Source organism: Cucurbita pepo, chromosome LG17 (genome assembly GCF_002806865.2).
Source record: "Cucurbita pepo subsp. pepo cultivar mu-cu-16 chromosome LG17, ASM280686v2, whole genome shotgun sequence".
Classification (NCBI taxonomy): Eukaryota; Viridiplantae; Streptophyta; class Magnoliopsida; order Cucurbitales; family Cucurbitaceae; genus Cucurbita; species Cucurbita pepo.
In genome coordinates, this window is record NC_036654.1 from 5,131,191 (window position 1) to 5,192,138 (window position 60,948).

A 60,948-nucleotide genomic window follows, 5' to 3' on the forward strand; every position below is an offset into this window, starting at 1 on the left:
ATCGCATAATCTCCGCTCGATTTCCCTCCGAGTTCCATCGGATTTTTCACTTCCATTGTTAGCCCACAACACGCTGAGATTAACAGACGAGAGCTTAAAAGCCTTAGCGGATAACTGCGCCCATCTCGAATCAGTTAGAATCTCATTTGCAGATGGTGAATTCCCCTCGCTATCTTCATTTTCCCTCAATGGGATCCTTGTTCTAGTTCACAAGTGTCCAATCCAAGAGCTCGCCCTCGATCACGTCTACTCCTTCAACGACATGGGATTGGAAGCGCTCTGCTCGGCCTCCTATCTCGAAACTCTAGAGCTTGTAAGATGCCAAGAAATAAGCGACGAGGGGCTGCAACTAGTGAGCCAGTTCCCTCAGCTGCAAAACTTACGACTAAGCAAATGCTTGGGAATCACCGACGATGGGTTGAAACCGCTTGTCGATGCATACAAACTCGAGTCGCTGGTCGTGGAAGACTGCCCTCAAATCTCCGAGAGGGGCGTCCATGGCGCCGCGAGAAGCATATCGTTCAGGCAAGACCTGTCGTGGATGTATTGAAACTTGCTTAGTTTCCATGATTCAGTATTATAATGATTGTAACATATAAGTTCCCATATGTATAACAAATCATGGCCTCATTCCTTAAATAATTTGCTTGTAACTGTCTGGTGATAGTAGTAGTCCGACGTGGAATTGATGCTGACGTTGCTGCTGAGCTTGAACTCCACGTCACCTCATGTATCATGTGTCATTTTTTCCCCTTCCAGCGTCATGGTCCCAATACAATACAATACAACAAGACCTTTTTTTGGATTGAAACGTCATGTCGCACTTAAAATTCCCATTTGTTGACGAAAGTACCCCTCTCGATTAAAATATTAAATTATTTCTGTGTCGCATCTTTCTTTCCGAAAATTTGAAATATTTATTTCCAATGTTTAATGCATATTTACTAATTTATTTTAATTTTAAATTGTGTATATATATCGACATGGCATGCTTTTACACGGGTATTACGGTGTGCCTGAGCCGTACTGGATAATTTCTCATCACAAATTGCAATTAATTAAACAATCAATATAATTAATACCAAAAAAAGGTCTTTAAATACACCACAAATTAAGCCAAGCAGTCAAACTATCTTTTCTCTTGACGCCACCATGACGTCGATTGCTTCATCTTTTTTAAACCAACGGCCATGATTTTCCCTCGAGATCTCCCCCAAACGACGTCGTTACAATGTTATTTTTTTCTTCTCATGGAATTCAAATATTTGATTAACTTCTCATATATTTGTTTTACTAAAATATGTAGTTATTCTTAAGCCTAAATATATATATATATCTACATAGTAACAATATTTAGCTATATTAATTAAAACATTTAATCTATAATCCTTAATATTTTGTCCTTTATAATTTAGTCTTTAAGTTTTATTTTTTTTTAAATCACGACGTTAATAAGTTAATTAATGATACTTAATGATTTGACCAAAAAATGTCAAAATATTTATTGAGCTGTATAATTGCTCTTTTAAATTTCTGTCAATTTATTAAATATTTGTTCTGCGTTTTTCAAGTTACAAACATTCGCAACAAGAATATTATTGAAAAAATAATTTTAGAAAAAAAAATCATTGTAATTTCCAACAAATGAAAAGGGTATTTGCGTCATTTGTAGGGTATATGCCTCCTGCCAAACGAAAGGCAAGTATATAAATGCGAGAGATTGCGGTCTCATCGATATTGATAGGACTTTATAAAATTATTTTATTTTAAAAAAAAAAAAAAAAAAAACCTTTTTTATTTATATTTTGTATTTATTTTACTTTATAAATGTTATATTTTTACTTTCATAGGCTTAATGATTTTACACTTTTAACCTGGAATTTCCATCATTTTTATTAGTTTTCTAGTAATTATTTAAAAATTATATTATAATAATTTTAAATAAATTAATTGAAATTTGATAGAGGATGAAAGATGAAAATTGAGTAATGTGTAAAATCTAAAATTTTAGGAATTAAATGAAAACTAAATTTTAAGACAAAAATAAAAAAATAATTTTAAAATTTTGATAATAAATATAAATCATATTTTAAATTTAAAGTAATTTTTAAATTCATTAAATTATTTTACTTTCCAATATAAAAACCCCACCGATCCTTCTCCATGCGTCACCGTCTTCTTCCGCCATGATTTCCGATCAGCCAATTGACTCTCTCTACAGAGCCTTCTTCCAAACCCAATTCTCCCAATCCCCACCGCCGGACTCCCAGCTCGACGGAATCGCCGCCGTCGTCGGCCGGAAAGTCCTCTTCGGCGACATTCCTCCCTCAACCAGCAGGTCAAAGACGCCGGCCGTTACGGGGCAGAAGAGTTATAGAGGAGTACGAAAGCGGCCGTGGGGACGGTGGTCGGCAGAGATACGAGACCGAATCGGACGGTGCAGACACTGGCTGGGAACGTTCGATACGGCGGAAGAGGCGGCGCGTGCATACGACGCGGCGGCGAGGCGGTTGAGAGGATCAAAGGCGCGAACTAACTTCGAAATGCCGTTGGTAGTACCGCTTGAGTCCACATCATCATCATCCACGTCATCAGTGGAAGGGAAAAGGAATGGTAATAATGGTAATAAGTTGAAGGCGGTGAAGAAACCAAGTGGGCGGAAATGTGCGGTGGTTACGACGGCGGCGCATTTGTTCAGCCGTGGAATGGAGCTTGATTTGAAACTGGGGGTTGACTTTGTTAATGGTGGTCAAAGTGCATCATAATTCAAAGCTTATTTTGTTCTTTGGAATGGGAACCCGAAAAAAAATTTAGCTCGTTCCACTTTTGAATTGTGTGAATGTTTTGAGGAATTTAAGGTACAAATTGTTTCCATTCTGTCTGTTTTGTGTTGGGTTTCTAATGTAGAAATGAAATTGGGTTTCTTTTTTTTTAATTAGCAATATCATGTTTTAATTTTAATTTTTTTTTTTTTACCCTAAACCCTAATAAATTAGCATGAAATAATGATTAAACCAAGATTTTGACCTTATTCCGTTGGGATCGGAGTAATGATTAACCGGGACAGTTGGAGGTACTCGTATTTTATAGTCAGAGGTGAAATTATTAAATTTATGAAAGATGACAATCTTAAACAAATACGACTCTCGTTAATAATATAATATTGTCCACCTTCAGCATAAGCTCTCATGACTTTGCTTTGGATTTTTACTAAAAACCTCGTACCAATAGAGATAGTATTTCTCACTTATAAACCCATTATCATTCCCTAAATTAGTCGATGTGGGACTTCCATCATCCAACACCTCCCCTCAAACAAAGTGCGTCTCTCCTTAATCGAAGCTCGACTCCTTTGGAGTCTTAGTCTTTACTGCCTTCGAGGAGGCTTGGCTCCTTTTCTTTTGGAGTTCTTTCATTCGATATTTGAGGATTTACCAATCTATTGGCACGACTAAGTTTAGGGCATGGCTCTGATACATTGTTAGACGAACACGAGTCGTTGGTATGTGGCATTTTGGGGAAACTCAAAGCAAAGCCATGAGAGTTTGTGCTCAAAGTAGACAATATCATACCATTGTGGAGAATCATGTTAGCATTAGTCATTAATGTAAGTTGGGGAATTGAAAACGGTCGAACCCACAACTTTGTTCTACATTTGCTAATATGGCTAATGTTAAGGGTCACAATAGCTAATTTAAAGTGTTATAGGATGTTATTACTTTTAAATGTAGTAAAATTTGTCCCAAAATAAAAATGAAATCTTGAGCATAATGAAAATTAGGGTTTAGGGAAAGTGAAAGAGGGGGGGGGGGAGTTCAGAAAGATCATATCGTGATGATTATGAGAAATAACATTTGAGATGACAGTTTTAGTCGCCATCGCCATCGCCGTCGTGGATGTGCATGCCAAACCCTAATCCACACTTGCAGAAGAGAGAGAGAATTAGGGTTTCTTTTTTCCAAAAGGCTCCCATGAAAAGCGGGGTTAGAGAAGAACTTGGAACACGTACGGAGCTCCCTAATGTCCTTTTCTTTTCTTTTTCCATTTTCACCCCATCATTCCAATAGTTCCCTCTCTATCCACACCGCCTCACCCTCAGCGTCCTTTCTGGCACACCACCTGACATATCTTTCCCATTTTCACCCATCATTCCAATAGTTCCCTCTCTATCCACACCGCCTCACCCTCAGCGTCCTTTCTAGCACACCACCTGACATATCACTTAGTGTTCAGCTCCTATATCATTTGTAATAGTCCAAGCTGGTCACTTATATGTCATTTTAAGATGAGTCTAGTAGAAAATGCTTCATTCCCTTCTTTAACCTGAGATGTTTAACCTGAGATGTTTCAGTAATTTAATTTTTAATTATATATATGAATCAAAAATGAAAAATAAAAAAATAAAAACGGAAATGTGAAAAGAAAGGGATAAAAAGGGACAGCAGAATCCGTGCATGGATAACTAGGTTGATTTTCATCCCTCTAAGCAACCTAGAATTGACCGTTGATGTGATTTTATTATTATTTTTTCAATTTTCATTTATTTTTATAATATTTTGAAAATTCAATAATTCAATCTTTTTTTCTTTTAATAAAATATTTATGTATTTCCCTTATCTAATAATTATTTGTCACATCAATTAAATTCTTTCCTTTGTCTTTTATCTCTTTGAAAAAATAAATAAATATATCATATTACACAATTTATGAACTTGAATAATTGAATCTAAGAGTAATGATTAATTTCTTTTTTTTTTAATATTTATTTATTTGATAAAATATATCATATTAGAAAATGGGCCGGCACGTCTAGTACAGGCCCAATTGAGCCCAATAGTAGCGGCTCCATGGACCATCTCTATTTTCTGTTGGGCTTTCATATAAATAAATCATTTCGAAAAAGAAAGCGCTCGCTTCGAAATCGTTCTTTCACTTTGAAGAATTGAAGGAAGAGGCGAAAATGGAAAAGAATTTCTTATCGTTGCCGGAAGAATGGTAGGAAGTAGGAACTGATCTTCAGTTTCCTTCTCCAACGCCATCACAGCCACCATGTTTGAATCCTTATCTCCGATCTGCACGCAGTTCTTCTCCGTCACTACCAAGCTTCGGACTGCCCTCTCAATCTCCGATTTAAGCTTTCCGGAACTTCCGTGAATATACGGATTTGATGCCTCAAGGAAATTGCAATTTGTGATTTCGATTTCGTTACTCAAATCAGGTATCGCTGAGGCACTACGCCAGAGCCCTAATTTGAATTCAATTTCTGCATATTGGTAGAGATTCCCTCTGTTCATTCGAATCTTATCGATTCGTTAGATTCTGTGAGTTTTCTTGATCTTTCGGAATCGATTATTTCTCATTGTCATAACTTCTCGTTTTCTGGAATTTCATTGCTGTTGTATCAAAATATTGACTGATGAATCTGTAAAGGAGTTATCAAATTCATAAACCTCACAATTGCTCAAATCTGACCTGTTCTAATTGATATAGAAATGAAGATTGTAAATCTCGCAACATATTTTATCAACGCTAAGCTTAGATCTACGGATTTATCTGGGGACGAGAATCTGTGCATTTAGAAATTTGGATGTGTTGAAGGTGAACAAATGTGCAGGAATCGCAGAAGAACGCATTGGAGAAGTTGTAAGGGCATGCACAAAGACGAAGCGTACGGAAGTAAATTGATGCACAGGAATCAAGAATTCGATGATGAACTATGAACTTTCAGCAAAGATTGGGCACTGAAGATTCAAGATTAGCAATGCTTGGAAGAAGATGCTCTTCTTTAAAGTGAGTGCAGAAAGGGGTGAAGGAAGTGGAGAGAAGCTGCAGAGAATTGAGGGAAATCAAGGGCACCTAATTCTCTTCTTTCTAACGCTAATCAAAGGAATCTTTGCTTGCGCCATGGATGTCTTCTCTGGTTATTTTTTTTTTTTTTTTTTTTTTTTTTTTTTTTTAAATAAAAAAAAGTTACAGATATTATCTAGAAGTTTGAAAGATTCAAAAGTTTGAATATTTTAAATTTAAGATTAAATTAATAAAAATAAGTGTGGTATTTTGTCTGAAAAAATATTCTTAGATTTTTAAAATTTTAAATAAGATTTTTAAACTCTTCAACATTTTTTTTTAAATACATTTACACCATGTTTAAAAAAATTAAAAAATTATTACCATCAATATTTGGATTGGATGTATATTTTTAAGTCGAGTAAATTATCTACAAATCTTATTTTCTCAATTAGATCCTATTTCATATAAAAATTATATCCTATTTCATATAAAAATAGGGTTAGAATTGGAATCGGGAGAAAAACCATTCAAACAGAGGTTGACGAGTTTAAATAAAAGGACGAAGAACCAAAGGAGCTCCAAGGAGGTAAGACTAGAACTAGACGATCTAGAGCCAAAGAAAAGAGGGTGGAAGTTTGTTAAGATTAGAGCTCCAAGGAAGTAAGACTATTAGAGCTCCAAGGAGGTAAGACTAGAATTAGAGCTCCAAGGAGGTAAGACTAGAACTAGACGATCTTGAGCCAAAGAAAAGACTGTGGAAGTTTGTTAAGATTAGGATGCGATATGAGCTATGGTTTATATAATTTTTATATTCATTCCTTTCTACTATTTTTTTTCAGGTATCCGTCACGATGGAGTAGCATTGGTCATAGAAGGGTGGTTTGAGAGGGTACGTCTCATTTCCTAATAATTTGAAACAAAACTTCTTTTCTATTTTAATTAAATGACATTTTTATATTTTTAGTATCATCTTTTTTTGGGTCATGGTGAAGCTTTGAAAATTGAATCCTGACAGATGAATATTTTTAAAGTTTTTAAAAAATTTAAAAAGAATATTAATGAAAGTTTTGAAAATTGGAAAATATGTTTTAAATATTTTTAGAAGTTAAAAAAGGCATTATTAAATCAATTTAATGATATATTTGATAATGATTTTTTATTTTATTTTTTTCAATTAAAAAGTATTTTTAAGAATTTTTTTTCTTTTAAAAGTCAATAGTGTTATTTGAAACTTTTTAAAAGGTTAGGATAATTATTTTCATTAATTTAATCAATTGAAAAAAGTATTAATTCATTTTGAAAATTTGAGTATATTTTAAATATTTTTAGAAGTTAAAATCATTTTAAAAATTTAATGATATTTTAATAGTGTATAATTTTTTTTTTAAAGTTAATAGTGTAGAATAATTATTTTTATTAATTTAACCTAAAATTAATAAAGAACAAATTAATAGACGAGATCAAATCAAAACAAAATCCCTTTCAATAAATCTAAGAATCCTAAAATTTCCTTCTCACTACCATTATTTACTCCGAGGGATTAAATGCAAAACCCAAAAGAAAAAAGAAAACAAAACGAAAGAAACTATTATTGGCATTTATATATTCAAGAAGGGTAGAATAGTAAATAAGAAAATGTGGAGGGCAAGGGATGAATCACACGTGTGGAGTAGATAAATGGCACGTGTAAAAAAAGATTGAAGGTCACGCGCTTCATAAGTAAGTAACGAACTTAAAACCCATACCACCCGCCACATTTATACCCTTTCGCCGCTCCTTTATATTCCCTTAAAAAAATAATAATAACAGAAATATTCAGAAAAAAAGCAAAATATTAGGAAAATACGTGGAGTAATTGCCACGTTTTCGTAAGGGGTCCGTATGAGGTGGAAAAAAAAAAGGAAAAAAAAATAAAAAAAATAGGGAATTAAGAGAGTAGATGGGCAAGTAATGAACGTGACCATCCACTCCCAAATGACATGGCCCCATCTATATATACCTTCTTCATCCGTTCCTCCCCTTTTCTCCCCCTTCCGCCACCCCCTTTCTCTCTTTCTCTCTCTCTCTGCCTCTCTCTCCGCCATGTCCGACGACAAATGGGTCGACGTTGCTCTTTCCGATGACTCTCTTGTCGTCGACTTACTTCTTCGTCTCAACCGTTCTCCGCTCGTCAATCCTCTCTCTCCCCCTCTCCGACTCGATTGGTCCATCCGCCAGCCCCGCTCCAAGCCGATTCTTCCTCGTCAGGCTTCCGATTCCGCCGGTAAAAACTCCGATGAGGCGGCTAGAGCCAGTCCGACTACGCCTCTCACTTGGAGTAGTGGCGGTGGCGCTACCTCCGTCAGTGGCGGATTCGTTGACGCCGTAAGATCTAAGGTTGGTTTCGGTTTCGGTTTTTGCTTTCGTGTTCTGTTTTTTTCTGAAAACTCGGTGAGTCCGTTTAAAAGACGAAAATGCCCCTCCGTGGAACACATTTCTGTGTTCTTTTTCCGTCGGCGACTCTCAAATGTTTGCACCCTTTTCTTCTAACTTCTAATTATTCCTCTTTGTGAATTTACGATTCTACCCTTCCCTTCCCTTTTTCCACCGCCGGCGACTTTCCCGTCAAGTTTTTCAAAATTACCGGAATACCCATTTCGACCAACAACGAAAACGGAAAACCCTTTTGCCCATTCATCCAAACGGTGACCTCTGAGGGAGTCCACAGCAATAGGTCAAAGAGTGGCATTTTGGTAATTTAAACCAAAAAAAAAGGAGGAAGCAGTATGAAAAGAGTCAAACCCCTGTCTCCATTGGCTCAATAACTCCCATCTTGAACATAGTCAAACCCTAGACTCTACCACAAGGGTCATTTTCGTCATTTCACCCCAAAGCCCTAAAAGGGCCCCTCTTTATCGGTGGCGTGTTTCCATGGCAACGATGTCTGTGTGTCAATGGTGTTGGTGGTTGTGCCCTTCGTTTATGAAAATCATTTTAAAAAAAAAAAAAAAAATCCAGTGCGGTCAGTTGCACCATAGCTTTATACACTTGCTTCATCACTACACTTCTTGTTCCCAAATCTGACAAAAGTTTTATGTGTGTATGTTTTTTTTAATGTTAAAAGAGAAAGTAGATTCGTTTGTATGGTCAAAAGATGTGTCGTGTTCTTTCCTATAACCATGAATTTTTGTGTCCGGAAAATGGTACAACTAACACTGCCCCTTATTGGTGAACTCCATGTTTAATCATTACAAACTAATCCTTGTTTAACACTTGTTAATTGTTGATTAACTCTCTTGTTTAACTACTTAATGGGTTCTTCATCGTGTTGAATGGAGGAGAGACGACCCCACTTGTGGAAAAAGTGTTCAACTTGTGAAATGGGGCATCTTTAATTCAATGCCTTTCTTCATTTGCTTGGATTGGTGGTATTAGTGGATATGATTGTTTAGTACTCACCTCGGGTTTCGATTTGAATCCTTATCTCACGTATGAACACTTGACCTCGACCCGAGTCCCGATCGAGATCCATTTGTTCTTTATTTATGGTTTCTCTGTAATTGTTTAGTAGTGACCTCGGGTTTGGGTTTGAATCCTTATCTCAGTATGAATACGGGTCGGGATCTCGGGATCCATTTGTTCGTTATTTATTGTTTTTCTATCATTTGAGTTGATTGTTTAGTTGTGGCTGTTATGACACTTTTGTAACTTCACTACTAAAACCTCGGGTTTGGGTTTGAATCCTTATCTCATGTACGAAAACTTGACCCGGACCTAGACCCGGGTCTGAATCTGGATCAAATTGTTGGTTATTTGACTAAGGGGATGAGTTTTGAATGTATTATATGTGCAGAATGCTGGTAAGAGTGAAGTAGTTGCAACAATGAAGAGGCCAAGAAAGAAAAAGGTATGGTTTTTTTGACCCTTTGCTTTGCCTTCTTTTGGTTAGTGTATTAGATTCTGATATCATTTCCTTTTTGGACAATCATGATGGGTATCCATGGTGGTTGGCAGACACTTGGAGAACTCAAAGAGGAGGAGGTTTTGCTATTGAAGGAAAGGAGAAGCTTGAAAGATGTATGTTTTTTTCTGTAAGAATCATATGATAATGGTCGTTTTCTAGTGTCGGTCTTGGTCTCGGTCTCGGTCGAGCTCTTGCTAAGCTTTTCCTTTTATAAGAGCAGGCCTTGGCGATCTTGCGGCTCACTGTCGAAAAACAGAGGTCTATCAATGGAAGCTTGAAGAAAATGAAGGTGAAGAACTTCCACTGTTATTTCTCCTTGACTGGAAAGCTGCTGCTGTTTCTTTCTTGCTTTTTAGCCCTTTTTCTTATGTCCTTTTTGCTGAGGTTTGCATATGTAACTATGATCTGCTCAAGCCCGCTAGCAGATATTGTTCGGGCTTCTCCTTAACCGTGTCTGCTACGGAGAGGTTTCCATACCCTTATAAAGAATTCTTTGTTCTCATCCCCTGTCGATATAGGATCTCACAATTCACTCCCCTTTGGGAGCGTCCTCGCTGATACTCACTCCCTTCTTCAACTGATGCGGGACCCCCCAAATTCACCTCCTTTTGAGATCCAGCGTCCTTGCTGGCACACCGCCTCGTGTCCACCCTCCTTCGAGGCTCAGCTTCCTTGCTGGCACATCGTCTAGTGTCTAGCTCTGATACCATCTGTAATAGCCCAAGCCCACTGATAGCAGATATTGTCCTCTTTGGACTTTCTCTTTCGGACTTCCTTTCAAGATTTTTAAAACACGTATGTTAGGGGGAGGTTTCCACGCCGTTATAAGAAATTCTTTATTCTCTTCCCCGATCGACGTGGGAATCAAATGGGTTGTTTATGAACGGATTCTTTTCAAAATAGTTCTAAAAGTAGTGCTTTAATCAGGTAGCTTTGAGGATTGGAACAGCTTTAGCTGTTTTTACTGAATGTGTTACATAAAGAAGCTAACTTGTTCTTTTTGAAACTCTACAGATTGATTTCGATTCGCAACAAGCGATCGAGATGGCTGTAACATCTGCTATGCCGAAGGAGGCGAGCTCCAACCGACCTCAACTGCAGACGCTACCGATATCTATATGCAACACAATGCCTGTCAGAGTCGATGCTTCTTCCTACCAATTACCTCTGCCAAATGTTTCTTGCAAACTACAGGAGATGGGAACTCTTGGGACCGTTCGTTCGATACCCGATCTTAATGTGCCTTTTCAAGAGGACTCCAGTGCCGACGTCTTGTACCGAATGAGCTAAGACGAATTCAACCGAAACAAACCGATATTAAGCTTCAATAACTAAGAGGGACGAAGATCGACAACGACAACGACGACAACAACAAAACCATTTGCTTCGTAATAAGATGTAGTTCCTGAATCCTAACCGTTATAGGCTCGAGTTACTTACAACTGTAATTACGTAACCATTTTTCTTAGCTGCATATTCATATATCTTCTTCCTTTTTCCCTTCCCATAGTACGTGAAAAAATCGAGCATAGAACCGTGTAGAGACCCCGAAAACTCGTTAGCTGTTTAGTTATTATATTATTCATTCATAGTCAGTCTGTTTATTTTGGTTGTAGCCAACCCTTACCCTGTAATTACTGCATAATTTCAAACAAAGTTCAGTGTTCCATTTCATTTCTTCATTCCTTCTTAATGTTCTTCTCTTCATCATACAGCAATCTTTTAAGAGTTTAGAGAGGCCCATCAAAGTTTCAAACTTTGAAGATCCAGTCAATTCAAAAGGCCCACAAAAGCTTTCAACTTTCGTTAAACGGAACCTCTCTCTAGTAGACGCGTTTCAAAATTGTGACGCTAACGGCAATACGTAATGGACAATAACAGACAATATTTGTTAGTGATGGACTTGGGTTATTACTGTTAGACGAACACGACTCTCCACAATGGTATGATATTGTCCACTTTGAACATAAGCTCTCATGACTTTGGTTTGGGTTTCTCCAGAAGGCCTCATACCAATGGAGAGAGTATTCATCGGTTATAAACCCATCAGCCGATGTGAGACTTTCATCATCCAACAATTACAAATAGTATTAGAGCTAGAGATTGAGTCATGTGCCGGTGAGAATGATAGTCCCCAAAGAGGGTGGATTGTGAGATCTCACGTGGGTTGGAAAGGAGAACAAAGCATTTCGCATTTCTTATCATGTGAAAATCTCTCCCTAACCGACGTGTTTTAAAATTGTGAGACTGATGATGATAGGTAACAGACTAAAACCGACTATCTACTAACAGTAGACTTGGGTCTAATCAAAAGAAGTTTTTTTTGTTTATAATTTTATTGCTGAAGAAAATAATTTTTTAAATTTTTTTTTAAGCTCGATTTTAACTTTTAACCTTTTTATCGAAAATATATGTTTAAATGAGTCTAGCACATAAACGAACTATTTCATTATAGAAGTAACATGTTTATTTCCCGAGCATCGTATTAGTGATAATGAAGAAGCGCCGAAGGCAGCTATTACATCCCCTCCCCTATTTCACCAACAAACAAAGCACATTAAAATTAGTGAAAATTAGGGTATCACTGACAACATTATATTGAGGTCTATCCTACCAAAAACATCCTTAAACAACGGTCCAAAACACAAGCAAACAATACTAGGATTTGTTGTTTACCCACATTTGGGATTCCCACTCATATAAGCACATGGATGTTTTACTTTTTATAATATTTATTTTAAACTATAAACAAAAAAGGGGATTGATGTATGTTCTTCGACTCGATCATTCATATTTTATGTCAATTGAGGTACGCTTATGTTAACAAGATTAAAATAAATATTTTAAAAGTTCATAAATGATGACTTCAAATATACTTTTAAGAAAAGGGAAGAACAAAAGCAAATTTCTTTTTGAGCCTAAAAAATAGCCTTTTTGAAAGGCATTATATAATTTGGGCCATGGATTGTGATGTTAGTAGACAGTGATCACATGAGAGCTGTGAGATGTCACAAGCAAAAGCAACACATTATCTCATTTCTCATCAACAAACATTAATGGCAATGTAGGTTCCACTTAATTATTATTTCCCCTTCAAAAAAAGGCTCAAATTCAATACACTTTTTTCAAGAAAATGAAACATTAAGCAAAGAAAACGACAGTAAATCTTACAAATCATTCAAAATTTTGTAATAGAAACATGAACAATTTAAGATGAAGCTGATTATGAAAGCTATTAACTTAATCCACTTTCTTAATCATGATTAGCGAGGCAAGAACAAATGCAAGGAATTCGAAGTTTCCATGATATAAAGCCCAGATGGAAAAACAAAATTAAAGCATGTTTTTTGAAAATTTCAAGATTATAGTGTGGCCCATGAACCAATCTAATCCAATTAAAAAATCGAGTTGGGTCTCTCGAGGTTGTGCCCTCTCCACCACAGCCCCACATTCATAGATTTCGAATTCTTTAACCCTTTTCGATAGCTGCTTGAAGGTCGTGAGCCTACCAAATATGAAGAAAAAAGTGTTTTCTTGGTTTCCCTGAAGCTGTTCTTTGTCTGTTCTTGAGTGCAGAGCGAAGAACAGAGAAATCTGGAAGGTGGGTTATGAATAATCTTCATGCTATTTTCCCAATGATCGATGCGAGGCCAGAGCTTGCTGGGTTTTCAATTTCTCACATGGTAGCCAAAATGGAAGCTCAATCCCCAGGTTTTTGCTTCTGATTCTGTTCTGTTTCTTGTCTTTGTGTTCTTTGGTGCATGTTTGTTTGTTTCTGGGACATGTTAGATGAGAGATGTTTATGAGCTTTCAAATTCAAACTGGGAATGAGAACAAGACAAGAAACATAGGCGCTATAGAGTGAAGAGGTTTTAGTATCTTGTGTTCTTGCTGGTCCTTAATGTCTGTCTCATTTTAGTGTTTTGTGTTCTTTCTTGGCTTTCTAATCTGTTGGTTTGAGCTGTTTAAGTGTTGTTTGTTAACACACAGGAGTTCCTGAGGTTATTAGAGTAGTTCATCACCAAGATTTGAACAAGAGAATTCTTGTAGCATTGGTTGTTTCTTCCACTCTTCTTGGAGCTATATTGTTGTTCCTTTTGTGTGTTTGGATATATCGTCGAAGAACGTCGAAACTCGATGATGGAGAATGTCGAAAGGATTTGGGTACTTTCCTTATCAGTTTGATTGAACTCTTTTGTAGCTTTTTGATTAGTATGAATGTAGTACACCAACTTATGATGTTGTTTTCTCTCTGTCGATTCGAAGAGGTTTCGAAATCGACGACGATGAACCCCATATCCAGATTTAACTCCTTGAGGTTGGCTAATTTTAAAGGTTCGGTTTCGATGATCGATTATAAACTGTTGGAAGCCGCTACTGATAACTTCAGCAAAAGCAATGTTTTGGACGAGGGTAGTACCGGACATGTTTATAAAGCTCGATTCGATGATAAAATGCTTGCAGCTGTGAAGAGAATCGACTGTGGAGGACCGGATGCTGAACGAGAATTCGAGGTTTATCGATCATTTGCTGATTATTTCTTTGCTTGTTCATGTTTGTGATTGAAGAGCTCCAATTTTATTTGGCAGAATGAGGTGAACTGGTTGTGTAAAATACGACATCAAAACGTAATCAAGCTCTTGGGGCACTGCATTCGTGACGAAACACGGTTTCTTGTTTACGAGATGATGCAGAATGGATCTTTGGAGTCTCAATTGCACGGTATGGATTTGCTTTAGGTGTAGAATGAAAACACGAGAATCTCGAACTCAACTATTGCTTCATCTCTTAGGACCTTCTCATGGATCGGCTTTAACGTGGCATCTCCGAATGAAGATCGCGGTCGACATTGCAAGGTAAGTCCACCATTCACATAGATCACTCGTCTTTTCTCTGTATCAATAGACATAAGAGTCGTCATTTTGTACGTTGTTAGAGGATTGGAGTATCTTCACGAGCACCGAAGTCCTCCGGTCGTTCACCGTGACTTAAAATCATCGAATATCCTTCTAGATTCGGACTTTAACGCCAAGGTACGAAAACTTCACATAAACCAGCCGAGTTTCCCTGTTTATTACTTCATTAGAACTTTCAGAAGGTTTCTCATTCATTCAGTTTACTTCATCCAGCTCTCTGACTTTGGCCTTACTGTAAACTTGGGAGCTCAAAATAAGAACATAAAGCTCTCGGGAACGCTCGGATATGTCGCCCCCGAGTACCTTTTAGACGGTATGCAAGCTTCTCATAACTTTCTGATCTGCATATGACTTTAGCACCATGACAACACGAAAGTTCGTCATTCATTTAGAGTAGTACCGACTTTCTGATACGAAAACTATGTCGATGACCATTATTTTCCAGGTAAACTAACAGATAAAAGCGACGTCTATGCTTTCGGGGTCGTTCTTTTAGAGCTTCTGACCGGGAAAAAGCCCGTCGAGAAAATGGGACCTACTCAATCCCAATCTCTAGTTTCATGGGTAGCTTATACTTTTCTTTCCCCACCAGTTTTTTGTTCTTTATATCAATTGCAATCAGCATAGTGAACTGTGTTATCAAGCCAAATGCAGGCAATCCCGCAACTTAGCGACCGATCAAAGCTACCGAAAGTTGTCGATCCCGTGATAAGGGACACAATGGATTTGAAGCACTTATACCAAGTTTGTTCATTGCATTGCTCTTGTTCAATCCGTTAATGTTTTTTTTTCAATCCATTCTTAGATGCTGCTAAATTCAAACAGGTTGCTGCTGTAGCTGTGTTATGTGTACAATCGGAACCGAGCTATCGACCGTTGGTTACCGACGTTCTGCATTCCCTGATCCCTCTTGTACCTGTAGAGCTTGGAGGATCACTAAGAATTACCGAACCGCTGCATCTGAAAGAGCCTTCGTCGACCCGCTAACCGATCATAGAAAGAATTCAATGCTTTGTTCAATCACATTCTACACTGATTGAAAGGAAAACAGTTGTGTTTGGTGAAATTCTTATTTAAACATTGTTTAAATAGTTAATTATAAGATTAGTACCTAAGCTTTCGTTTATATATTAATTATGTGTAATTCAACTTTTTTTAAAAAAGAAATTAATCAACTTGAATTTTGCACCCTATAAGATATTAAATTTTTAATTTTATGTTTAATAAATTTGTGAGTTTCTAAAGATTATATACTTTTTTAAAAAATTATAAAATTAAAAATCTAAGAACATATCTCAAGAATTAAATTTTTTTTTTTTTTAAATATTATGTTCATGGGTAACAAAAAGATTGGTCTATCCTAGGTTGAATTTAATGGGCCATTCACTGTTGGTTCGGCCCAATTCATTATCCTAGGTTGAATTTAATGGGCCATTCACTAGTTGGGCCAGCCCAATTCATTATCCTAGGTTGAATTTAATGGGCCATTCACTAGTTGGGCCAGCCCAATTCATTATCCTAGGTTGAATTTAATGGGCCATTCACTAGTTGGGCCAGCCCAATTCATTATCCTAGGTTGAATTTAATGGGCCATTCACTAGTTGGGCCAGCCCAATTCATTATCCTAGGTTGAATTTAATGGGCCATTCACTAGTTGGGCCAGCCCAATTCATTATCCTAGGTTGAATTTAATGGGCCATTCACTAGTTGGGCCAGCCCAATTCATTATCCTAGGTTGAATTTAATGGGCCATTCACTAGTTGGGCCAGCCCAATTCATTATCCTAGGTTGAATTTAATGGGCCATTCACTAGTTGGGCCAGCCCAATTCATTATCCTAGGTTGAATTTAATGGGTCATTCACTAGTTGGTCCAGCCCAATTCATAATAGTAATGTTTTTCTTCCCCTAATTAGTTTGGACACGTTTAAATTAGCATAATAAACAAGATAACTAAAAAATTTATTTTGAATTTCTTATAATTCAAAAAAAAAAAAAAAAAAAAACAATTTAAAATTTGAAACTGGGTGTAAAATAACTCTGCATTAAGATATATATACCCGACGGTTGATTGATAGATTAATATATTTGATAGTTACTAGGCCTGACATAGTTTATTTCGTTCGTATGCTTAGTCAATTTATGCATGAACCAAGAAAATCACATTGGGAGGCAGCTCTTCGAGTTCTGAGATACGTTAAAGGTACTCCTGGTCAAGGACTCCTACTACCATCTAAAAACAATTTAAGATTACAAGCATATTGCAATTTTGATTTGGTGGTTTTCGAACTTTCATACGGTTTATTTCTGGGTTCTGCATTTTCCTCGAAAATTTAATTATTTCTTGGAAGTCTAAAAAGTACACTAATGTGTCCAGATCATCAGCAGGAGCCGAGTATCGAGCTATGGCAAATACTTGTTTAGAGTTAACTTGGTTAAGATACATTTTTCAAGACTTGAATGTTCAACTGTCTGAACCAACATTATTACATTGTGATAACCAAGCAGCATTACATATAGCAGCCAATCCAGTTTTTCAAGAACGTACGAAAAACATTGAAATAGATTGTCATATAGTTCAAGAAAAGTTAGAAGCTGCAATCATCAAATCGTGTTATGTTACAACTAAAATGCAATTGGCAAATGTTTTCACTAATGCTTTTTGAAGACATCAGTTTGATTTTTTGAAGGACAAGTTGGGTGTGATTGACATACGCTCTCCAACTTGAGAGGAGTATTAAAATATATATTTGGAGAATATATTTTTAGTTACGGAGTATATTTAGATATCCGTAATTAGTTAATATTTTTATTTTTTTAGAGTTGTCCGTAGTATATTTTATCTTAGGATTTGATTAGCAGTCTATTTTTATCTTATTTACAAGATTTAGTTAGATATATATTTTCCCTCATTTTTAGGTATTAGTTGATAGTTTGTATCCAATTTAAACGTTATAAACATTAATGAAGATGGTTCGTATTTTCCATCCGAATTCTCTTTCTATTTCTCATTTTAACACTATGTCCACGTCATAATTTTGAAAATTCTCTTAGTTGTTTATAGGATTAATGTCGCTTAAAGTTGGAGTGCTTAATTTATATTTAGTGTATAGATTTTATCGTCTCGAGCTATGTAGAGTTAGACTCAAACTTGACTCTAATTTTCGAGCGAGAATTCATCAACCTTATTCTAATATGGTTCATTTATGTACCTTTCCATTACTCGAGTACATAAATAGATATTTTTGGACGAGAGAGACAATGAGATTGATTTGGATTGTGTTTTATGGAGAACACGTGGATCCGAAAGGGGAGAAGGGTAAAAGCCATGTGCTAAGGTGAGTATGTATTTGGATAATATGGGGAGGCCATGTGAAGGTATGGCTAAGTGAGGAGAAACAAAATCAACTATCTATATATTAAAAAAAAAACTTTAAAACTTATCCATATGTGATTATTTTAAGGTTTATCCATACAAATGAGCTCAATTTGTCCATTGTCATATGTTTCTTAGTAAATATGTATCCGGGATATGATTAGTACCATAACGTCCCAATGCTACCCGAGTCATAGGGATTAAGGTTGTTAACAACTCAAGCCCGTCATTAGCCGATATTGTCTGTTTTGGCCTGTTACGTATTGTCGTCAGCCTCACATTTTTAAAATGCGTCTACTGGGGAGAGATTTTCTTATAGATAAGAAATGTTTCATTTCCCTCTCCAATTGATATGAGATCTCACGATGGAATCCATCCCCTTTGGGAGCTTGGCTCTGATACCATTTGTAATAGCCCAAGCCCACAGCTAGTAGATATTGTCTGCTTTTGCCCGTTATGTATCGTCGTTAGCCTCACAATTTTAAAACAGGTCTATTAGGTAGAGATTATACACCCTTCTAAGGAATGTTTCATTCCCCTCTCCAACCGATGTGGGATCTCAAATCCACCCTCTTGGAGGCCCAGCGTCCTCGCTGGCACACCGCCCAGTATTTGGCTCTGATATCATTTGTAACATGTCAAACCTACCGCTAACAAATATTGTTCTCTTTGGATTTCCCCTTCCAGGCTTCCTCTCAAGATCTTATAACGCGTCACTAGAGAGAGGTTTCTACATTTTTATAAGGAATATTTCGTTCTTCTCTCCAATCGATGTGGGATCTCACACATGGATCACGAAGATAGGCATAGAAAAACGATTTAGCTCATTCATTCTAACACTCATCTAGAGCTTGACGGTAGCAGACACGAGCATGCATGGCATGACGATATGGTCCTACTAGGACTCAAGATTCCAAATCTTAAAAGAATAAAAAGACACATTGAGACCCAACAAAATATCCCAAAATCAAGCTAAGTTATTCGATTAACAATTAAACTATATATTAAAAGACAAATTCCATTTTATAAGCTCACTAAAATTACACTATGATTGTAAATCATCATTACTCCAACTAAGTAACAAAATTTGGAAAATAATTGAATCAATTGGTGAATGAATCTATCTTAGGCAGAGATTAATGATTATGTTAGGGGTAATGAAATTATACTAATTAATGATAAGTGAGCTTAGTGCATAATATTAATTAATTAAACCAAATGACATAACATAATCCAAACATATTCATGAAGCCAAATAAATATTGAAGACAAAATCACATGTTTTTTTTTTCAAACGTTAAAAAAAACATGTGGGTCCTAAGTTGTTGGAACTTGTTTGGTAAGCGTGAATGACATATCCCAACCCTATATATGCACTCCCCAAAAAAGCATCACTATTTCTCACTCAATTCATATCTTCATATCCTTCCAAAAGTAGTCGACAAAGTGCATTTCCATTTAATATTTTCTCTTTTTCCCTTCAAACCCTAAAGTTTTTTTATTTTATTATATGCTTCCCTTCTCCAATCACTTCGCTTTCATTGATCATTACACGATCTTCCTCTACGATTACGGTCATGATTATGCTTCGGTTTCAACCTAAAAGATATTATACCTAGTCGTTTTCTACTAGGTTCGGACTATATTTACGTTTCTAACGTTGTAAGATCTTCTTAAACGATCTATGCTTCAGTTTCGACCTAAAAGATATCATTTATGGTCGTTCTCTACTGGGTTCGAACTATATTTATGTTTCTAACGTTGTGGGATCTTCTTAAACGATTTTTCTTCTATGCTTCGGTTTCGACTTAAAAGATATTATTACTGGTCGTCCTCTACTGGGTTCGGACTATATTTACGTTTCTAACATCTTAGGATCTTCTTAAACGATTTTTCTTCGATGCTTCGGTTTCGACCTAAAAGATATTATTCTGGATCGTCCTCTACTGGGTTCGGACTATATTTACGTTTCTAACGTTTTAGGATCTTCTTAAACGATTTTTCTTCGATGTTTCGATTTCGACCTAAAAGATATCATTTTTGGTCATTCTCTACTGGGTTCAAACTATATTTACGTTTCTAACATTGTAGGATCTTCTTAAACGATTTTTCTTCTATGCTTGGGTTTCGATCTAAAAGATATCATTTATGGTCGTTCTCTACTGGGTTCGAACTATATTTACATTTCTAACGTCGTAGGATCTTCTTAAACGGTTTTTCTTCTGTGCTTTGGTTTCGACCTAAAAGATATCATTTTTTGTCGTTCTCTACTGGGTTCGAACTATATTTACGTTTCTAACGTTGTAGGATCTTCTTAAACGATTTTTCTTCTATGCTTCGGTTTCAACCTAAAAGATATCATTTATGGTCGTTCTCCTACTAGGTTCGAACTATATTTACGTTTCTAACGTTGTAGGATCTTCTTACACGATTTTTCTTCAAATTCTACCTAAATTATCTCATCTCTGATATTTTCGCTACTGGGTCGAGACTATATTTGCATCTCTAACACTAAAGAGCTTAATACTTGAACTAAACAAGGAATGACGCGATTTGGGACCATATTTCCTTTACGCGGTTCGTAAGGGCTAACACTCGATTTTGTATCGAATCGTATCAAGGATGGCTCGACCGGGAAGGATAAGCGTGGTGGGGGATGAGTCAAAAAAGGTGGGAATTAAGGTGCTCAAAGAACAAGCAAAGCTGTAAAGTTGATTATAAGAAGTGGAAAGCAAGAGAGGAGAGAGAGAAAGATGAAAAAATGTGTTGGGGAGAGAGAAAATGAAGATTAAAAGGAAAGAGTCATGTTTCCTGTTTACAAACCCTCATGTGTTCATATTTGGCTGCACTCCAACTCCCATTTCTTGGATTCCTCCATTGATTCAAACCCAAAAACACACACATTCATAAGAACACACAAAGAAACAGACAAGACAATCAAGTTTTCTCTCTCTTTGTTCTTTAATGAATTTTATAATTTTATGTTTTTTTCTTTTTTTTTTTTAATATTCTCACTTTACCCTTTTTCTTTTTCCTTTTGCATGATCCAATGCAGCCACTAACTCGATCAAATTGTTTCTTTAATTTTCTTTTCACTTCTAAATTATCAAACTTTCAAATAACCCATTCAAGTTGACATAATTAACATTAAATTTCATATGATCCCATCTTCATATTACTACAAAAAGTTATGATCGTCACAAAAACGCATCATATTTCGAGATGGGTCGGTTTTAAATTCCTTTTTTGATCAACATTTCTAATGATTTCATATATTTATATATATATATATATATATATATATATATATATATATATATATATATATATATATATATTAGTAAATCTAGAGGGGAATTTGGAGCTATGTAATGATTTCAAACGGTCCGAGATCTAGCAACTCTTGTATCATTTGTTCAATGTGATCGTCTTCAAGAGGTTGAAGGCATTGCTGACGATGAATGTTGTTGTCGTTGTTGTTGATCTCCATTTGGGCTTCGTCGGAGTAGACCCATGTTTCTTCCGGTGGCCACGGGCCGGTGGTGGTTCTGGAAATGCTCGGTGGAGGACCGCCGTTCGGGTCGAACCCAGGGTGTTGCTTATGGATGTGTTTTTTGGCGATTTGGAGTGAGGCTAAATGGCATTTGTGTAGTTTGGCTATGAGCGCCGGTGAGAGAAGGTTGGAGGAAGAAGAAAAGGAGGGTTGATCGTTGAGATTGAGTTGGAAGTTAGTTCTAGCTTTGGGGCCGCACATCAACCTCGCTGCCTCGTCGTAGGCTCGGGCTGCATCCTCCGCCGTCTCGAACGTCCCCAACCATATTCTCGTCTTTCTGAAAAAGAAAGTTTTAAGTAGAAGGAAGAAGAAAGTTTGTATTTTTAGTGTATAAAAGAAGAGAATTACAATAGAGGGTGGCGAATTTCGGAGACCCAAGAGCCCCAATGTCGTTGGCGAACACCCCGGTACCGTTGTTGAGGTCGGGCCATGGCGGTCGTCGGAGAAGGAGGAGGAGGTTGAAGAGGAGGTGCAATGGTGGAAGAGGTCGGAGTTTGGTTGGTGATGGAAGTGAAGAGAGAAGAGAAGTATATATAGACCACTTTATGGCATTACTATTGGAACCTTTTGGTCATTTTGGTCTCAATTTCCCTAATTTTGGCTTTGGTTCTTATTTTCCATTTTATTAATCTTTTCAAAAGCTTCAATTCTTAACCCATTTGATGTTTTCTATGTAACCAAACAAAGATGTCATTTTTCCAACGTTTATGTTACAATGTTTCATTAACTTATCCTTAATTTTCACCATGTTTTAAATATTATTGTACTATATTCCAACATTATTAAGTACATTTCATTCTCCCCCACCATTTTTGTTTTTCCTTTCCTTTCCTTTCCGTTTTTGGCCGGTTGTGGGCACCCCGACACTTTCATTCATAGTCACGTACTCTAATACTCTGAGCTACAGACCCCATTTTGTCTCCACTAGACAGACTCCATTTTGTCTCTACAAGACCTGTTCCCAGTTCTAGTTTATTCTGTTTGTCAACGAGAGAGGTCATTTTGCAACCTAGAGAGGTCATTTTGCAACTTGACCTTATGCGCCCTTCAAGTGTGCACTTAACATCAAGGAGTCTGCTGGCAAAGCTTTCAACAACGATGAACACCCCTAACCAATCACATTTTCTCCATATCGATATATGATGCTAAACCGAAGTTGAGCTCGATCGAGAGGAGTAGCCCCTTTGGTGGCTCTTCGAGACAAAAGCACTCATAGGAATGATGCTAATTTCCATGTTTTTTTTAGTCTCGTTGGGTTTCGAGAGTCTCCCTCTCTTCGTCCCTTACTCGTCTTTTAACTGTCATCATTCTGTGGATGAAGAGTCAAATGTGAGGCTGGCAATCAAAGTTCTCTCGGAGAATAAGAGAGGCGACCTAAGATTCTTCCCCAGGGCCATGAAGGCGATCGAGAACGGCAAGCCACTTTTATAAAGTATTCAAACTCAAAGGATTAAACTTGAACGCTACCTAGGACTCGAATGATTCCACACAGCATAAAGCTTCAATCAATATGTCATTTCAGTCCGATTTTCTCTTTTGGTCATTGATTTATTCTAAAATTATTAAATTACAAATTTTGTCCTCTATTGAGATTATTTTCAATTATTTTGGTAATTATAATTTAGTCAAATCTCACTAATCGTCTATATCGTCAGTATATTAATAATGGTTGATATTTTATTTATTTTTTTTATTTTTATTTTTTTTGGACAAAGCCACATGAATTTCAATGTTGAGCATTTAAGATGGGTGATGAAAAAAAGAGGTCCACCACGAGACGACGTCGCATCGCATGCAGCACCCATGCAGGGCCTCATGGCTAATATCTTTCTATATTTTCAATCAATTGCCATTCATTTGTTCATTTCATACACTTTTTTTTAATTAAAAAAAAAAAAATCCCATATGCTTTCCATTTTTAATTCCTTTTTATAATTTAAGCTTTTTCCATGTTATATGTTACATTTTTATTATATACTTTCTACATTTGTATTCCCGTAACGACTTCGAGTAGAAGATGACCAAAGCAAACAATAAAAAAATGACTTTATTACGTTTAAAACAACCTTATTTTTAAATTTCACCTTAAGGGCGTTCAAAAATTCCGATCAACTCAACTCAGTACGGCTTGAGTTGGGTTATCGGGTTTAATGAAAAGAAATTAGTTCATGGGTTCTCATAAATCTTGATTGAGTTCAAAAAAACCGACCTCATTATTAATTATGATTTTTTTTTTTTTTATTACTTACAATACAATTTTATATATATATAATTGAGTTGGATCTAAAAAATGTCCCAACTCACGGACAATTTTACTTCACCTAAACGGCTTCCTATCCAATATCAATAATGTTCCTTCACACTTATATAGTCATAATCTTCCTTTTATCTATCTACTGTAAGACTTTATTCTGCATTCCCGACATAACCAATGCATCAAACCGACCTTTGAATAAATCTCTCAACACTCCAAATTTTCACAAATATTCGTTTTAAATGTTTGTCATTATTCACTCCCAATTTTAACGAAAAAAAGAATTATACCCCAAAAATTCTTTTTTTTTTTAATTTTAGAAATATTTTGTAACAATATAAATAAGTATATTGTTATGGGAATTTTAAAAATGGTAAATTAAAATAAAGTTAGTTTTAATTAATTGGTTAAGAGAGAGAGTCTAAAATATTTCATCTTTTAATCATTTTTTAAAATTAATTACAATTTATAAATTTGAATTTGACTAAATCAAAAAAAAAAAATTATGGAGGGAATAATTATATTATTTATTTATATAACATTTCAAGCTCTTGAAAAGTCAATTAAAGGGTTTGGTATGGTATGCTCTTTGCATGCTTATAATTTCAATAATTAATTATATTATGAATCAACGTCATCCTATTATTTTTTATTTTATTATAGCCTTTCATTTTTCCACGTTATTCTAAGTTTTTAGATTTAGTTCACACTCACTTACCGAAGATTTTCAAATATCACTCCCCAACAAAAAAGTCATCCCACCATAGCAGGTGGGCTAGTTCCTCTGTCGTCGTCGCGATCAACCCGTTTAGCATAATTCCAAAGAAAAATTGTCGATAAAGCTAGTGACGACATTTCTTTAGTCCTTTCAAAATGAAAGGCAGGCAATGCATGTTACTAAATTTGAGTCGAGGTCGAAATTATTTTATTATATAGTTTCTAATACTAATTATTCTTTTTTTTTTAATATGAAACTATATGAATTGGAGATGATGAGGCAATGCCTAAAAAGACTAAAATTAAACCCTAATAAAAGCTTCAATTGGATAAGATTAATTCTAATTTTAAAAACCATAAATAGCAAAAGAAGGGGGAAAAGATTGGAATGATTTGATTGGCATTTTAAAAATAGAGGCATGCATTTAAATTTTCTAAAGTTTAAAGGAAAAAAAATTCACTTTTTTATTTTTAAAATGGAAATAAATACCAAATTCTAAAGTTCTTTTCTTTACATATACTCAAACAACCAAAACAAAACAATGTTTTGAATTATTATTATTATTATTTAAATATTTTGGAGGGTTATTAAATAAATAATAAACTTTTTGATTCTGTGGGCCCATTTATAGATCTTAATCCCTTCCCTTTTTTCTTTTTAAGAATTCTAATATTGACCATTGCTTTTTTGTACCTATTTTCTATTGGCAGCTTGGGCCCAAGCCTGTGTACTTATTGGGCTTTGCTGCCCTTTTTATTTTTTATTTTTTGGAATTTTCTTCTTTTCCTTTTTGTTTTTTATACAAATAACTTTTTTTTTTTTTTTTTTTGGTTCATCAAAATTTTTTATTTTTTGGAAAAAGGAAATTTATTTTCATTATGATTTTATTTTCCATTTTAAAAAAAAAANAAAAAAAAAAAAAAAAAAAAAAAAAAAAAAAAAAAAAAAAAAAAAAAAAAAAGTGAATCTCGTCTAATAGCTACCTATGGTATGGCTAATGAAAAAAGAACTACTTTAGTTTCAAAATAATTAAATTAATAGACAAAACAATCATTAAAAAACAATAGTGACATAAATACTTGAGCTTGAGAAGCTTCGGGTCCAGTCGGTCCGTAAAACTCACTCAGATAAGCAGTATTATTGAACTAGACAAAATAATAAGGAATAAAACCAAAAACGGATAAAGCACCTAAACTATAAGACAAGTAAGCTTCTCCATACCATATAAGTGCGCAGCGAGCCCATGCAAACGGTTTAGTTAAGATATGCCAAATTCCACCAAGTATATAAATGGAACCTAACCGAGCTAAACGTAAATATTAAATTACTATAAGGTGTACTATTTTATCTTTTGAGTAACTTTTGAGATCTAAACTCAAATGTCATACCAGCAATGAACTCAATTAATAACTTTAATTTTCAAATGGGCCATAATCTGTTCACAGAATCAAGATTATATATTGATAGAGATTCACACACATACATGTGTAGATAGAGATTATGTTGCACATCTCTGGAACACATGGATCAATTTGAGGAATAGATAGATAAATAAACGGGAATTTCATTTAATAGGAGAACAATCATCCTGAATGGATATTGTTAAGAACATATTAAAAAACTACACTTTGTTGGTGATTTAGATAAGAGGGAAAAAATGAAATGGGAAATCCACAAGTTAGGAACTTGGAAAGGAAGTGCAAACGGGATGATTCAGATGCAAAAAGCAGAAAAATATGGGAACAAGTAGATAATGTAAAAGAAGTTTGGATTGCTCAATGATTTGGAGGTTTTAAGTAAAAGTATGAACTTTCACGACTCACCAGGTAAAAGCCCCTCCTTTATGCATGCCTAGTATATAGTTCCAATAGAACTTAAAAGCAAGAAACCAACTTGATTTTTTTTCTTACTTGGTAGTGATGATTCAGTGCTTGACATCAGTGTGTATGCACTTCACAGCAGATTCCGACACTGGACCCTTTCATAATGGAACAAAGAAAAACATCAGATCTGCAGAATGGCCAAGAAAAAATTTAGTGTTCAGATTTGAAAGCAATATTTGCAGTCTTTGTCCTAAAAAGTATAGGCACCATCAGATCAAGCAGTTTCAAGTGGTAAGATGCATCAAAGAAAGGACAATAAAATAACATTTCATACCACTTTTCTGAAATGTAGGAAGATAAAAGTCATGTGCTTGTTAATAATGCCATCTTAATGATTTCTGAGGTCCTGGCCAATTTGATATTATATTATACAGCAAAATCCAAACATAACCCGTAACCCCACCATCCTTTATCTTGATGGGAAAAGGTAAAAAGAGTCGGAAGGACAAATGTAATGGCTCAAGCCCACCGCTAGCAAATATTGTCTTCTTTGGGCTTTCCCTTTTGGACTTTTAAAATGCGTCTGCTAGGGAGAGGTTTCCACGTCCTTATAAAGGTGTTCATCCTCCTCCCCAACCGATGTGGGATCTCACAATCTACTCGGACTTAGTATCCTCGCTGCACGTCGCCCATTGTCTGAATCTGATACCACTTGTAATGGCCCAAGCCCACTGCTACTAGATATTGTCCTCTTTTGGGCTTCCCCTTTCCGGTTTTCCCTTAAGGTTTTTAAAACATGTCTGCCAGGGAAAAATTTCCACATCCTTATAAATAGTGCTTCATTCTCCTCTCCAACTGATATGGGATCTCACAATAAACTCGGTAAACTTGGGTCTTCATTATGACAGTTAAAAGTAACTTTACTTTATTTAGAATCATCCAAAGAACGGACCTCAGCCTTTCCTTCAACTGAACCACACCTAAAAGAAAAAAGAAAGGAAGCTCAAGTTCAGTAGTACATAATGCAAGTCTACGATTCCTGGTAGCACATTTTCTGATCTTGTCTCCTCAACGAGTTGTTGGATAGCTACTTAGGACACTGTACATCAGTCTGGCATAGCAATTAGTTCTTCCATCCAATTACTTGAAGCAAACAGAATGAAAATTTTGAATAATCAAAGGAGAATAATGTTGAAAAGCAAACAGAGAATAGAACAGGAAATTATGTCAAGGTTAGGCACAATAATAATGCATCAATAACAACAAAACTCAATGAGCTGGAAAGGTAGCCACACATCTAGTCTGCTATTCTAAAGGAAGCTCTTATCTTATTTGCAATTGATAAGAATAATAATTATATCAACAAGCATGGGTGGATGTGGGGGATAGTGCGGGGAAGTTGATAAAGATCAGTATCCATTTACATATTGCTTAAATGATTCATAATATCATAACTGTAACTTCAAATTTATAGCAGATCACTAATATGTGATCTCTTCCCTAACCATACCATAGGACACGGAAACAAATGAAAGCTCATACTCAAAGTGAACAATAAGGGCGTGTTCATTCCAATAAAGAGTTAACCTGGATAAGAGCTAGAGGGATAAAGATGACTATTTGAAGGAAGAGTCAATATTTTGATCGAGGAGAGAATTGCTGAGAGTGTAACCAAAATCCCACGTTAGCTAGATATGGAGAATATCATAGATATATAAATGATAGACAATATCTCCATCGGTACCAGGTTTTTTTGGGTGATTCTAAAAACAAAATCATGAAAATTTATACTCAAACTGATAGATATTATGTTACTGTAAAGATGTTTCATCAGTTCATTGTCCTTGATAATTGATATACTTATTAACTAATTGAGATATGTTCAATCAAAATGTTCTTAAATGTATACTCATGGTAATTTCATTCTCATTGATAAGGGAATAGCATCGAAGGCATTCACATAATATCATCAGAAAAGAACTCACACTCTAAATTAGCAGATATAGTATACAGAAGTTAACGATCATCATCCATGCCAAACAAGCCGAAAGCTACGGCCCATTCCAATTGAAATCAAGCTTTCGTACAGTACGAGAGTAAGATATCATTCCTGTNAAAAAAAAAAAAAAAAAAAAAAAAAAAAAAAAAAAAAAAAAAAAAAAAAAAAAAAAAAAAGAACGTTCCTAATAATAGAACTCAGCGCAGAACTATAGTAAGGAAAAAAATAAGACAAAAATCTTTCGAAATGATGGAACAACAGTGCATACATCGGTTACGTCTCAGCCAAAACAACGGGAAAAAAAACATTTGAACATGAACTTCTCAAAAAACCATGAGCAGAAACAACGATAGCAAGATTCAGAAAAATGAATTTACCAACTCCTTCCATTTCATATGGATTAAAGAACAATCGAGACAGAATGAGTAGCAGATAAAGAAGGAGAAGGCATCAGTGCCAATCGCGAAAGGGAGTGAAGAGAAATGTGGCGGGGTGATCATCGGCAGAATTCCGCAGAGAACGAAACAAAAAATTTAGCCGCTATGAACAAGTGTCTGCGAAACATGGCCATTGATTGTGGGCTTAGAAGCGGCCCATATGAACCACATGGGCCCAATATTGGATCCACGTTTTTTAAAGAAAATTACGAAAACCACCTTAAACTAATCATTTGCAAAATCTAATTATAGTCGTTCACAAAATTAAATTCATTTTGTATGTTAACCTATATTAATAATTTAATAATATACCAAATTTTGTTAACATTTAGATTTTTCAATACAATAAAAAAGAAAAAATGGTTTATTAAGCTTATAAATATTACTTTTATATATAAGTTTATTATTAATTTGTCTACGAATTCAAATATATTTTTAAAAAATCATAAATACTTTTTTTTATAAGTAAAAATAATTTGATATTTTTATGAGCAAAATATTTAAATATTATGGACCACAGCAAATATTTAGCTTCGAAGTAGTGGGAGGAGATTAGGACTCTAAACTCGTGTCGGTTGAAGAATGAGCCGGCGACTCATAGGCAGTAGCTTGGTTAAGGGAATCCACCGGAGCCGTAGCGAAAGCGAGTCTTAATGGGGCAATTGTCAGTACTTATGGACCCGAACCTAGGTGATCTATTCATGACCAGGATGAAGCTTGAGTGAAACTAAGTGGAGGTCCGAACCGACCGCTGTTGAAGAATCAGCTGATGAGTTCTAGTTAGGGGTGAAATAGTAGTAATTCTTGTAAATTTGGAATTTTACTAAATAAAAATACTTTAATTTATTATTTTTATTAATTGAATTCACGTGGGAATCTTTAGTTTATTATAATAGGATGTTCATTTTTTAATATGAATTATTTAAGAGGAGTTGGAGGATTGAAATTAAGATTTTAAATGAAAATAAATAAATAAATAATTATAAATAAAAGTTTAAGATCCATAATAAAACTTTTTAATGATTTATGGATCAATTTATTTTATTAATAATGAAAAGCAGATAAATTTTTTTAGGGATCAGACCCAAAATTTAATCCAAACTCTTTTTCTATATTTTTTTTTTTCTGGCATTCAAATTATTTTAAGAAAAGTGACGTCTTAACAAACACTGGGTTTTCTCAAAAGCAAAAAGTCCCAATTATTTTGTTCAGAAGGCAAGTAATAATTATCACTATAATATATATATATTTAAGATTGATATAATTATAAAAATCATTATAAAAAAAACAATAAATAAAAGAAAAAGAAAATTCCAACTCTCAATCATCTTAGGTTAGTGTGCTCCATGATTTTCTAATCACTTTGACATGAAGATTGTGATTACTTATACTTCAAGTAACAAAAAATCTACACTTTGTTCAGATTATGAGAATATGAATTGGGATTTGAAGTTCACAATAATATCAACTTTTACAACTTGGAATTGTTCCTTTGGAGTATTCAAAATGATGGATGCAAAAAGAAAAAGAGGGGGAAAAAGAACAAGAAGAGGGGAAAAAAGAGCATTTCAAGGGAATCCAAAGCATACAAGTGAATGCTTCTGATCGAGAGTGATATTCCAAGATCACAAGGAAGAAGACATAAAGGAAAAGATAAGAACTGTGACTGTTTCATATCTAGGAGCTGTGATGTCCATATATCAGGAAGATGAAGAATGAGAAAACAATGGAGAAGATGGAGGAGGAGCTCGTCTCGTTCGGCTTCTTCCTCGACGAAACGTCGACGAAGGAGAAGAAGTTGCAGAAGAAGAGGGATTAGAATTGGGAGTTTTGGTGGATTGACTTGTTAAATCCTTCTTTGTTTCCATGGTTACAACTTTGTCTTCAATTCTGTGGTGGTGTCTGATTCTGGTGGAATTGAAGGTCACTGGTAGAACACAATTGCAAAGAAAGCCTGAAAAAGAAAAGGAAAAACAGCACACATTGATCCAAAATGGTGTAGCACAGAATCAAGCAAGCTCACAAGAAATATAACCAGAACCAACAAGATCAGAACTCCAGATTCACAAGCAAAACAAAAAAAAGAATCCAAATGCTAATCTGGTTGTGTTCTAGCCCTTTAAATGAACTTCCAATCAAATTCTAGTTCTAGCAAGCCACAGATGGAAAAAAAGAAAGAGGTGTTTTCTTACCAATTCTAGCAAGGCGATTAACCCAATTTGGGATGGAATTTTCTGTGAGTTTAACACAAGCGTCGTTGCAAAAATGGTTGCAGTTTTTGGTGATTAGATTATAAGCATTTCCTTTGTAGATTTGAGCAAGTTCCTCCATTAATGCTCTCACCTCTGATGGTTTCATATCTGTTTTGCCTATCAAAACTGACTTCCTAAATCTAAATCCATGGCATTGCTTCGGCACTCCTTCAAAAATTCCTGTTGTTGAGTACTCGTGAGCTCCAAATGCGTATTCCACACCGTGAACTGCAATTCAAAAACATCAAATCGAGTTCAGCAAATATAGCTCAAAGATCTGACAGATTGAGCGTATGAACTTCACCGGCACCGAAATCGTATACAATAACGAAAACGACCTGGTTCAAACGGAAAGCTGGAAATAAAAGAGAAATCAGAAACGAGGTTTCCACTTGTCGGAAAATTTACTCGTCTGCCGAATGGGAAAATGTTCGAAGTTCGATGTAGTTAGTAGCCTAATTGACAGAAAATGCAAAATCGAGAACAGAAATACCATAAATGAGCCGATGTCGTTATAAAAAATAAAAAAAATAAAGAAGAAAAAGAAGAAGTGTTAGAATAATCAGAACAATTTTTCTATACTGATGCATCTCTCGAGTCACACTGCACATGTTTCAATAAAATCTTTCACACTCTCCGATTCATTCTCCCTCAGAGCACAAAACATGGAAAACGGAGTATATCGCATCGCATCAACGAATTAGCAAGATCACAAGAAACGGCAAAGCATCATAAGAGCTTCAGCTAAGAGAAAACAGAAAGACAAAAACTCACGAAACGCCTTCGAAAACGAAGATCAAACGGAAGCCATTACAGCCATTACTGACCTTGAACTCCTGAATGGAAAACACCAAGGCCAAACCAGTAAGCGTAGCCATTAATCGCGGTCAGATCGTACACATTGAGGTACACCGGCACGGATCCTCCGGTTTGTTTCCGGACTGGTTTCTTAAACAACAACATTCTTCAGACTTCAATTCATCGCAAAGAACAAAAAAACTCGCAAAAAATGGAGAACGAAAAACACAGAGTATATCCTGAAGAGATGGAGGAAATTTTGAAATTCAAAATCTGTCGAGAAGAATGGTAACTCTAATTTCTTAGTTTCAATTCTAACGGGCGTCACCGGCGGCGACTCATTGTTGAGTACCTTAGATATGATCTGGACCGTAGTTGATTCTAGTTTTGTAAGGGTATATCATCGACCTTAGTTTGGAGCTTAAATTACAGTGATGCCACTGAAGGCTTTTCAGTTTTACTTCGTTTAAATAATAATTTATTTTAGCTCGAGAATTTTAATTAGTAATAAACACTAATAATTACAGAATTTTAACAATTTAATGTGTAACAGCTTAATTTTATAAGTTATTGCCGTGAAAAAATTCAATATTTATTTAATCCTTTTAACTTAAAAACAAATTTACTTTTCTTTTAATGGTCTATAATAATTTTAAATTTTAAAATATACATTTTTATTTATTTTGTTATTTGCATTTAAATTTTCATATAATAATGTCAATGTGAATAATAAAAGCGGCGTGACATGTACACTTTTTTTTCAATATTTAATATCTAAATAATTTAATATGTTCAAAATATTTGGATAAGACCAATAATTTGTAATACGGGTGACTTAGTTGGATTTTCGTTATTAAAAAAAAATATTGTTGGGCTGTCTAGTCGATGAGGTGGAAAATTATTTTTATATTCACTTTTTTTTTCTTCATTTTATTTATTCATTTTTGTGAAGATTATTCTGATTGTACGAGACTAATTTATGGAGCGATCATGAGTTTATAATCAAATAATACTACTTCACTAGTGTGAGGTATTTTGGGCGGAAGCCCAAAGCAAAGTCTTATGCTCAAAGTGGACAATATCGTACCATTGTAGAGAGTCGTGTTCATCTAACATGGTATCAGAGTCATGCCCTAAACTTAGTCGTACCAATAGATCAGTAAATCCTTAAATGTCGAACAAAGGACTCCAAAATAAAAGAAGTCGAGCTCGATTAAGGAGCGATTAAGGCCATGCCCTAAACTTAATCGTGCCAATAGATTGGTAAATTCTTAAATGTCGAATAAAGAACTCCAAAAGAGAAGGAGTCGAGCCTCGATNAAAAAAAAAAAAAAGGAGTCGAGCCTCGATTAAGGGGGAGGATTATGCCCTAAACTTAGTCGTGCCAATAGATTGGTAAATCCTTAAATGTCGAACAAATAACTCCAAAAGAAAAGGAGTCTAGCCTCGATTAAAGGGAGGTCGAACAAAGGACTCCAAAAGAAAAGGAGTCGAGCCTCGATTAAAGGGAGGTCGAACAAAGGACTCCAAAAGAAAAGGAGTCGAACCTCGATTAAGAGGAGGATTATGCCCTAAACTTAGTCGTGTCAATAGATTGGTAAATTTTTAAATGTCGAACAAAAGACATCGATTAAGGGGAGGACGTACTTTGTTGGAGGCCACGCAAATAATATTGGTGTGGAATTGTGATATCAAACAGACACAATTGTCGGATAAATTTGTAATTTTATATTTTATTTATTTATCTATTGTTATTTCTTAATTTAGTAGCGGAGGACTGTGGGTGGGCTTAAACCCTAAACCCCAACGAAGATCAATCTCCTCTTCGTCTTCCCCTCGATTCAAATTCATCACATCAATGGCGCGAGTGATTCGACCATTGAGAAGATGCCTTCAGTTTTCCTCTTCTTCTTCTCACAAGGCTCTCATGTCGCAGGCGCACCGACTAAATCCCATTCCATTTCCTCCTGAAAACCCCTGCGTTCTCTTCAAGACACTGCGCCATTACATATCCGAGATGCGTAGATCTGCGTTTGAAGGCAGCATTCTCAGACTTCTCCGTAACGAAATCCGATATGAACTCGAACGGCATCCTCCCGATCAGGTTGGCTTCTCTATTATTCTCTCTGCCGCGAGTTGAAATATGAAATATGAGAAGTTCTAGACGAAGTTAATTTAGTGCCTAGTGGATTATCGTAGTTCCTCAATTTTGGTATTGTAGCTCTGTAGTTAGTTTGGAAGAGTTCTTGATGTTAATACTTGCATGTATGGATGGGTTCTGCCTTCGAAGTAACAGAAGCTTTATGAGTGTCCCCAAATTAACTGGACGCGAAAATTTCACGAACGTTCAGAAAATTGAGCATCGCCGTTGTTTAGTGGGCTGTTCTTCCGAGGTTCAGCTCTTTAGTAAAAAATTTCGATTGAATAATTTCGTCCTCCATGCTTTCCTTGAACTACTAACATCTCCGTAGGAGTGTTGTACTTTTAATTGGTTAGGTGATGTGGGATCAATCTCATTTTTCAGCCACTAACAATGCAAGTAAATTGTGGGTATTTGGAATTGGAATTTGCATTCAGATATTCTTGTTTCGATGCTTCATTCGCAAAGGCTAAATCGCCATTAAACCTTAGCGGATTGGTTATGGTAAATTTAATCGCATATTATATTCAAATACTCTTCAATTGTCAGCTAGAAATTGGTACAAGGCCCCATAAGCAGATATTAGTGTTAATTGGAGAGAAAATAACATTATAAGTCCTGATACTACGTTGAATCACCACTGAAACATTAAACAGAATACTCAAGCTGTTGGTTTACATTAAATAGCTTTAATTGGTTTTGATTGTTTTCCAGTTTCGATTTTGAGATCTCTTCTCATTTTCAGCCTGTTACAAAATTTGGCGCCTTTACAATTGATGAAAGGCCAGGCGAGCAGTGGATCAGATTGGAAAGAGAGTATGGGGAGAATGAGAATATAAAGATTGAAGTGACCATGTTTGATCACGCTAGGACGCCTCCTGGGGAAGATGTGCTTCTTCACATTACCATTATTGTGAATATAACCAAAAGAGATAGCAGTGAAGTTTTGGAGATTATGTGTTCAGCTTGGCCAAATGATCTAGAGATTGACAGGCTTTTGACACGCCGAGGTGAAAAGATGCCAGCTCAACCCTATGCTGGACCAGAATTCAAGTATGATTTCCAACGCCCTTAAATATTTTTTGTACTCTGATTCTAAGTATGATGAACGGTACTAGCAAATAATTATGTGCATATGATGTCGGTGACAATCTTCAACTTATTGTTCTTATTTAAACCTTGCCTCAATTATTAAATTGATGTTTCTTCCAGCTTCCTGAGAATTAATTTCGTGCACAGGGAATTGGATGATGACTTGCAAAACTCACTCTATGACTATCTTGAAGCAAGGGGGGTGGACGATCAGCTAGCTGTTTTCTTGCATAAATATATGAAGAACAAGGATAAAACCGAATTCATTAGGTGGATGGAAACCGTAAAAGCATTCATTGAAGTTAATTGAAATTGATTCTGCAGTATTTTCAGATGAGAAATAGTTGTTTGCTGTTGGCGCTACCGATATCTATTTCTGGTATGTAATATTGACCCTTTTGTATTAGACTATCCAATATATGAAGTATTTTATACAAAATTAAAGAGGATGATTGTCTTCATAACAAGATTCCAGCTTCTGTTCCTGTCTACTCTCCGAGAATACATTATTATGTGACTTGTATCTTCAAGGTCTGAACTTTCCTAGTGGATTAATCGACTGTAAAGTATAAAAGATATGAAATCAAGAAAATGGCTTGTCAACAATCTTATGCCACATTAAACCTACTTGATTTCAGTAGAGATGATCTGTTGGGTCTTCCCTTTTCATTGTTTCACAGTTTTTTTTTTCCATGCGTATTAGTTTTATCGTCTGTGTCGAACATGAAACAAGATTTGAATTATTGACCATTACTATTATCAAGAGTTTGCACTTTTTTTTTTTTTTTTTTTTTTTACTAGAAGGGAAAGTCTAAAGAGACAATATCTGTGGTGGACTTGGGGTGTTACAAATGACATCTAAGCTAGACATCGAACAGTGTGGTAACGAGGATATTAGACCTCGACGGGAGTGGATCGTGAGATCCTACATTGATTGGAGAGGAGAACGAAACATTTCTTATAAGAGTGTGGAAACCTCTCTCTTAAGAGTGGAAATCTCTTCCTGTAGACGCGTTTTAAAACTTTGAATGAAAGTTTAAAAGGGAAAATTCAATATTGCTTTAAAATTGTGAAGGAAAGTCCTCAAAAAAAAAAAAAAAGAAATTTAATATTGGCTAAGGGTGGGCTTGAAAGAAAAAAAAAAAGTAAACAGCCGGAGAAGGTAAACTTTAGTTTTATCTTCTTACAGTTACAGCCTCAGAGACAAACCTAAACAGTCTAGCTGATGCAGTTCATTATAATATTGTTTTGGATCGAAACACGAGTCTCTATTTGTGACAGCGCCATGTCGCCATCAAACCTTGCTGCTCCCCTGCCTGATGGCAGTACTGGTGAGGCCCCCGACAGATAATTCTCCAGCGATGGCCATTGGCCAGCTGCCATTTGCTTGTAAAAGAGGCTGCATGTCCCAGACATCTAAGCTCAAATGGATGAAAGGTGTTATAACCAAATAATACTATTTCATTATTATGAAACATTTTGGAGAAGCTATGAGAGCTTATGTTCAGGATGGATAATATCATATTATTGTGGAGAGTCGTGTTCATCTAACAAAAGGAACCAATAATCGATGCATACATAGAAGGCTTGTGAATCACTGAATGCGCATGAATTCCAAGTGATTTACTGAAGCCCGGCAGAGCAAGAGCACACGCTCGAATTTATACCCAACTTGTAAGGTGTTTTAGCGACTTTTCTGTCTCGCCTGTCAGCATTTTGGTGGCTATCCATTGAAACTTGTTGCAGCAATGGAAGTTCATCTGCTAATGAGTTAATTCCAGTGGTTTCTGGCTCAGGTTTTGCAGCAAGATTCATGGGTTATAGAACTTTGGGGGTATATACTTCCTTTTTAGATGACAAAACTTACTTATTTTGAAATTATTACGGAAACGAAAATGCATGAAATGGTATGAAAATTTTAGAATAAATTACTTTTATTGAGCTTTAAAATATCACAACGCGCAGAATGCAACTTATTTTGAAATTATTACGGACTTAACTATTGAATTAGGTTTAGACCGACCAATGTTTAGAGCTCGATAGAAAATGAACCGATTGATAGATCCTCAACCCTAAATTCATTATTATTTTTTTATCTATTTGTTAAACTAAATCTCGAACTTTTTAATTATTTATATATATATATATATATATTTAGAGTAAATGCTTTTTTTCTATATTTTTATTTGTAATCAATTAAATTTTAATTTAGGATTTTTTCCCTATATTTTTATTAAAAGAATATTAGATTTAGAATTTAGGATTTATGGGCCGAATTTTTAGGTTGTAAAGAACTCAAAGTAGAAACAAATCAAAATATTGAACCCAATACTGACGGCCCAGCTTCTTTCTATATCTACGAAGCCCAATAAACGAGCCCATTCATATGACACCAGAGGACTTTCATAAACCCCTAATTTTCTCTTCAAATTCCCTCCTCTTCTCAGTTATTGTGCCGCCGCCGCCGTCGTCATCTCTCAATCTCTGGTAATCCTCTCTCTCTCTCTCTCTCTCTCTCTCTCCGGCGAGCAATTGTTGTTCTTCTCACCCATGGCCATTGTTATCTCTTCCCTTTTGTCCACAATTACTCAGATCGGCCCATATTTGACTATCAGAACCGAAAAGCCCCCTCCCCCATTAGAACGAATAGATTAGTGGATTACCCTACAAGTATTTGATTTCTTTTCAGATTGTTGGTTCTTGGTTTCATTTTAATTGGTTTGTCTGTTTATTTTGTTTTACAGTTTCTTTGCTACAGGAAGGAGAACTAACTTCTAATTGAGAAGAAAAATGTCAGCGTGAGTAGAAACTTGTTTGTAACAATTGCTATTTTCCCTATCAATTGCCATTTATTTTTGTGTTATATCTAGTCGCTTCGTTTTCAATGTCTTGGATATAGACAATGCTTTCATTCATAAGAAGTGAAATCTGCTACTTGCAATCAACTAGTTGAGCGCTTGCTATACTAGGGTATGATTTAGAAAGACGTTTATTCATGGAGTCTCGATTGGTGAAGGCGATTAAACTGTAAATCTTGATGACTTGAGATGCTTATTAATACGTCTTGGTCTTGGGTCGTACGAATTATGTAACTTTGAACTTCTGTATGTGATTTATACGTTGCTCTGTAGTATTAGTTCGTTAAGGTTAATGGTTCCTCATATGTCACTTGTCTAGTAGTGAACTACTATTGAAGCTTCTTCATTTGTTAACGAATATTTGCTGCAACGGGTTTATAATTGCCTTAAGCTGTTTAAGCAGTATGCCATAGAGGAATATTGAAACCCTTTCAACTTGTTTTCTTTTGCAGTGATGAAGGTGCAGTTGTGGTTGAGGCTCCCGCCCCAGCTCTAGGTGAGCCGATGGACATTGAGACTGCTTTGCAGCTTGTTCTTAGAAAGTCATTGGCTCATGGTGGGCTTGTTCGTGGCCTACACGAGAGTGCTAAAGCTATTGAGAAGCATGCTGCTCAGCTCTGTGTCTTGGGAGAAGACTGCAATCAGCCAGATTATATCAAACTAGTCAAAGCACTTTGTGCCGAGCACAACGTCAACTTGATGACAGTTCCTAGCGCAAAGACCCTTGGCGAGTGGGCTGGTGTAAGTGTTGTTTAATCTTGTTTAGACATATTTCTTAACTTTCCATCTAGATAAAATAGTTTACCTTCTGCTCGTGTTTGCTTTATCACTTACACCATTATGTACTATGCTATACTAAATCCACCAAGATTGCAAGATTGAACCTATTACCTATCAATATTTAGCTTCACGTTTACATGTTCTAGATTATATTAGGATTTACCCATAAATCTTTATGCTAAATTAAGAGAGATTTCTTTGATTCCTGCCTAAAGTGACCTGCTAACACCACCTTGATAACTTTGGTTTTGCATTCTACCGTTTGAGTCTTCCTAAAATTAGTAGCAGTAGTTTCCCATATGAGTTCAGCACAAGTAATTTTCTTTTTCATATTTTGTCTTATGAAGCTATGCAAGATTGATTCTGAAGGAAAGGCAAGGAAAGTTGTCGGTTGCTCTTGTGTGGTAGTTAAGGTACATCTGTGTGCTCATTCACTTCTCGAGCGAATATTCTGCTCATTATCTTATAAAACACTATTGTTTACTTGGAATTTGAATGTGTTATTCCCAGGACTTTGGTGAGGATCACGAGGCACTTCACATTGTTCAGAAGCATGTGAGTTCAAATTGATTATCAAAATGGTCTGCCGAGACAACAGTTGTTGGTCTCACTTAGAAAGTTTTTGATCGGTAGTTATGTTTAGATTTGGCGCACTGTTTTGTTTCTTAACACCCTATAATGTCTTCTTCTTTGTTTATCAATTGGAAAGACTGGTTTTTATCCTCCGAGTCCATTGATGTGGAGCTCATAATCATTCCGGCAAACAGAACAATTTGTTCATCAAGAGGCTCCTTGCCAAGGAAAATCTGGAATTGATATTTATCATCTTTTTATGCTGAATTCATACTTAAATTAGAGTTTTAAAATGACAATCATCCTCGTTTGAAGCTCGCTGAAAGAAAATGATCTGTTATTTGCTGTTTAAAGTCATTCTTCCAAAATTAATTTACAGCATGAAATGTTGTTGATAGTCAAAAGATGAACTTGGGGTTTGTATATTTCATAAGAAACTCTCCATGATCTCGAAACTTATGTCAGGTCGATCTTAAAGGTGATTGTCAGAAAATAAATGCATATGTGAATAATGTGACTGTAATTATTATCCATAATTTTGCTGTACTGTTTTTTCCAGGTAAAAAAATGGTTGGTAATTATGTTCTGAATAGAACGAAGATTAACTTACAAAAACACAATAAGTTAAGTTTAAGATAAACAATCATACCAATTTGTACTAAGCAATATTTTCAGGAGACAAAATGACAAACAAATGATGTCATATCATATTAATTATATGAATGAAGCCAATGCATATTATAGGCATGAAGTTTTCAAGGACAATACAACAAACAAACCCATTTTGGTTAAATGGGAACACATGAATTTGGATTCAGAGCAATTTTGGTAAAGAACATGCTTCAAATTCAAAAGCAATATTAGTATTTGATTCTCAAGAAGACAATAAATGAACATTTTGACTGTTGGAATAATTATAAAAAAATTAAATTAAATTAAATTCTCAATAACTCAGTTCATAAGTTGAATGTGGTCACACTCGCATTGAACCAGTGCTAAGTAATCAGCGCCAAAAACGAAGCCAAAAGGCGCCAAGGGAAAAAGAGAACGAACAAGAAACGAGGGAAAAAGAATTGAACTTTATCGGATTTGAAGCCCAAAGAATGAACCAAAATTGATTCCAAGCGACAAATCCGAAACTACCCATTATTCTTCAACTCCCTATTTGCATGCTCCAAACACCTTTGAAGAAGACGTAGCTGTGGTTTCTATGACTCATTTCGACGACTGAATTGAAATTTTTGATATGAGCTCGTCTGAGAAAGAGCTCGAGGAGCAGCTTAAGGAGGTCGGGACTGAGCTCCTAAACCCCCCTTCTTCCACTGATGCGCTACTCAAAGCTCTCGATGTAAGGATGCGATTCTACTCTCTTCTCTTTTACACTGCTCATTTCGCCTCTTGTTATGCATAATTTTTCTGGGTTTTCGTTAATTTACATGAATTTCAAATGGGTTTTTATGGGTTTCACTTGAGAAACCACCTGTTCTTATCTCTTCATGCCTCGATATGAATTGGGGGTACCAAAGATTACGCCTCTTTCCCTAACGCTTTTCGAAGATTTTAAGGTTTTCTGCAATTTACATTAGCTTACCAAGAAAATATTGAGTCAATACTTCAGTAGGACTCGTAGAGTAATAGGGGAAATTCTTGCAAGGTAATTGCCCCATCAGGCCTTCGTGATAGAACACTGCTCATTGTTCATCTGCCTGCCACCAAATTCTTTGCTACTTTTTACATGAAGGGTAAGTTTATTATGATTTTTGGGATCCAGCCAACTAAAAACATGTTCTAAACCTAAAATTAGTGTTAGGGGAAGCGTTTAATTAGAGTTCATTCCAAAAGTTTTCCTCTAGGAGTTTCGTTTGGGATATGCGTTCCGTTCCCCCTCGAGGTAGTTAGTCTGATTATGTAACTTCTGTCCCAATTTTGTTCAGAAAGCTGAGTGTCTATTAACAAATGTGGAGCAATCGCCAACGAAATCTATGCGTGATGCACTCCTGCCCTTGATGAAAGCGTTAGTTTCTGATAAGCTTATGAAGCACTCAGACGAGGATGTCAAGGTTACCGTAACATCCTGCATTACCGAAATAACAAGAATTACAGCGCCAGATGCCCCTTACGATGATGAGAAAATGAAGGTAACTCTGAAGCTGCTTATTCTCGACAAGCATGTTCTGGTGGATTTTTTAGTTATTTCTTCGATTTCCACTGGTGCAGGTTACTTTTCAGTTGACTTTAGAAGCTTTTAGAAAGTTGTCACATATGTCGGGTCGTTGTTATACAAAGGCTTTATCCATTCTTGACGCTGTTGCAAAGGTCCGTTCGTGCTTAGTGATGCTGGATCTGGAGTGTGACAGTTTGATTCTCGAGATGATCCAGAGTTTTCTAAAGATCATTAGGTATCTTAATTTCTTCCCCAATTAGTTTCATGGTAGTTCGTAAAATTTTCTTTTCGTGCTATTTTAACCTCGATTTGGAGAGATTTCTCCGATCTTAATGTTATGTTTCTGACATTCTAAATTTTATTTTGTTCGTCTAATCTTGATTTATTTTCTCCAAATTCTAAGGTCCAACCATCCACCTGCTGTTTTTTCAGCCATGGAAGCAATTATGACTAATGTGTTAGATGAGAGTGAAGAAATCTCATCGGATCTTCTCAGGCCTATTTTAGTTAGTGTCCGAAAGGAAAATCAGGTATCTCCCGTGTTTCTTATTCCTAACTTTATTTCTTTTATATTATCCTCGATTAATTGGTTCGCCTGTTATTATAGGAAGCAGGTTCTATTTCGTGGAAATTAGGAGAAAAGGTTATGTCCAACTGTGCTACTAAGCTTCAGCCTTATCTTATGGGTGCAATTCAGTCTCTCGGTGCTTCGTTGGATGACTATGCTCCTATAGTTGTTTCTATATGCCAAAATGGAACGGTTAACATTGATGCTGGGAATCATTTGGTGAGTTCTACCGACTAATACTGAAAGATGTTTGAATTGGTACTGTTGAGAACGGTTATATATAGATGAATTGCCTCATAAAGTTAATACGTGTGAGATCTCACATCGGTTGGGGACGAAAACGAAGCATTCTTTATAAGGATGTGGAAACCCCTCCCGATTAGATGCGTTTTAAAAACCTTGAGGGGTAGTCCGAAAGGGAAAGCCTAAAGAAGACAATATCTGCTAGCGGTGGGTTTGGGCTGTTACAAATGGTATCAAAGCCAGACATTGGGCGATGTGCCAACAAAGAGGTTGAGCCCTGAATGAGGGTGAACACGAGGTGGTGTGCTAGCAAGGATGCTGGGCCTTGAAGGGGGTGGATTGGGGGGTCACACATCGATTGGAGAAGGGGACGAATGCCAGCGAGGACGTTGGCCTCGAAGGGGAGTGGACTGTGAGATCCCATATTGATTGGGGAGAAGAACAAAACATTCTTTATAAGGGTGTGGAAACCTCTCCTTAGTAGACACATTTTAAAAACCTTGTGGGGAAGCTCGAAAGGGAAAGCCCGAAGAGGACAATATCTCCTAGCGGTGGGCTTGGGTCATTACAACGTTTGCTTAAGAATATATAGTTACTCGACACAGTCTTGTGCTCATGGGCATCAAGCTCCAAGAATAAATGCCTCGGTTATTTTGTTAGAAGAGCCACATAAGCAACCCGATGTCTTAACCTAAATATATGTATAGAGCCGAACCTCATTCCTCTTTAGTCTTCGTATTATCTTTGAAACTAACTAAACTTCATGTCAGATCTTGATGAGATGATCCTTTTTGAAACTGCTTATGACATTTTATTGAATGATTCAGGAAAATGGAAAGAGCGAAGAGAAGACGATGAATTCAAACGAGCCAACACCGGTATGTGTTTTTATCTATATGTTATCAAATCTCCTCTGAATCCCACACCCTAAAAAAAATCGACATTAGCGGCTTCTGGAGTGCAATATCATAAACTAATATATACTCGTGCCAAAGGTGACGGAGAGGCATACACCAAATGCAAGTATTGAAGAGAATCCTCAAACCGATGCTGCTTCAGAATCATTGATATCCAATGGTATAGATGCAGCCAAGAATGACAACATAATCAAGGCGTCCTCGAGAAAATCACGAAAACAGAGTAAGCAATCAAAAACGACAGAAACTGAAAAACCTGACGGTTTAGACTCTGTACCAAAGAAACGAGGCAGGAAACCGAACTCCTTAATGAATCCAGATGAAGGCTACGATCATTATTGGATTGGAAAAGGACGGGAAAAGTTCAGGCTATCCAATCGCAGAAAGTCTAATGTCGAAGAAACTAATTTTTCTCCTGTAAGACGAAAAGTAAGAAAGGTTTCTTTGCCAACAGAGGTAGAAAAAGAGTCTTCACATGCTGAAGAGAAACGTACACGATCTGAAAACGAAGCGGATAATGAGAACATGAAAAAGGAAGAAAAAGCTCAGGTGAGTTCGAGGAAATCTAAAGTTGGCAAGGCTCGGAAGGATAAAGGAACTAAAGTTTCTTCCATAAGCCGAGGTGAAAAGGCTTCTTTGTTGACGAAGGTAGACGAGGAGTCCTCTGCACATGCTGAAGAGAAACATATACAATCGGAGGACGAAATGGTGAACGAGAACATGAAAAAGACAGAAAAAAAAGCTCAGGCGAGTTCGAGGAAATCTAAAGTTGGTAAGTCTAGGAAGAAAAAAGTACCTAAATTTGCTTCTGTAAGCCCAAGACTCGAGACGGCTTCTTTGTCAACAGAGGTAGAAAAGAAGTCTTCCACACACGCTGAAGAGAAATGTATACAATCTGAAGACGAAGTGGTAAACGAGACCATGAAAACGATGGAAGAAAAGGCTCCGGCAAGGTCAAGGAAATCTAAAGTCGTTGAATCCGAGAAGGATAAAACAACCCTCGATCCTGGATGTGTTGTTTCAGAAGATACTTCCGATTACAAGGAAAAACGATCAGTGCATTTGGTTATGAAGTTGAGAGCGAAGAGCACCGATGGGGATGAATCAGCAGACCGAAAGGGTGTTATCGTGAAATCTCCAGATACTAATATGGATAGAAATGTTCATAAATCATCAACCTGTGAGGTACCACGAAAATTTCTTCGCTATTTGTCGTCTTTATTCTTCCGGTGCACCTTTTTATGGCATCTCGACATGTTCTTATCCACTTAATAGGTGAAGGATTCGAGATCTGCCAAGTTAAATGGCGATGATTACTCGGAAGAAACGGTTTCTTCCCAGGAAAAAGCTACAAGGAAGCACACCATTGTGGAAAATGAGGTAAGAATTTTATAGTTTCCCTTTGTCTTGTAAATTGAAAGCACCTCATACTTCGATGATTCGAGATTAAGATATTTTTTTCAAATTTATTCTTGTGATGTCTGCTAACTCGTATTATCGACGTTCGTTTCAGGTAATAGACATATTAAGTGCTGGAGAGGAACTGGTTGGTCGGAGAATAAAGGTTTGGTGGCCCCTGGACCAGAAGTGAGTAACCCTTTATTTATTTTTTCCCGACGAAGTTGTTTATGACTTGCTCCGTTAAAGTTACCGAATCGTCGAGCCTTTAATACCAACTTCGAAATGAAATGCTGTGGACACCATAGTTGTGCTTTATGCTTTTTAGTGCTTTCTCTAGTTGAGAGTAGAGTCACGAGGGTGCACGATCTAAAATAATGAAACCGTGACATGTTGCGAAATATCTCCCATATATATCTCTACCAGATCTTTACGAAATATCTACCATATATATCTCTAACCACAGGAACCAAGGAAAGTTGTAACCTCAAGGCCTCGGGCTATCAGGTGTTTGCTTCTTGGCTACCCTGAACGTGTCATAGGGTATATATTTCGGCATTCAGCCGATAGGAGATGCGTAAATAGTCGGGATGTCATATTGGAGGAGGATGAAACTAATTGGGGTGGAGAATTAGCAAGGGCGATACCTTGCACAACGTCTGCTAAAACCCGACATTTACGAACTTAAAACTCCTTATTTCTTTGTTTTGCAGGTTTTATGAAGGCATTATTCAAAGTTTTGACCCTGTTAAGAGAAAGCACAAGGCAAGATAACCTTATCCTTCCCTCAACCATTTTATAACCAGTTCATATTATGAACAGCTTCACTTCATATATAACCACACCTTTGGTTTCGGGTTTCGGGTTTCGGGTTTACCTTTCTTGTCTTCGACTGTTTCATTTTTCTGTAGTTTCTGAATCCTTTTTATTTTTCATAGGTGTCGTATGATGACGGTGACGAAGAACTATTAAACCTCAAAAAGCAAAAATATGAGCTAATTGGAGTAGGTGTCTCACTTTTAACTATTTTAGCATATTTCCATGAGTTTTGTATGGCCATTTAAATTTGATTTCTCCTACTTTTCAATGTTATCCTGATGCAGGATGAGGAGACGGGTGTCCAGAAATCCGAAGCTTCGTCGGATATGTAAGCTTCGTTCTTACATAATCATAATTCGCTATAGAAATTTGTTCGTTTTAGCATCTGGAATCAACATGACCTGAAAGTTAACTAGTCGTTCGGTTTCTATATTGTTGTGATTGAGTTTTGTTTTGTTTTAGCGTAGACCTCGAAAGAGGAAAGGGAAAATCAAGTCGGAATCGAACAAGAACGAAAAGACCAGTTTTCCAGCCAAAAGGTTGCTACTTGCTTGCTTGTCATTTGTTTGCTTGTTTCATTTCACACTCTTATTTGCCCTCCAAGTTCTATCAAATTTTCATGGAATTATAGGGGTAGACCCAGGAAGAAACCTCAAGTTGAATCAGCAAAGCCGACCGAGAAAGCTGCCGATACTTCCATGCTCAAGAAACCTGTTATTACCGATGAATCAATGGACGATTCTGGGAGCATCGACAATGGTTCGAAAGGAAATGATAAAAAGCTTATAGACCTGATAGAAAACAATAGACTAAGGATTAGCTTAAAGTCGAAGCTGAATGCAGGCCGGGATTAACGCCCCGGAAACAAAGCAGAACCTCTGGATTAAGAATTTAGCAGTATTAGAGGTACGAGTCGTCGTCAGCATACCGTCGTTTTGGGCGTTAGGAAAGACCATAGATCAGCTTAGTTCCTTTGTTTGTGTCATTAGAAGTAGAAAAGAAAAACAGTCTTTGATCTAACCAGTCTTGTAAACAGTACAGCAGCCATCATATATAAACACCTCCATGCCTAAATCAGTTGCAGAATGATAGCAAAAGCAGACAGTTTTGTGTCAAAGCTTGACCTTCCTGACATGTGCAGATAATGTAAGTTATGATATTTGATATACATGGACAGATCCTATGCTGAATCGGGTTCGGTTTTGTACCGAATTTTGGAGCTGTAAGTTCGACGACGTCTTAAAGCTTCGTTTTTTTAACGAACCCGGAACAATAGTTCTTCCTTTCTTGCTGAGAATGGTAAGAATTATTGAGAAAGTTAGGTTAGAAGAATGGATATTGAACATGTAAATTGTTTTAATTTAGTTTCTATGGGTACTAAACACTAAAAAGTAAAAAGTGAATTTAAATTATTAATCTTTTGCTTAATTTCTTAGCTTACTCTAACTTTAGATGGAATGTATAATCCTAAAAAAATATAATTATTTTGTAATTTTCAAAAAAGAAGAAAAATATTATAGGAGTAATGTTTGTGTGTGAGTTACGTTAAGAATATTATTTACTAATCATTCATAATAATATCTTTTTTGAAAAAGCATGTGCAATAAATTTTTATATTAGTATACTATCGGCCTTCTTGAAAAGCATTTTTTACACTATTTTGATTTGAAATCATCGTTAGCTATGCAGTCGAGGCGTGAGCGGGTGGTGAGTTGTGGGACTATAGAGGTTAAAATAGAATTGAATCATCATTTCGACTCGAAAAAATAAGACCCTAGTGGTTAATCATAGCAAATAATAAAACAATCTATGGAAAATTGGAGAGGTGCATTCCCTCCGCCTCTATTTTGCTATCTACCACAACTGCCAGTGAAGACAAATCCATACCTTGACTTTGATGTGATCTAGGAGTCCAGGCAATGGAATTGTGAAATCGAGAAGGTAGGAATAAAAAGACATGCATAGGAACCCGGATAAAGATTATTAAAAAAATAGCACACATTTCAATCGGAAATCCACGTCGGATGGCGGTGAAACGAAAAAGGCAATTGAAGCTCTAGGTCCTTTTGTGATAGTCTTCACGAACAATCATCGTCAGAAATCGAACTAGCGCTAGCGAATTAAGTCACAAGCTTATAGACCGACAGAATTCAACTGTTTGTTACATTTGAGCCGTTGTTATGTTTTTTATATAATGTTTTTATTTTAGTAAAATAAAAACAAAATTGATGTATTTCTTTTAGTATAATTTAAACATGATGGGTGGGAATTTCAACATTTTTTCTTTCAGAAAGAACCTATGATAAGTCACAATCACCACAAATCATTATTCACTTTCTCATACTTTTCATGGCAACAGAGCTTTTAATTATTAATACATCGAATAATTAAAATAAAATTAATAAAAATAAATAATAAAAATAAAAAAAACTAAAATTTTGTCATAAAGAAGGGCCCCTTTACTTTCCACCTACAAAAGAAGACTCATAACAGAGGCTCTCCTTTATTTTTTTGCAAATAAGTTGAGGAAAGGAACAATAATAGAATAGGATAAACAATTGCTTCATTGCCAATTTTCTATACAAAACAAATTGAGGCTTAAATTTTCACATTCACAACATTTGAATATCAATCAAACAGCCATTTGGCCTACCTTCAACCTTCAACACTATCGTGCAGTGCCTCGTCGTCTTGGTCTCGTGCCACATACGAGACGATCAAGATCCCAACGTCACCTAATAGTACAAGAAAAATAAGGCTCTTAACTACAAAAAGTGTATAAACTTCAGTCCACCAAGGATGCCTCCTCAAAAACAAGTGAATATCGACAATGATAACTCATGCTAGAAGTTAAAAGAGGAAGCAGCATCCTGGTTCAAAATGTAATTCTAAATGCAATAACCAAGCACATGCTTAAAGTAGTAAACTTACAGAACTGATTCTAGCTGTCTTCTGTATCCAAGTCAGTTTATACACAAAATATTGCTAACATTTACCCCATCATGGAATTTACAGGACATTACAAAAAAGGCAGAAGAAAAGAACTCTGGAAGTTAATTACACTGAGGCAAGGTTCAAGGGCGACCATGGCTTCTTCTTTATAGTTCCAAGTTTTTCAGAGCCTCTGGTATTTTCTCGATGATAGTAGGCTTGATGTCACCATCTCTTTCTCCTTTCTCTGTTGTCTCGATACATTCTGGGAATCTAAAGCAACTGACGAGATGGTCGTTGGTTAACCCGGCCACCTGCATGAATGTGTAGATGACTGTTGGTCCCACACTTCGAAATCCTCTCTTTACGAGATCCTTGCTAATCACCTCTGCTTTCGACGTCTTATCAGGAACCTGCCGGGGATATCGGAATTGACTGATGGTAGGTTTGTGGTTGACAAAGTTCCAAACGTACACGTTGAAGGATCCAAATTCATCAATTACCTACAACACAATGAAGAAGAGATAAGAGTCATAGTCATTTCTTCTCCCTCCATCCCTCTCTCTCTCTCCTTTGATTGGTTTGAGATTAGACAGGGTAACCATTACATATAAACAAATCAAAGAAACCAAACCCAACCCAACCCAACAATGACCAGCATTGCAATGGAAAGACAAAAGATAGGATAAGTTATAAATCTTTGGGAGTATAGGTGCGAGACAAGACAAGAGTTCTCAAACAGAGCGCATTCAGATTCAGCACAGGCCATATGTCCGTTTTATGCAACATAAGAAACGAATAAACAAGTTTAAAGGAGAGTTAGCATCTACCTTGCACATTTGACGACCATTTTCAATGATAGCTCGCACCTTGGGTTCTGACAGTAAAGAGGTAGCAGCACTTCCAGGTGCAACCATCTTTTTCTCGTTTAATTTTGAAACAGCATTTGGATCAAAGTCCAAGAAGGTTTCCCTTAAAGTACAGATTATACAAGGTTAAGTCAAACAAAAAAAAAACAGATATCAATTTGGAAATATCATACTTAATAACCAGCCAAACGCCAATGATATAATGATACTACACTCACTTCTGAATTAATAATAAACTCAGCAGTAAACTGATACCTAAATAGATGTCTTTTTTTGAGGATGGTAGGCCACGTAAGTTCAGCTAAAGCACCCGATAGGCAAAGCAGTTCGAACAATTTTCTGCAAGTGGCGATCTTTTTAGAGATTAAAAGGAAAAGTTGATGAATGCAGATTGATGCAAGGATTGAAATAAGAAATCTGAAACTTCATCATATAGTTACGCACTTATCATCGTGAACTGGAACTCCCCATTCTTCATCATGAAAAGCAGCATAACATGGATCTAGCAAAGAAGGAAAAACAATCCTGCTTTAGAGCCCCAACCAAACTTGAACAGTTCTTAGAAAGATAAAGCTAATACTCTAAAATCTGAATGAGATAGGTAGCCTCAAGAAAATAAACGATGATGCGACTCACAAACAGGTAGTTGGTAACCAAAGCAAAGGTGGAAAAGTCACTAAGATAGATAGGAGAGGTGACTATTTGTAAATTGCATAATGCATCTGCTTAAGAATCAAGAGCATGAGCAAGATAATTTGATATTTATGCATTTTGTCAAATTTGATAGTCCACACCCTTCTGAGTATAACTTTTGCACGGTTTTGTCGAGGGAAAATATGTGAACAATTCTCATCGAACATTAAATAATTTACCATATTATTTCTTTAACTACTCTTGGGCCGCTGATAATCAATAAATCTATTTTGGATACCATTCGTTGAACAAATATCGAAATATGAGATCTTGATACATAAAGGGCTCAACAAAGTTTGGAAGCTAAATGGGATTCAATGCTTACATTACAACCACTCTTCAATAACAAAAAATGTCACTTAAAAGATCTAAAACTACACAACACATACACCAGCCCCTTCAGTTTGAAGTTTCCTATCATATATAAAAAAGAATGAAGAGAAGAAGTAGAGAAGGGTCACTAGAGTATGGCAAATTATTCAGGCATCCACTCTATTCTCATGGTCAAGGGATCAAAAAATGTGTAGATCTTCTAAGTGGCAACTACATCACGGCCGTCAATCCTAATGATTTCTCCTAGAATATACAGGGCACGGTGAAAAATGAAGAGCCATATCAGATATCAGGAGGAAGACGAAAAATGAAGCGAAAATCAAACACTCAACATGATGAAAAATAAATGATGAGCACAGCAAAGAATCTGATAAGAGTCCACCGCAAATTAGAACTCAATAGACCTAAAACAAAGATTTAATTGTACATTGCTTACTCAAAGTCTCGAAATTTGATAACTATAGTCCTTTATGGCCATGAACAGAATCGATCTACAACCCATATTGATATAATGAAACCCATTCCCTCATATACTAATCAACTTGACACTGCGTATCACTGACTAAAGAGCAATGCTGATAAGATACGACACTATTTTTGGCTAACAGAAACGAACATTAAAAAAATGGTCCGAGTAGAATGAACAAGCAGATTCAACCAATTTAAACACACAGTACCTGTATTAGAAGTTACCCAAGCGCATCGTTTTTTGGGCTCTAAGCAACCAACTGTATTCGCCACCGCCACCACACTTTCAGCACCAACCTTTTCAACGGCCTTTTCAGCCCTCTTTACCGAACTACTAGACTTTCTCCTCAAATTCGGACCGCGCTGCCTCGTACCTCTAGCGCTAGATGCTCGACTATTAAACGAATCAGACGATGCATCAGAAGAACACGATGCATTCATCGAGAGGGTAAGAATCGCCTGGTGGCGGTCCTGTTGCCTCAAAACCGATGGCACTGTAGTAACACATTGAGGCGGCGACAATGGCACCCTCTTGTCCTTTGATTCAGCTTCTTGGTGAGGCTTTTCAAGCTTCTTCAATGGCTTCACCCCGGATTTTCTAGTCTCTACAGTTCGTGCTTTGTTCCCGGTAGGCCCAAGTACCGGTCGGGAATCGGAATCCGCCACATTCATAGACCGGATTCTCGGAGGGCCTGACATTTCAGCGAAAATTGGGGCGGCGTGAAAATCAACCAGGATTCAGATTAAAGAAGCAAAAACAAGAGAATCCCACTAGTTCATTGGAGGCAACAAGGTGGAAATGGGTTCGAAGTTGAACAGTAGGGTTGAGGAGTGAACTGTGAGAAGGGAAGAGACAGAACCCTAGGTGGGGCCGAGAAATGGAGCCACATTGATGAACAAAAAAGAGCTCAGAGAGCGAAAAACTTATCTGGAAGTGGATGATGAGAAATTCGGAACGGCCATGATTGTGTTTGCGAGTATGAAAATCAAACGGGAAACTAAGAGAGAGAATTTAGAGAGAGAGAGAGAGAGAGAGAGAGAGAAGGAGAAAGAAAATAAGGGAAAGTGGAACGAAATTGTTTTTAGGGTTTACTTACAGGAAATTTTTTGTTCGACTTTCCTGCTGGAGAAAGCAACGAATCGAGAGAGAGACGGTGACAGAAAGGGAAATGACAGACCACTCGTCAACTGACACGTAAGCGTCAGTGGGGGCTGCGCGCCTTGAGCTGGATAAAATTATTCAACTTATCAAAATCAACTCTGTAAAAGGTAATTCGGACTGAAAATTCGAATTATTACGTAATAAATAAAATTAGTTTAATTGTATTTAATAGATTTTTAAATTTTTAACCTAAATCTTTCAACTTTAAATATGTATAATAAATTATTTACTTGATAAATAATTGATACATTTTTAAACATTTTGTAAAATTAGTTGATTTATTAGGGATGAGTTTTGTAAATTTTGAGAAATGTTAGAAAACTATAGGACATTTAATTTTATATTTCTAAAAAAGTTTCTAAATAAACATGGATAAAAATATAATTACTGTCAGAAGTGTATACCAGTTTTTAAATTTTTTTATCAGATTTTGGTGTGCATAACTATACACGATTATAAACGGACAATATTTACTAATAATAATTTTAAAAATTATAAAATTATAAAAAAAATTTATCTATTAATACACTATAAATTAGAGTTTGCTAGTTTGTAAATTCTAAATATTTATCAGATAATTGATTTGTGTATTATTTATATTGTATATATGCTTTTTTTTATGGTACATAAATAAATAATAATTCATTTTAAAAATATTTTTCAAAAAAATTAAATTTGATTTAATTTTTATATTTAAAGAATTTACGATTAGTAAATTTTGTATATAATAGATGATTTTTACGGATTCTATTAGACATAAATCAAATTTTATATATAATAGATCAATTAATTTTTTAACAAAAACACTCTATTAAATCGATATTTAATAAATAAAATGCATGATTAAATTTGTAATTTAATATATTTAAAAAATATATTAATATTTACCCAATGGGTTAAAATAAAATACTGTTTTTTTAGAATATATAACATGCAATTAAATGGTATGATTGGTGTCTTGGAATTATTAAATCAGTCTTTGCTTTTTTTTTTCTTTTGAGTTAATTATTAAATCATTCTTAATTATAAGTAATTATATCCTATAACAGTATTTTATTAATATATGACCATCATTATGTTCTTTATTTATTTTTATTAACATAAATCATAGAAGATTGCCGTAATTAGAATGTTACTAAATATTAAAATTATTAAAGGTTAATTTTTAATTATTAATATAACGTCGTGGATAAATAAAATTTTAAAAGAATAACTCGACAACTCAATCTAACCAGATTGAGTTGAATTGTGAACTTTATTTGAGTTGCTCACGTCAAAAATCTATAAAAATTTTCAAACTCAATTCAATCCAGTGTGTGTATACCCCTAATAATTTTGTTGGAGATAATTTATAAATAAAAATTGACATGCTTTTTTTAAAAAAAAATAAATTAAGAAAAAAGAATGTGGGAATTATATATTTATAGCATACTATTATCTTATTATAAATTAAAAATAGTCACCTTCACTTCAATTTCATAAAATGACAATTATACTTTATTCATAATTTTGATTAAACCAAGGTGGATTAGATTACTTGTCATATTCAAATCAACCTTCAAGCTAATTTTGTCTATTTATGTCTAATTAAACAAATTAATAATCAAATCAATCCAATTTTACTAAAGTATGCCCTTTAATTTTAGTTTAGCCATCGTGGATAAGGATCAAACCGGAATCGATCGACCTGTGTTATCTATCGGCTATATTTGAATTGGGCATCGTGAGCTAACATGACATAAAATATATATTATCAACTCAAAGGTCGTGATACGATTTAATTGTTTATGTTTCAAATGATAATTTTTCTAAACCAGCCGAGTACACTTATAGGAGTGTTCAACAAACTCAATGATCCAATATAATGAATGGGTGGGACGGAGTTGGAGAATATAATACTCTTCATCATCCCTGTTTAGGTGGCAGAAAGAAATCTCTCTCCGCTCATTTTTCATTCTCTGTTTAAACATAAATTTTCTACCATGTTCAGAGGAGTTAGTCACCCGCTTTCTTATACTTCTCCTCTACAACCTCCTTCAATTTCTCGAGACCAAAACGTCGAGCTGAGGAATGGGCTACCTGAGAAGGCTGCGATGGGGCCTCATGGTACCCAAATCAAGAAAATGAGCCTTGAAGGCATCAAAGATTAGAGGCATTTGGTTTAAATGTTTGAGACAAGAAAAAGCCCTGCTCCAACTGCATTCACGTCTAGATAAACGTAGCTCACCCGGTCTCTGGCTGCTGTCATAAACAAAAACACTGCATGTCCAAGCTCTGCTAGCTTGGTTGACAAGACCATGCCATAGTACCTGTCCTCGAACAAGTTAGCACCACTCAAATCATCCCATTTTCTCCAGTTCTCACACCAATCTCAACATCTATGGACCCAAAAATTATCTAACGTAACTGACCTAATAACCACTAGATACAAGTTCAACTGTTGTTTGAAATATTTAAACTTTATTCTAAATTTCAAGATCCATCGAAATATTTAAACTTTATTCTAAATTTCAAGATCCATCGTTGCAAAGGAGAGTGACCAACCTCGAGCAATCTAACCATGTTAGTATATAAGGGTGTTCATTGATTGGGTAAGTCATGTTAGGACATTTTTTTAATCTAACGTAAATTTTGAAGAGTCTATAAACTTTTTTTTTAAGTATGATCATAAGTTGCAGTTTAAATTAAACAAAAATATTGAAAAGGGAAGAAAAATAAGATTAATTGAATAATCATTAAAAAAAAAAAATTAAACTTTCAGCAAAATTGAGAAAAGGTGGATGAACATGTGAACCACACCACCATGATATGAAAAGATCTAAAATGTAAATATATGAAATCTCTATCAAAATTAAACACAAAATTGAAAAGAACAACTATGGAACATTTTCAAAAGTTAAAAAATCTACTCAACACAAAATTTAAAGTTTATTGGCTCAAACTCAACCAAAAATTTAGGACGATACGAGTTCTTTACCCATCGAGCTTAGGATAAGTGATCGGTCGAGATCAAGTTCATTCAATCTTTTCAAGAAGAAATACAATTTATACCCTTTTGTTCTTCATTTTTTCAACTTTCCATACATGAGTCATAACGTCGTGTGAAAATGCAAGCACAGGTAACGATCCCCTCGAGATGACAGTTAGCAGTAAAGAAACGAGAGTGGTCAGGCATTCACAAAAGAGAAATTTACTTTACAAAACAAGTTCACTCCTTGACAAGCAATCAACTAATGGAAAATAAGTGCATTAATGAGAACAATGTACTCACTGGTAGATCTCGAACTGATTGGTGAGCTTCATCTAAAAACAGCATCAATGGCCACTCCTCACTGGTCTGAGAGCCCGTGTCATTGGTTGTATATTCGTATCGTCTATTCGGTTTTAGAAGAGCCTTCGTTTGGATCATCAGATCTAAGTTGATTGGACGATGAAGGCAGCTCCTCAGCAGAAGCAGCATTTGGGTTGAAGGGTTTCTTAAACTGAACCAAGATCATGGTCATGTTGTCACATCCTTCACCACCAGCTGAAGGTGCCAAACATCTGTCAAATACTCTCTCGCAAATAACTGAGAGTTTGCTTTCCTGCATATTTAGACAAATTGGAATCAGTATATAGAGTCTATGCTAGCTTACGTGCACCTCGATTAATCTCGGTATGATCCTATCATTTAACCACTAATAAAAAGTCTTAACATGAACTTACTGTTTTTAGTTGATCTCCGATGTAGTCGACCAGTTGTTGGCTAGACATGCAATCCCTGTGCAGAGAGAGATGGTCAGTGGTTTACATTTTTGTACAGTCAATAAAACCAAATAAATGCACATATAACATTATACTCATTGAATAGGTTGCTTCCATAGGAAGAACAATATTTCTATACTACATCAATGTATCAGTTTAGGAAGTCTCAGAACTACAATGCTGAATTTTCCTGCTAGTACAAGTAGAAGTGGGACTATTAAAATCCCAAGCATAAATTATTTCAAGTCAATTAGACTTTTTCAATTAAATTGCTCCATCACATCATTACAGAAGGATAGTGATCGGGTACGTGCTTGTGCGATATAATTCAAAGGGCTAAGTGGTTCGAACTTAGAGGGATTATTTAGCCCATAAAAGCACATATTCTCAAACTTACCAGATCCCATCACAGGCAATTACAAGAAACTCGTCATCCTCACAAAGCTCAACCTAATTACGAAAAGAAAAAAACAAAGAGAGAGATCAAGAGAAAGGAATGAAAGGGATTAAAAAGAAACTAATGAAATCCTTCCAAGAATAATTAGCTTCAGGCTTCAGTAAATCATACTAATGTCAATCATGTAAATTCCCAAAATTTAATAATTGACTTCCAAAATGGTATCAGTTAAACTATAAGAATAAGGAAAAAAATTATCTGATGAGTTCATCTTGAACAAGAAAATTGCTGCATAAGAATAATTAAAAAGAACCATATAAATATTTAACACCCTAGCGGAAGTATTGAAGACGTTAAACACATACAGTTGTTACATCTGGGTTGGCTGTTACAATCTGCTTTTCTGCAGGCATACTTTTGTTCTGCTTAAATTCCATGTCTCCTGTAAAAACAAGGTACCAAATAAATAATAGCCACGGAAGGAGATTCTCAATTTATAGTCCAAATTTAGAACGACTGTGAAAGTATGCCCCCATAGCCTAGGCACATGCTCTCCCCAAATTATACTTCAATCTTAGAACTAAGACATAGATAGCATGCACCTATAGCTCGTGCCAAGTTGAGACTTCCATTGACACGACCAACTCGGATGAAACCACCAGCTTTCAGAATCCTGTCCTTCTCAACCTCAAGATCAGGCTTGTGATCTTTAGATAGATTATATGCCTGTGAAGAAGATGTTAGGTGGAGCACTAGACGCCCATGAAAATATCTCGATTATTCAAATTATTCTGCCTAATTTGTGGTGCTTTTCATGACATTAAGGGAATCATATTTCGGTAATACTATCAGAATTGTTATATTCATATACATTTAATGATTCTTCACTCACAGCCTGTTATGCAAATTCACTAATCAGAGTTAAAGTACTTGTATTTCCGGCAAGAAATTTCGGAGCAATCTGATTAAGAAGCAGTGGAACAGAAATTGAGAGTTAGTCATCATCTCTGCAATTAGCATATCCAATAGTCTGCCTATCCCAACTCACCTCTCTCCGAATTCAACGACATTAAACCAAACTGACATAGAAATTTAACCGGCTATTCATCTAACAAAACCAATATTCAGATAAAGTAAAACGAAATAAGTTGGGGCAAAGGAAATGAGAACAAAAATAGTTGAAATATATAAGGATATGTTAACGATCACATATTTACACATCCAATTGGTTATATCTTCAGACTTCTCATTACTTTTCAAAACCTCTAATCGGTTTTATGATAATACTTCAATTGGTTACTGTATTCACACTCCTAATCAGGAAGATATATGTCACTGTTAAGCACATGTAAATCAAATGAGAGATGTCTTTCTGATAGAAATACCTGGCCCTTTCTGGAAATGACACAGCGAGAATCACCAGCATTTGCTACCACAAGTTGGTTATTTCGAATGATTGCAACACAAGCTGTGCTTCCAGCATTTGGTCCATGAAAGTCAGAGTGAGGTCCCTAGTTAGCAATATCACCTCCTCACTTTAATTGAATCCATGCCCAACAATATATGTACAATTGTTTCATAGCAAATTTAACGCAAAACTAACTGAAGTTACTACAAATCAATGCTAAAGAAATACAGTTAGTAAACTGCAAATTGCATCCAACTGGACACAGGAAAGAGGGGGACTACCTCTTCTACAAACGCATGTCCACCTCAAAACAGAAAAGGAAAGTAAATACACCATAGCAACCGGGAATTGTGCATAAAAATACCTCCTCCGCAGGCCAATTGTCCACTTGGTTGTTAGCTTCGCTACTCTTGGGCGACCATATAAATCCTTCTATCATACCAGAAATCTTGTCCATTTTGTCTCCCAAAACAGCTAACTCTCTCCATCCCCTCTGTCCAAGCATCATCTCATCCATTCTGCACCATTTAAGATTGTCAAAATAAGGAGGCAGGCTTTCCATTTTTTACAAAATCGGGTCTTTCAACCAACAAGGGTGGAAGAGGGGAAGCAAGAACCACATTATATCAGGATTTGGAGACTGTGCCCCTATTTATTTCAATTTAATTAATCTTTGTTACCAAATGGTCACAAATAAGTAGTGCATCAAATGAAATCCACAACTATAAAACTGTCAACGACTATGACAGTAGAAAGCCCAAACAAACATGATGCACTAGTTATTTCATCGTGATCCATAAAATAAAGAGATTTCCCCCTACTTAATCCAGGACAATGACTATAACCATCTAAAATACTGGGTAGACTAAAACAAAGCCAGCGGACTAATAACCTGAGAAAGGACTTCTGTAATGAAGTTCCCACATCTCCAGCCATGTATGATTCATGCTTGAGCACCTGTCCGTGAAGGTACTTGGCACAGAACTTAGAAACTGCTTTACCTGCATTTTAATAGAATTTGTAGGGGGGAGAGAAAAAAAAAGGCATCACAGAAGTGCTAGTACATATCAATCAACAAATATTTGATGGTAAAATAGAGAGAGATGCTGCTCAAAGGACAGAAGCTAACCTCCATGGCCATCATAAACACCAAAGAAAGATGTTGATGTGTCCAAATCTAGACAGGCTGCATGCTGAAACTTAAGTAGGGTGAGATCGGAACAATCCATATGTAACACACAACATAACAGAACTCAAATATTGCTCCTTTTAAAATGTGCAGAATGCAGATCAGTTTCGGAGAATTCAAAAGATAGTTCCACTCCCAAACTTAACAACAATCTCAATTTCAGATGAACCATCTCCACAGGCCACAGCAAGCTACAGTGAGTTTGAGTAGGTAGTAGATTTCCAAATAAAATGCAGGCACTGTCCAGTAACGCATCAGACAGAAGCCTCCCAAATGATTGGAAATTATTAAAAGTGTAAGACTGATGATCATTTTGCTCCACCCAATTCCAAGAGTTGTTAAACATAAAACTAAACTCCCAAATTTTCATGGCATTGTAGATCTTATGATGCAAACTCTCTGTTCCAATGCACCAAGAGGAGTGCTTATAAAGAACACAGGTGACAGCACATACAGTACCACTACAAAAAGATAAAGCGAATAGCAATATTCTATTCAGAAGTTTTCAAAATGCATACATTGCAACTTCCTACAGATAATATAGTCCAAAGCAGGTTCATCCTATGATATATTAATTTGAATGGATGGCAGTATGCAATAGAGTGCATGATGAACAACTGAGTACAATAACATGGCACAGACTTCAACGTCGAAGGGAACGGATACAGTAGAAGGAAAACTCACAGCATCTTCCATGGTTGCACGCCACCCTTGCATAGAGGAAAGGCCGTACCGAAGTCTTTCGTTCTCACCATCATCCGAGGCCTTTTCTGTTTTGGGGGAGCTCAGATATATCCCCATTTTCAATCTGGAATTAGAGAAAAACCATGAATCACCAAAAGGTCACCCCCTCACAGAAAAATCATTTGTAGGCAGAGTTCACATCATTTCCAAGGGGAAAGGGGAATAACTGAAAGGATCAATCTAATTGTCAGAGACTAATCGGAGTAAAACGGTATCCGTCCGTCCCAATGCATTTTCTCAAGAAAAATAATACAAAAACCAATAGGTTCCGAACTTCCAACTAAAACACATCGAAATGTTCATTTCTCACAACACCATCCCTCCATCTTCCAAACTGTGGTTTAGGTTTCAGAGCAGACACAAGATTCAAACAAAAGAAAATACAACATACAACATACAACATACATCCATACATACTTCGGAAACTCCCTCCAAATCAAGTCAGAATCAAAATCAAAACTAACAGCGTCCGAAGAATGATGCATCCACAATTTCTTGGCAAACAAACAGATCATATGAACGAAAAGAAACTCCAAAGAAACAGAGATCGGCAAATCAAGAAATACCTCCACAATCAAATTCAATCAGATTCAGTAAACAAAACAAACTAGAAGAAACGAAAGCAAACAAACAAAAATTGAGGGAAACCCCTCACCCGCCAAGCGCTTCGAACACTAGTTTCAGCGGAGAGAGGAAGAAGAGAGAACTATATTTTAGTGTTGTCTTTTCTTTTTCTTTTTTCTTTTTTTTTTGTTCCTTCGAAAATGTTAGACCCTTCGGTTGGGTTTTAATTATTTATTGATGAAGATAAATCAATTCAATACACGATATTTTCCGACTGAAGTGAAGCAGGTACGGCACGTGTCCTGCACATGTATTCAGTTTCAAATTATGGGCTGTGCAGCCCATTAAGGCCCAAACATATCAAGAATTGGGCCACCTTTCACTCGTGGGCTTTTTTGGATCACAGGCTCTAATGGGTTTGGAGCGTAATAAGGAAATTACAAAATTTGTCATATAAAACATTTATTTTAAATAGCTTTTTTTTTTTAATTTATTAACAAATATTAATAATTTATTTCATGAATTTTGTATGATTTAGTCCTTATCTTAAATTTTATAACACTTTAACCTATGAACTTTAATATATAAAGAAATTGAATAATAATTAATTATTTATGATATTTCAAATGGTCTTCTAAATTTCTTACTTTATGACAATTAAAGATATTTAAACTATAGCATAAAAAAAAAACTTTATTGTCCATGGAAATGGAAACATTATCCTAAACTGTCAAAGAAAAAATTGTACTTTTTTTTTTTTACAAATAAAATAAAATATTATCCGAGACACCATCATTTAAATAATAAAAAATAAATTGTAAGATATTTTATGCAATTTGCATGGCCAATAAATGAGTCGGTACCAACCAATCTCTTCTTTTAAAAAAATAAGCCTCTCAACTCCAGCCACAATATATATATATATACACACATATATATATACACACATATATATACACATATATATACATATATATACATATATATACACACATATATACACATATAAATATATATATATATGTGTATATATATAT

General features: G+C 35.8%; 11 protein-coding genes and 1 long non-coding RNA gene across 17 annotated transcripts in view; 7 read left to right on the forward strand and 5 right to left on the reverse strand.

Moving 5' to 3' along the window:
* The window catches only part of LOC111779215 (F-box/LRR-repeat protein 14), a 2,623-nt gene extending 1,812 nt beyond the window's left edge, over window positions 1-811 (forward strand). For both annotated transcript variants that reach the window (XM_023659311.1, XM_023659312.1), the window contains exon 2: window positions 1-811. This exon is cut by the window's left edge and continues 869 nt beyond it. In XM_023659311.1, the coding sequence (XP_023515079.1) occupies window positions 1-550 (550 nt within the window). In that variant the 3' untranslated portion in view covers window positions 551-811.
* Window positions 812-2,186: 1,375 nt separating this feature from the next.
* On the forward strand, window positions 2,187-2,765 carry LOC111778787 (ethylene-responsive transcription factor ERF084). Its single transcript, XM_023658762.1, has one exon. It carries the CDS (start codon window positions 2,187-2,189, stop codon window positions 2,763-2,765), a length of 579 nt encoding a protein of 192 aa, XP_023514530.1.
* Window positions 2,766-7,780: 5,015 nt separating this feature from the next.
* On the forward strand, window positions 7,781-11,413 carry LOC111778270. Its single transcript, XM_023657989.1, has 5 exons — window positions 7,781-8,166; window positions 9,623-9,676; window positions 9,784-9,846; window positions 9,954-10,022; window positions 10,748-11,413. Exons 1-5 carry the CDS (start codon window positions 7,873-7,875, stop codon window positions 11,021-11,023), a joined length of 756 nt encoding a protein of 251 aa, XP_023513757.1. The 5' UTR covers window positions 7,781-7,872; the 3' UTR covers window positions 11,024-11,413.
* Window positions 11,414-12,953: 1,540 nt separating this feature from the next.
* LOC111778125 (probable receptor-like protein kinase At1g80640) lies at window positions 12,954-15,777 on the forward strand. 2 transcript variants are annotated; one of them, XM_023657788.1, is made up of 10 exons: window positions 12,954-13,444; window positions 13,724-13,897; window positions 14,069-14,247; window positions 14,323-14,455; window positions 14,526-14,589; window positions 14,670-14,766; window positions 14,863-14,962; window positions 15,095-15,213; window positions 15,304-15,393; window positions 15,475-15,777. In XM_023657788.1, the coding sequence occupies exons 1-10, from the start codon at window positions 13,342-13,344 to the stop codon at window positions 15,634-15,636; spliced, it is 1,221 nt and encodes a 406-aa protein (XP_023513556.1). In that variant the 5' UTR covers window positions 12,954-13,341; the 3' UTR covers window positions 15,637-15,777. The 2 variants fall into 2 exon arrangements, with proteins under 2 accessions (XP_023513556.1, XP_023513555.1); XM_023657787.1 differs by having other exon boundaries at window positions 12,956-13,444; window positions 14,000-14,247.
* Window positions 15,778-21,381: 5,604 nt separating this feature from the next.
* Window positions 21,382-22,058, reverse strand: LOC111778126 (ethylene-responsive transcription factor ERF003-like). Its single transcript, XM_023657789.1, has 2 exons — window positions 21,925-22,058; window positions 21,382-21,853 (listed from the first exon to the last, which is right to left on the reverse strand). The coding sequence occupies exons 1-2, from the start codon at window positions 22,005-22,007 to the stop codon at window positions 21,388-21,390; spliced, it is 549 nt and encodes a 182-aa protein (XP_023513557.1). The 5' UTR covers window positions 22,008-22,058; the 3' UTR covers window positions 21,382-21,387.
* A 3,926-nt stretch (window positions 22,059-25,984) lies between these two features.
* On the reverse strand, window positions 25,985-27,149 carry LOC111778173. The gene is made up of 2 exons (XR_002812497.1): window positions 26,706-27,149; window positions 25,985-26,558 (listed from the first exon to the last, which is right to left on the reverse strand). It is a non-coding gene; the product is annotated as an uncharacterized LOC111778173 (long non-coding RNA).
* A 3,082-nt stretch (window positions 27,150-30,231) lies between these two features.
* Window positions 30,232-32,231, reverse strand: LOC111779405 (deSI-like protein At4g17486). Its single transcript, XM_023659576.1, has 3 exons — window positions 31,887-32,231; window positions 31,000-31,287; window positions 30,232-30,761 (listed from the first exon to the last, which is right to left on the reverse strand). The coding sequence occupies exons 1-3, from the start codon at window positions 32,020-32,022 to the stop codon at window positions 30,508-30,510; spliced, it is 678 nt and encodes a 225-aa protein (XP_023515344.1). The 5' UTR covers window positions 32,023-32,231; the 3' UTR covers window positions 30,232-30,507.
* Window positions 32,232-33,637: 1,406 nt separating this feature from the next.
* Window positions 33,638-35,695, forward strand: LOC111779404 (uncharacterized protein At2g39795, mitochondrial). The gene is made up of 3 exons (XM_023659575.1): window positions 33,638-33,961; window positions 34,743-35,050; window positions 35,237-35,695. Exons 1-3 carry the CDS (start codon window positions 33,716-33,718, stop codon window positions 35,397-35,399), a joined length of 717 nt encoding a protein of 238 aa, XP_023515343.1. The 5' UTR covers window positions 33,638-33,715; the 3' UTR covers window positions 35,400-35,695.
* Window positions 35,696-37,487: 1,792 nt separating this feature from the next.
* LOC111778681 (40S ribosomal protein S12-like) lies at window positions 37,488-39,567 on the forward strand. Its single transcript, XM_023658646.1, has 5 exons — window positions 37,488-37,576; window positions 37,834-37,887; window positions 38,400-38,688; window positions 39,075-39,140; window positions 39,238-39,567. The coding sequence occupies exons 2-5, from the start codon at window positions 37,880-37,882 to the stop codon at window positions 39,295-39,297; spliced, it is 423 nt and encodes a 140-aa protein (XP_023514414.1). The 5' UTR covers window positions 37,488-37,576; window positions 37,834-37,879; the 3' UTR covers window positions 39,298-39,567.
* Window positions 39,568-40,383: 816 nt separating this feature from the next.
* LOC111778683 lies at window positions 40,384-46,628 on the forward strand. 4 transcript variants are annotated; one of them, XM_023658649.1, is made up of 15 exons: window positions 40,386-40,648; window positions 41,235-41,438; window positions 41,518-41,699; window positions 41,868-41,994; window positions 42,072-42,251; window positions 43,103-43,153; window positions 43,271-43,964; window positions 44,040-44,377; window positions 44,468-44,572; window positions 44,706-44,779; window positions 45,304-45,355; window positions 45,529-45,594; window positions 45,694-45,737; window positions 45,877-45,948; window positions 46,041-46,628. In XM_023658649.1, the coding sequence occupies exons 1-15, from the start codon at window positions 40,547-40,549 to the stop codon at window positions 46,261-46,263; spliced, it is 2,514 nt and encodes an 837-aa protein (XP_023514417.1). In that variant the 5' UTR covers window positions 40,386-40,546; the 3' UTR covers window positions 46,264-46,628. The 4 variants fall into 4 exon arrangements, with proteins under 4 accessions (XP_023514416.1, XP_023514417.1, XP_023514415.1 ...); XM_023658648.1 differs by having other exon boundaries at window positions 40,384-40,648; window positions 43,271-44,377; window positions 45,872-45,948; XM_023658647.1 differs by having other exon boundaries at window positions 40,387-40,648; window positions 43,271-44,377.
* A 1,652-nt stretch (window positions 46,629-48,280) lies between these two features.
* On the reverse strand, window positions 48,281-51,769 carry LOC111778684. The gene is made up of 5 exons (XM_023658652.1): window positions 50,913-51,769; window positions 49,654-49,711; window positions 49,465-49,548; window positions 49,171-49,312; window positions 48,281-48,843 (listed from the first exon to the last, which is right to left on the reverse strand). The coding sequence occupies exons 1-5, from the start codon at window positions 51,400-51,402 to the stop codon at window positions 48,508-48,510; spliced, it is 1,110 nt and encodes a 369-aa protein (XP_023514420.1). The 5' UTR covers window positions 51,403-51,769; the 3' UTR covers window positions 48,281-48,507.
* Window positions 51,770-54,895: 3,126 nt separating this feature from the next.
* LOC111778685 (probable protein phosphatase 2C 60) lies at window positions 54,896-60,105 on the reverse strand. The gene is made up of 11 exons (XM_023658653.1): window positions 60,003-60,105; window positions 59,288-59,411; window positions 58,544-58,607; window positions 58,307-58,415; window positions 57,779-57,932; window positions 57,392-57,517; window positions 56,609-56,732; window positions 56,372-56,448; window positions 56,007-56,059; window positions 55,571-55,625; window positions 54,896-55,449 (listed from the first exon to the last, which is right to left on the reverse strand). The coding sequence occupies exons 2-11, from the start codon at window positions 59,402-59,404 to the stop codon at window positions 55,240-55,242; spliced, it is 1,089 nt and encodes a 362-aa protein (XP_023514421.1). The 5' UTR covers window positions 59,405-59,411; window positions 60,003-60,105; the 3' UTR covers window positions 54,896-55,239.
* Between the last annotated feature and the right edge of the window lie 843 nt (window positions 60,106-60,948).

Excerpts from the sequence above, each read along its gene's own strand:
- LOC111778787 (XM_023658762.1), top strand. The coding sequence starts at position 2,187 with ATGATTTCCGATCAGCCAATTGACTCTCTCTACAGAGCCTTCTTCCAA.
- LOC111778270 (XM_023657989.1), top strand. The coding sequence starts at position 7,873 with ATGTCCGACGACAAATGGGTCGACGTTGCTCTTTCCGATGACTCTCTT. Across the intron at positions 9,677-9,783 it reads AGAGGCCAAGAAAGAAAAAG|ACACTTGGAGAACTCAAAGA; the intron begins GTATGGTTTTTT and ends GGTGGTTGGCAG. Across the intron at positions 9,847-9,953 it reads AAAGGAGAAGCTTGAAAGAT|GCCTTGGCGATCTTGCGGCT; the intron begins GTATGTTTTTTT and ends TTATAAGAGCAG.
- LOC111778125 (XM_023657787.1), top strand. The coding sequence starts at position 13,342 with ATGAATAATCTTCATGCTATTTTCCCAATGATCGATGCGAGGCCAGAG. Across the intron at positions 14,248-14,322 it reads ATGCTGAACGAGAATTCGAG|AATGAGGTGAACTGGTTGTG; the intron begins GTTTATCGATCA and ends TTTATTTGGCAG. Across the intron at positions 14,767-14,862 it reads ATTCGGACTTTAACGCCAAG|CTCTCTGACTTTGGCCTTAC; the intron begins GTACGAAAACTT and ends TACTTCATCCAG.
- LOC111778126 (XM_023657789.1), bottom strand. The coding sequence starts at position 22,007 with ATGGCCCGACCTCAACAACGGTACCGGGGTGTTCGCCAACGACATTGG. Across the intron at positions 21,854-21,924 it reads GAAATTCGCCACCCTCTATT|AAAGACGAGAATATGGTTGG; the intron begins GTAATTCTCTTC and ends TTTCTTTTTCAG.
- LOC111779405 (XM_023659576.1), bottom strand. The coding sequence starts at position 32,022 with ATGTTGTTGTTTAAGAAACCAGTCCGGAAACAAACCGGAGGATCCGTG. Across the intron at positions 31,288-31,886 it reads TTTCCATTCAGGAGTTCAAG|TTCACGGTGTGGAATACGCA; the intron begins GTCAGTAATGGC and ends TTTGAATTGCAG. Across the intron at positions 30,762-30,999 it reads TAATCGCCTTGCTAGAATTG|GCTTTCTTTGCAATTGTGTT; the intron begins GTAAGAAAACAC and ends TTTCTTTTTCAG.
- LOC111779404 (XM_023659575.1), top strand. The coding sequence starts at position 33,716 with ATGGCGCGAGTGATTCGACCATTGAGAAGATGCCTTCAGTTTTCCTCT. Across the intron at positions 33,962-34,742 it reads AACGGCATCCTCCCGATCAG|CCTGTTACAAAATTTGGCGC; the intron begins GTTGGCTTCTCT and ends TCTCATTTTCAG. Across the intron at positions 35,051-35,236 it reads TATGCTGGACCAGAATTCAA|GGAATTGGATGATGACTTGC; the intron begins GTATGATTTCCA and ends TTTCGTGCACAG.
- LOC111778681 (XM_023658646.1), top strand. Across the intron at positions 38,689-39,074 it reads CCCTTGGCGAGTGGGCTGGT|CTATGCAAGATTGATTCTGA; the intron begins GTAAGTGTTGTT and ends TGTCTTATGAAG. Across the intron at positions 39,141-39,237 it reads GCTCTTGTGTGGTAGTTAAG|GACTTTGGTGAGGATCACGA; the intron begins GTACATCTGTGT and ends TGTTATTCCCAG.
- LOC111778683 (XM_023658647.1), top strand. The coding sequence starts at position 40,547 with ATGAGCTCGTCTGAGAAAGAGCTCGAGGAGCAGCTTAAGGAGGTCGGG. Across the intron at positions 44,780-45,303 it reads TGGTGGCCCCTGGACCAGAA|GTTTTATGAAGGCATTATTC; the intron begins GTGAGTAACCCT and ends TTTGTTTTGCAG. Across the intron at positions 45,949-46,040 it reads ACCAGTTTTCCAGCCAAAAG|GGGTAGACCCAGGAAGAAAC; the intron begins GTTGCTACTTGC and ends ATGGAATTATAG.
- LOC111778684 (XM_023658652.1), bottom strand. The coding sequence starts at position 51,402 with ATGTCAGGCCCTCCGAGAATCCGGTCTATGAATGTGGCGGATTCCGAT. Across the intron at positions 49,712-50,912 it reads TTGGGTAACTTCTAATACAG|ATCCATGTTATGCTGCTTTT; the intron begins GTACTGTGTGTT and ends CTTCTTTGCTAG. Across the intron at positions 49,549-49,653 it reads GTTCCAGTTCACGATGATAA|AAAATTGTTCGAACTGCTTT; the intron begins GTGCGTAACTAT and ends CGCCACTTGCAG.
- LOC111778685 (XM_023658653.1), bottom strand. The coding sequence starts at position 59,404 with ATGGGGATATATCTGAGCTCCCCCAAAACAGAAAAGGCCTCGGATGAT. Across the intron at positions 58,416-58,543 it reads TGTTTATGATGGCCATGGAG|GTAAAGCAGTTTCTAAGTTC; the intron begins GTTAGCTTCTGT and ends ATTAAAATGCAG. Across the intron at positions 56,060-56,371 it reads CCAACCCAGATGTAACAACT|GTTGAGCTTTGTGAGGATGA; the intron begins GTATGTGTTTAA and ends TTTCGTAATTAG.